The sequence below is a fragment of the Netta rufina genome (genome assembly GCF_964035555.1).
Source record: "Netta rufina genome assembly, chromosome: 2".
NCBI lineage: Eukaryota > Metazoa > Chordata > Aves > Anseriformes > Anatidae > Netta > Netta rufina.
In genome coordinates, this window is record NC_140124.1 from 146,378,880 (window position 1) to 146,450,968 (window position 72,089).

The 72,089-nt window shown below is 41.3% G+C and overlaps 1 protein-coding gene across 1 annotated transcript; it reads right to left on the reverse strand.

Annotated features, from left to right (window-relative positions):
• Nucleotides 1-18,244: 18,244 nt before the first annotated feature.
• HAS2 (hyaluronan synthase 2) lies at nucleotides 18,245-37,333 on the reverse strand. Its single transcript, XM_084283099.1, has 4 exons — nucleotides 37,270-37,333; nucleotides 27,854-28,480; nucleotides 23,208-23,309; nucleotides 18,245-21,143 (listed from the first exon to the last, which is right to left on the reverse strand). The coding sequence occupies exons 2-4, from the start codon at nucleotides 28,478-28,480 to the stop codon at nucleotides 20,214-20,216; spliced, it is 1,659 nt and encodes a 552-aa protein (XP_084139225.1). The 5' UTR covers nucleotides 37,270-37,333; the 3' UTR covers nucleotides 18,245-20,213.
• Between the last annotated feature and the right edge of the window lie 34,756 nt (nucleotides 37,334-72,089).

Consider the following 72,089-nt stretch of genomic DNA (forward strand, 5'->3'; position numbering starts at 1 on the left):
CTATCCACATTCAGATCATCCACTTAAATGCTGCCATCCTTCAAAAGTATAAAGTTCAGTTCAGCCTATGGACCATCCTGTTATGGCAGACCTGGTTCCTTCAGCAATACAGTAAGAGAAATAGGTGATTCAGTGTCAACTGGCTGCAGTAAGGTGGTCTGCATGTGTATGTTGGGGCACAGATGTGTCTCGTCCTGTTTTAAGTGCATAGGAATGAGTCTTCACTTCTTAGTCTGACATTGTTACAAAATCCTAATTGGAAAAGGACCAATAAAAGGCACCTTACCACATATGCTGGGAATTAATCTGAAACAAGAAATATGAAACAAGCAGGGATAAGGCATCATTTTCCTGACTGTAAAACAAATATAGTCTTAAATTTAACTCTGGGGGAATCAAGCCATAGATCTGTACTGGGCAATTGAACTAAATGTGCCCCAGACTAGGCTATCTCTAGATTTGCCTTTAAGAAGACAGATAAATACCTGTTCCAAAGTGTGTTTTCCATATGTGGCTAAATTGCAAAGCAATTTCTCACCACTTATCACCCTGATCCATCTGGATGGCTTGCGGGGTTGAAGGAAGTGGGGTGATGCTGCAAGCTCAGAAGGAAACCAAAACAATACCAGGAACAGCTTTATGACACTCCACCATGAAGACTCAGCCCTGCTGCAGCCCCAAAAACTACCATGTTCTATCTTAGTGTTTCACAAATATTTTTGTCCAAGATGAAGTCCTCCCCACATCTGTCTATTAGTTTTGCAAGTTATTTAAACACATGCTAGCTAGGAGACAGACTCAGGTGTATAGTTTCCACAGAATGGACTACAGTGCAAAGGCTGTTGGAGACCAAGGGAGAAATCAGATTTAAGATCAAGTTAATGATCCTGGCATCGCTGAAACAGCAGTTTCCAGACCGAATTCCTGGTTATTTTAGTTCCTTTGCTCCCTCCATTGTCCCAGCCCCCTCATCACCCCTGGTGCATGTGCATTAGTTCACACTTGGAATCTTTCTCAGCATGTTTTCCCTTGAGACACATCTATGGTTCCGGGAGGGTTTACTCCAAAGGTTTCTTCTCACTGACAGTACAGATGAGATAACACCATCTTCCCTTCTGTATGTCCCGTACACCTATGTCAGTGGGTTTTGCATCCTGAAATACCACCCCACCATCTACAAACACAATTCCTCATCCCAGCACTGCAACCCAAACTGTTGGGTCATGTTATGAAGAGTCCCCTCAGGAAACTGGGAGGCAGACAACTGGGTAAACTTAGTGCTGCAAAATGCACACATGGATAAATGTCTTATGGCTTACAATGAAAAATACCCATTTACACTTTTACGTCTTGTCCTGGGCCACCCCAGGGTCCTGATGGAATGTAGTCTACCAGTGTTTCAGTGCTGATGTCAAACTAGGTATCTATTTTGTATGGGACAAGTAGCTCCTAAAAGGTATAGAACTCTACCTTCTGTCTATACAAGAGGCTAGAGTGAGACTTATTTTTAAACACTTATGGGAAGGTAGGAAAAATCCTACTCCTAAGGATTGTTCTCTGAAATTTGTTTGTTAAGAAAAGACCAGTGTGGAAGAAAACAACATTTTTCTATGTGACGTGATATTATAAATATTAACTAACCTTGCAGTGATTTTATACATGCATAGTTGAATAGCATTTGAAAGGGCTGTAACTTGCAAATGTAGTGGTCTCAGTGCAAAAATCTCCTGAGACCTGAGAGGTTGTTTACTCTTCCCTCTCTCTCAAATATCTCAATACAAAACAAGTAGATTTTTCCCAACAGCACCAGATAAAATGTCAGCCAGCTCCACAGTGCTGTGCTCAGCTACTAAATCAGTACAGCAGTACTGACAGAGAAGGAATTAAAATTGTCTGTGTGGTGGTTTTATGCGGTTCACTTCAGGATATATTTGTAAGCAACACAGCAAGCTTGAATGCCAGCAGGTGGAAGGAACCCCACAAACCCACCTTCCTTTCAGGAGGTTTAGTTTGCTGTCGACACCTTCACCCCCCAACTTCCAGAGGTGATAAAAGTTCAAAAATCCCTCCAGAGGAGAGGGGGCTGCAGGGAGAAATGCAGTTGTCACCAGCTCTCTCAGCAAAGCACAATAAACAGTCTCATGACATCATAAAAACCGTGACAAAATCCATTTACAGTGGCGTGTCCACAAACTGCCGCTCAGCCTTCCTGTAAGCTCAGATAGGCAAACATTGATGTGTTATTTTAGGAGAGAAGGTTTAAAAATACTGGCGGGCAGCTGGTAGAAAGGGCTGGAGCTTTCCTGGGCCAGCAGACACGCACATGAGGAGCCGAGAGCTCGGGCAGCACAAGAGCTCGATTGTATCAGTGCATCATATCCCTGTGCTCATAAATAGATGTATTATTGACATGTAGACACATATTTAATATTAAAAGTAAGGATTTATGTAACTTTAATGCAATTAGTAGCAGTTTAGGTGTGTTTTTTCTTAACTAAGTGATAAAACTGCTGGTGTTCTGGAGTGGAGCACGATGACAGAACAGCCTGTTTGTCTCTGCTGTTTACTCACTCAGGACAGGGAAGGGTCTAAAGAAACATCTGGTGTCAGCTTTTTTCCACAGAGAAAAAAAAAATTAAGCCAGTAAGATTTTTAGCCAGAAAAGTGGGTACATGAGTCATGAGCATTCCGCTAAAAATCACAGGAGTTAGAGAAGTGAAGACCAACGATATTTGATGTTCGTTCCTGCGTCATCCATAAACAAGAAAAGGACGTTCTTACACCTTTTTTTTATTTTATTTTTTCCTTTATTATTTTTTTTCCCAATCCCAAATGTCTTGATTTACGTTTTCAGCTGGGAAGGAGGTTGTGAGAAGTTTAGGTGCAGAGGCCAGAGGGGAGAGGAGGGTGGGAGCTGGGCTGGCCACAACTGGGAGTTTACAGTGAGCAGGGAGTAATGAGGTGGCACGGAAATTTCTTCCCCTCCGGCTTCCCTCTCCACCTCCTCATTATTATTTTTTTCTACTTTGAAAGAGGATGAGGGTTTCAGAGAAGCAAGAGAGGCTTTACTTGTCCCTCTCACTCCCCCCACAATCTCTGCTCTCTCAGCCCTCCTCCCATGGGTCACCCCAGCCTTGCTCACATCCCAGTGGGAGCTGTGGTCTGACAAAAAAAACAAGGGACGACTAGCCGAAAATCTACAGCCGCATGGTGTTTGGGGCACCCATCACTTCTCATTAAAGCCTCAGGGCCATATGTTGTGATACACCTTGAAGCAGATTCCCCATGCAGATTTTTATCGGGGCTATGGGACAGTTGATATGAAAACCCATCTTCCACTAAATGTCCTCCCCTCCCCCCCACCCAGTACCACAGCTGCCTTGCTGGGAAATCCTGTAATCTAAATACAAGTTTAACACCATCCATCAAAAGGAGGATGTGAGCAGCTCTTGTAAAAAGTTAATAACCTCCATGGTGGGACAGAGCAATGTGAAGGGAAAGTGCTGAATAACAGCCAGGAGGAGCCTTTCATCTCCAAGTGAGCTCAGTGACGGGAAATGTGAAGTTCACTTTAGTTAATGGCAGCTTTTTAATGCCTTTCAAAATTAACTAATTAATTTCAAAATTAGTAAACAAACAAGCAGAACAACTCAAATTTGACTTTTCTGATGTGAGGGCTTGGGGGTTGCTTTGTACAGCTCGACATTCTCCAACTCACCTGAACAAAAAAGTTCAGTTTTCAAGCTAGAAGTAAGCTACCAGGGTAAATGCTCATCTTCCCTTGGCACAAACAAAAGTCTTTAAACACATAATGTCTGTCTTAAAAACTGGAGAGCAAAAAATAAGCCCAACATACTTTTTCTTTATATTTATTTTTCTTCTGTATTAAGAAAACCTCATAAGTGCTGACATGCAGTTGTTGCCTTCTGAATTGTTTGATAACTGCATCCTCTTTAAAAACTGAGCAGGCAGTACGTGCACTGGAGCACCTTCACTTATTTTGGTGCTAAGCAGGGCTGTGAAAGATTTTGACTTGAGTTTAAAGAAAAGCAAACAATGACTAGTGCTTTTGAAGGCACAAGGTGTGTCATAAAATGCACAAAACAAACCATTTACATTGCAAAAAGTTGCCCCAACAATTGTTTATACTGGAGGAGAAATTAGCACATTCGTATCTTCTGGCTAGCAGATACCATCAGCTGCAATCACTTGATGCTCATCAGTGACACTAGAAGGGGACACTCTTAAAGCTGAGGCATGCAGATCGATTTTTATTTATTTATTTATTAAAAAGCAGAGTTTGTACCTGTTTTGGTTTACTATAAAAAAAAAAAAAGTTAAAATTACAGTAAGTTTTCCAAATTCATATGAATATTGTGTAGAATGCAATCCAAAACCTTGTGATGTGTTTCTGTTGTGCATCTGCATTTTGTGGCTAAGGTAGATATGCCAAAGAGGCACTGTTAAAGTATGTGTTAAATTGCTGTAAATCAGTATAAATCTGCTGAACAGATTTTTAAGCAGCATGACTTATACAAACTGAGACTTTAGCTTCTGATGTGTCCTATTTAAGGCTTCTTTGCATCCATTGATCAAAATAAATAAGTAAATAAATAAAATATTTGAAATTGGTGGATTAGTGCTGACAGATTGTCTGTTCCTAATGACATTCCAAAATATTTCTACGGGTGGGTGTTTTGGCATACTACTTATCTTCAATTTAGGCTCAACACTAAATCTGGGGCTAGAAGGAGCTTTGTCTCAGGCCAAGATGGCAGGTAGAGAGGCATTTTGCTTTTAGGTATTGCTGCTTGATGTCTAAGGAATGCCTTGTACTTTTAACCAACCTGATCCAGGACACCGCTGATGCCTTTTCATCCTCCTTTTCTTTCCAGGGGAAGTACTTTATGGCTGCGGTGGATTGACTGGTCTTTCCAGGCCACCTGCACTACACAGACTTGCTTATGATTATGGGCTAAACTAATGATCCAGGTGGGTTTCTTCATTTGCATGTTTCCTAGTAAAATATAACAAGGTAAAAAATTGCTCTTACCTTAAATCAGTAGTCCACAGCATGGACCAGCCCTAAACCACACATTGTGAAGGGGCTTTTGAAAGTGTTACTGTATTGAGAATGTGAGAACGTGCAAGTTTACAGCTGGGAAAGGATGTAAGTGCATTTAGCACGTAAAACTTGAAACAGAATTTAATCTTTCAGATTTTTCATATTTTCCTTAGGCAGTTTGATTTTTTTTTTCTTCCAGAACAAGTATATGAGGGGAAAAAATACTGTTAATCTAGAAATATCTTAGACCAGAGATTATTTTCAACACATTTCATCCTTGTAAAATTTTTGCTAACTGAGCCTAGTAAAGAAGAATAATTGATAAACTTTTATCTCCTCAAGTAGAAAGTGGAGGAGATGTACACGGGAAGGATGGCACAAAAGATAAAGCAAAAGGCAGCAAGACACAATGATCCATGAATACTTTAAACTTACACATCAAACTGATCTCAATGTCCATTCAGAAACTGGAGAAATTTGGGACAGTTTCCAGATTTCACAATTGGCTTCTGTCTCATCACAAGCCAGGCTGAGCCCTCAGACCAAAACACTTTCAAACGTTGAGATACCAGCTCAAACCCTCCAGCCTGTGGTTGTCTCTGGGCAAAATAGGAACATTCATTAAACACTAAGTGCCCCACTTCCAGCCTGGGATATACATCGAAGCTTCCCATTGAAGTGTCGGTTCCCACAGTAGGACGGAGCCCTTCGGGGAGGTGTCAGTAGTCAGTAGCCAGTTGTCAGGATAATTCATTGCCTCGGGGGGGAAATCTGAGTTGAGAAGCAGCAGTATTCTCCTGTTCCGAGGAGGTCAGCCACATCAAAGCGGACATGTGCGGCCTCTGAGCAGGGAGGAGTGGTCGCTGCTCTTGAAGTTGCCAGTTTTCCTTCTTCTATACAGGCTAGGGAGTGGCAGGGGACGTGTTTGAAGATCTGGGGAAAATCTGGGATCATTCAAGCTGGAGCTGAGGGACAAAGGAGAAGGGCTTCCATTCAGGGAAGTTTGATGGTTAGATTTGGCTCAAATGGGCTGGAAATCAGAGGGAAGGAATACGGTGGGGCATTTCAGTTTTACCTTGCTTTTGCACTAATACAGTGGAATTCACTTCAACTTCTCATTTAGATTAGAAAGAGCACATCCATCCTGCCAAGAGCAAAGGGTGTTCCAGGGGTCCAGACCATGTCCCTCATGACTGTATGGATTAGCTAAGAACATCTTTCCCACTCTTTGAACTCAGGGAATATGGGATTGAAAACAGTTTGCTTGACTTTTTTTATATATATATATATACACATATACACATATATATATATTAATCTAAACATAAGTTTATCATGTGTGAAGGAAAATGAACTTTACCAAAGAATCTGTGTTTGGTGAGAGAGGAAATGGACAGGTCTGGAGCTGGCAAAGGAGAGAGCACAGTGATGGGAGAGAGAGCTGATCACTGGGAGCGATGTGATAGTTTGTGACCAGAAAAACTGAAAGTTGCAGAGTGTTGTTCATTTCAAGTTTTAAAAGCTGTTCATGTTCAGAATCCTTAATGATTTATGGCTAGAAAAGTGATCCCTATTCTTCTCCTTATATTGAAACATATATATATATATATTTTATATAAATCTCACTTGCTCACTCTTTGTATGCATGTATGCACTTATGTGTTTTTAAACTAACCAGCAATTTTTGCCTTAATTTCCCTCACTTAAAATGTGTCTGTCACCATTGAAGGAATTATCTGAAAATGTCTCCCTGGTACTGAGTGAGCAAATGAGAGAAGATGACCCTGTGTCTGGGAGACTGCTCTGGCAAGGGGGGAAGAGAGTCCAAGGCATGGATGGTGGGAAAGGATTAAAGAAAAAAATAAATAAAGTAAGAGAGTGTGTGTAGGGACAGGAAGATGCAGGTCAGTGCATTAAAATTGATTTTGTGTTTTTGATTTGCATGGCAGTCATGGTACATTTCAAGCTATGTTTTCATATGGTCTTTAGAATATATTTGTCTGCTCATTGCATCTGCAGCCAGATTTACAAGAGCAGCTGTAACATTAAACGGGCTCTAAATGTGAGTTGTTTTACTGCACAATACAGATACTGCTGCATGTTTGAGTGCAACCCATTGAGAGGTTAGCCCTCTGGCTGGGTCATGTCACTGCTCTCCCCTGCTGTTAGTCCTGCTCTTTGCTGAGTTTCCCGTGACTTCCCATCTCTTCTTTTCTCCAGCTTTGCCGTGCTCTTTGAGCACTCCCAAATGAAGCTGAAGCGTGTTCACCTGGGATAAACAACCTAAGATGAATTTGCCTGGCTTTACTGCAGCTGAAATGTGTGTAGGATGTAATTGCTCTGTAAGCAGGTGAAACAAGAAGGGTACATGTGGGGCAGTCCGGAGTTTTGATCTGGAACGTACTGTGCAAAGGACACAGCGTGATGACATTTATCAGCACTGGACATCTAGTTAACAACTCTTTGAAATGAATAGGGTAAATTACACCTCAAGCCTATTGTTTCAAGCAAAGTTGAAGCAAATATATAAACCTGTTCCACTCATTCCTTGTCTTTTCTTCAAGACATACATAGCTGGGAAATTTTTACTGAAATCTGAGTATCCAATGGACAAGGTAGCCCAATGAAATAATTGCAGGTGCCTAACACAGCCCTGGGAAATGGTCTTGCAGCAAGTCCATTTTGCCAGCTGTGAAAATGTAGACATGGCACCACAGTGAATTAAATGTCATAAGATAACCAGGTGGTATGTTACACCCTCTCCCTGGGTTCCTATGCCAAAAAGCTACCTGTGAATATTCTTGCTGAAAGTCAGCAGGGAGAACTCCAACTAAATGGCCATGAGAGCAAAATTGACAGACAAGGGCTTCTGATTAGGTCAAAAGCAAAGAAAACTGATGGCATGGTATAAATATATTAAAGGAGTCAGAATTTCTGGCTGTACCTGTTGTATGGCTGTTAGCCTATGGGACTGTCGTTCCCACAAATTTCACAGTTATTAAGCTTGATTAAAAACAACTAAAGGAGCATTTAACTCTCAAAGAATCCTTTCATTATGGAGAACACTGAGATGCTTGTTACTTTTACACTTAGTGAAGTGCTTAAAAGACAGTTGCTGAAATACGTTGCACTCTGGAGTGCAGCTCAGCTAACAGAAATTACCTGGTTTTGTAAAATCTTGTCTCAACACCAAATCTAAAAAAAATAAAAATAAAATAAAAAATAAAAACACACCCTTTCTGGAAGTACCAGTCATATCTTGCCTAAAAGTGTAAGGGAATCAAGTAGGCTAAAAATGATTGGAGAAAAAGCCCCCATAGAAATTCTGCATACTTTGGCAAGAATTATGTCAACTGTCTGATCTCTTCCAGCAGAGAAGTGGAAGTTTCCACCCTAAGCTCAAATGTTGGTACAGGAAGGTAAAAGAGCAAAGGAAGGAATGAACTGCTCATAATAAGCCATTCATTAGAAAATAATAAATAGATAAAACAGAAATATCATAAAAAGTACTGCATATAGCAAGAAGAAAGCTTGCAGCAGAAGAATAATTAACACTTCAAAAAGTTTTTATTAAAACAAGTATAGAAAAATAAGAAGTAGTATTTCCTCAGGCAAAACACACATTGAATTTAGACCTGTAGATGAGTTTAGTGCCTCCTCTGCTACTATGTATATGGGCTTAGGACCTCACAAGACTAGACACAAACCTATGTAATACCGGGCCAGAAACTTGTAGTAGTTTTATGCGTAGTTATATTGGGAAAAACCTACTTATGAATGTAAAACTAGGCAATTTGAGACCAAATTTTATGAAGTGCATGGGCGGTGGTATGTGTCAATTAGGTCATTCCCATTATCTTAGTGTCCCTGCTGACTTGGAATATACACAGCTTGAGTTCATTGAGACCCATGTCAATCTAGAAAACAAAATTAAGGGAATCAACTTTTTTTCTAGCTTACAGATAGGCAAACTGATGCAAAGGCTTAACAACACAGGCCCAAATTTTCATTTCTACACAATACTTTCAAAGAGAGGATGAAAAAAGCTCTGAACCACCCCCAAAGAATGCTGTAGGAGCTACCTCAGATGTCAGATTTGCAGATTTGTCCCGTTATGCCTTCAGCTCTGGTAGTTGAAACAGCTGAAAAAAATAAAAAGTCTTGTTAGAAAGAAGAGGTGAAATTAAAGATTCAATTGTTAAAGATTCAATTGCTGTAGTAAATGTAGAGGGGAAAGCAGAGATCAGCTAGGGTGTGTGAGAACAGAGAAAGCCTCAAAACCATTATTCGCCTCCATTCCTTGAGATGTAGTTGTGGTTCTTGCCTTTGCCTGAATTTGGAGGTCTGGACTGTTGCCTGGGAGCCAGTCAATGCTCGGGGAAATGAAGAAGGCTTAATTTACAGAGCAGAAGGTAGCCTGCCTAGCTCATGAATGTTCTGTTGCCTCTTACCCTATGTCTATACATCTGTCCAAAAGAAAAGATTTTAATATGCATGCTAGCTGACATGTCCTTGAGCATTCACTGAGCTAACCAAAAGCTTCCTGTGGACTGCTAGTGACTCTCTGAGATGTGGGAGGCTAGATAGGATTGGACACTGGCAACCAAATAGCATCATTAAAATGGGAAAAGCAAGGAAGGTAGAAAATAATTAGTGGCACAAGTGGTTAATGTGAACAAATCCTGTCAAACTACTCAAAAACTGTTGTGTAAGAGCATAAGAGGGGGAAGCTGTAAATATGCTACTTCTCTTTTTGGTGTGACTTTCAAGACTGATTGCAAGACAATGTTTTGAGCAAATTTTTGATCCAAAGGATGTCGTTGGTTGAACCTCTATAGGGCATATAGTTGGTGAAAATATATAGACAACATGTATATGACATCTGGTTAAAAATAAAATAAAATAAAATAAAATAAAATAAAATAAAATAAAATAAAATAAAATAAAATAAAATAAAATTGTATTTCAATCAGGGTAAGTCTTAGCTAGGACATAATCAAGGTCTGTCTGGAATCCATTTATTATTTGTTTTTCAATGGCATTTGAGGATCAGTCAAATGGTGGTTGAAAATGAATTCAAACTCCAGGAGCTGGTAACAATGTCACAGAATTTGGGTCTATCATTGCCATCATTCAGCATGGGTGATGCTTGTCCACTCATTTGTGAAATATTTCACCCAGTTTTATAAGTGCTCCTAAATCCTAGAATTCCTTTGGAAGAAATCTAATTTTGCTGAATATTTATATACACAGGAGCCATATTTACGGAGTTGCCAGATGTCTTCAGATTTTGACATAGAAGATGTCTTTTGAGGAGTCTTATTTTTACCAGAAGTGTTCTAAATGGGAGCATATTCATAGGGCTACAGAGTTTCTTAAACAGTTTCTTATGTTTCTGCTAAACACAAGCATAATTAGGGGTGAATTTAAGAAAAAGAAACTCAACAGTGAAATTATAGCCATTAGAGATTGAAAAAACCTCTTCAACTTATAGTTAGCGTATGGGTGGAAGTTATAAGCAAAACTGCAGAAGTTACAAGCTAGACTCTGCCTGCCGGTCTTGTTTTTAGCTTTTTTCTTCTGACCACAATCAGTTTTTGAGGGTTCTCAGGGTTGTGGGTTGGAAAGTACTTTTCTAAAGTACTCTGCTCCTATCTAAGTAATGTGACACCATTCCTCCTAGCGTTTTAGTGTTTATATGTTCCTGTTCATAATGAGTTGTGGCTTGTCTGAGTTTTACTGTTTGTATGAACATAATGATATAGGACAATCCACGGGGGGAGGCACTCTTCTGCTCTTGGATAGACTCACTGTGGTGTAAGAATGGCTTTTTTTGGCTTTGATTCCAAATAGCCTAGGTTTAAAAGGAAAAGCAAACAACAACAGGTGTGCCTGAGTAAACTCCCAGGAGTGTCATTGATTAAATAAATGATTAAAATAAATGACTTAGCATATACTAAATAAACTGACATGTGTAGACAAGGCTTTAAAATATGCAGCTCCTCCCTTTCAGAGGTTTGGCAGCAACAGCGAAGGACAATCCTAGCTGGATTACAATCTATGTATCAGGGCAAAGACAGTGTCTTCTGGATGTAGCAGTAACTCTCAAAGAATAAATATCCCTAGCTTTTGGCTGCTGTTGTTGCCTCCACAACAAGGATCATACAAGGGACTGAGACTGCTACTTACCTGAACATCAATACTCAGATATTTAATCTGAAGTTACCCATGATGAACATGGTTTGCATTAACCTGGCTGGTCTTGTACTGAAGCAGGAGAGGATGCAAAGCATAAAACTGCCTTTGGCTAGAAGTGTAACAGTGGGAGCATCTTGCACACCTTAGCAATTTTTTTAATTGATCTAAGATATCTGGCATGTAAAAATGGCTTATATACCAGTCTTCTAGCACAGAGTATTGTCCAAGTCAAGTTATTTTAGTAGTTTACCTTATACAAACAAGTAAATGCAGCTCTGCTATTACACAGTTCTAGAGCACAGTGTGTTTTGCAGCATAAATGGATCTAAAGAATGAGTCATTTTTCTGCTTTTTTATCTACACGTGTCCTTGCATCCTGATGACTTGTCCTGTTTGCAGACAAGGGGACAAATCAATGCCAAATTATTTAATACCCATTAAAATACATAGATCTTTTCAAACATCTGCTTATGCCAATGAATTTAATGTAGCTGAGCCTAAAGGAAGGTTTTTTTCCCAATTATTCTAGATGCAAATATGTTTGATAAATGCACAAAATAGAGGCATCACTTTCCCATCACTAGAAATGTGGCCTTGTCTGCCTTGGAAAACATCTGTTTGCTGTTTATGCAGCCTTGTTTAGGGAAACACAACTGTTCAGAAGAATACCGGCTCAGTTCAAACTTCGGGGGCAATTCAATTAAAATGAGTGTTAACTACTGGAATTTATGGGGTGTTTCCTGTCTAATCTTATGAAACATGATGTGTAATTGCTAGTGGTGGTTAAGACTTTAGTTTTATACCTGCCTGGCTTTGCTGATTTAAACGGAGATGTAACACATTATATTTGAGGAAGTGGCTGAACAACAAAATGACGCAGGTGTCTCTAGCCGTGATGATGAGTTTCTTGGGGCTTTGCTTACTAACACACGGTGTGTCATCCAAAAGTCACAGGCAGAAAACCACAAACAAAACAAATTTTTTCTTGATTTTCAATATGGGGTTGATCAGAAAACTGCATATAATGCTGAGGAAGTCAAAGTTGATGCCAGATATATTCTCAAATGATTCCATCACTGGTTAGGTGTTTCCAAGAAGACAAACACAAGGTAGGGAGCAATCAATAGTGTGCACAGAACACGCTCCTACAGACCAGCACTCTCCACATTTACCAATGTGCTGCAGCAATGTATTACTAAGGAGCGCATTTCCGCTGACAGATTCTTTCCACCACAATTAGAGAAAGAATAATGGCTGAGAAACAACACCCATATGTCCCCATTAACTTTGCAATCTGTCTAATCTGCCTCCTTACAAAGCCCTCATCACATCTCAGATATTGCAGCAATAACAGAATAGATTAGGCAGACTTCAAAGCTGCAGGAGAAACATGAACATTGGTTCCCAGCCATGATTAACTTGGCCAGAACCTCACACCCCTTTAGAATAATTAAGAACATAAGGAGCAATCAGATCAGTGATAAAGTAAGAGAGGGGCTGAGCTGGCAGCTGTGGACAATATGCATTACCCAACAGGTACTTATATATAGATACTTATATATAGATATAAATATATATAATATAAATATAAATATATTTAAATAATATAAATAAATATATATGTAAATATGTATATAGACGTGAGATTCTGGGCAGCACACTGCTGCGGGCACATGGATGTGGAGGTATTTTAATCACACTTGCAAGGAACACTACTCTATATTTGACTGATAAAATCATGTGTTTTAATCCAGGAACTGAGTCGAGCCAAATGGCCATCAATTAATTACTAGAATTAAAGACTAATACATACAAAAAAATGTAATTAATGGATTTGGCTGCTGCCTTTGAGCATGCTTGTATGTTGCAGTATGTGTAAAGCACCCATCTGTCAGCAGAAGAGCAGTGAACTACTTCCAGAGGGGCAAGAGGCCTGAGCATGCACTGCAGCAATTGCTCCCTGCATAATGCAGTATAGGTACACAGCCATTTTCCCAGGGGGAAACAGGCTGATGTGCCACTGCCTCCAGGCAAAGCAGGTGGAGCAATGCTCATCGACCACATAGCGATGTGCCATCTAGGGTGATAGCATATTTACAGCTTTCTTATGCTGCTTTTAGCAATGAAACCTTCACTTTTCCCTGCACTGCTGCAGGGCCAGATGTCATGCTTGCACACCTGCCTTCTTTCCTTCCTGGCATAGATGGGACTGGACATACAGCATGTGCTGTTTTACTGCTCGGGTAATTAGTATAAGCAACCTATGCATCTGTCAGGCACTGGGATTGCTTCACATGGACATATGCAGCCATTCAGCCAACAGCCAGCTCCTTGTTTAACCAAGAACAGCCCAAGGAAAATGGGGCTGGTGGTATGAGGCAGCTGTTTTGGCTCTGGTCTGTGCCAAGTCCTGCATGAGGTAGAGAAGGGACATGTCCAGGAGCACACTTTCAGCCAGCCCAGTTTAATTTGCTTTGCAGGAGGCAGTACATACTCGTATCTTCTCCCAATGCCTGTGGGATGGCAGCTCCTTACAGCACGCTTGTGGTTGTGAGAACACATCTCGATCAGACTTTTAATGTGCAAAGGTAAACTATGTTAGGAACCTATGCAAAACCACAGTGGAGTTAAACTGTATTAGGAGCCTATGCAAAACTACAGTGGAGCTACTAAATCAAAGCACAGTTGCTTGTATTTTGAAAATGCATTCTTAATAGATGCTTCCCACAGTTTAAATAGCCAGCTCAAAATCTCAGTAATTCACCTTAGCTCTCCTGGGTGTCACTGAGCACACAAGGCCCTGGTTTATCTATAAGGCTGTCCTGAGCAGTTTAAGGTACAGATATATTTAAAAGATTCTTTGAGCAGCTTTGGGCATGAGTTTACACTGCCTTAGTCATCGTACATTGTCTCTCAATGTTTCCTCTCCTACCCTGTGGAAAACACAGTGTAACTGAAGCCTCCAACGCTGCAGGCTAAGCTACCTCACACTTAACTGCAGAGCAAAGATTTGCCCAGGGCAGTCCTTATGGATAGTCTGATGCACTGTAAATTCACATCTTGGCTTATCTTAAAGTAATTCATGTCAGACTACAATGTCTCTGGCACAGATCAACATAAAAGTGTCACGTTCCTCTGCCAGTTTGATTAAACCCATTTATTATCACAATTTAAGTGTAGCTTTCTTCTTTGTTCAAGCCAGTAAACAGGAGTTCCAGTTTTACTGTGGGCATAATTTCCTAAGAAACATAAATCAAATAAAATAGCAGTTATTCTACAATAAGTAAAATCACAAAGAATTTGGTTACATCAGATAAACTTTCTTGTGCAGACAAGGCTTTCACAGTGCATGTTTTTACTGTAATGTAAACCTGGCTTATACCTGTTTAGTTTTCATATTTGACAGAGATTGTAATGGATAGAAGTGACCAAAGAGAGCTCATAATGATTCAAAAATTAAATTCAATTCTTATTCTTGTTTTGCATTAAACTCCTGGGACACAGGCATGGTGAGAGCTACAGGAACACCTCTTTTAGGTGGTTTTGTCTGAACTTTCTCTTGGCTGGAATCAAGCACCACAAATTTTGCACCCAGACATGTAATCTCCTTACACGATGTGCTCAGCCAGATGGCAGGTCAGAGCAGTAACGTTTCCTTCTCTCCTGTCTCCAGGACAAGTTGCCAGCACTCCTTGGTGGTCGTTTTAAAGACAAGATCAATTTATAAAAATAAAAAGGAAAAAGAATCTCTGCTTTGCAGCATTGCTTCAGCAGGTAGCTTTAACGTGTGTATTATCCGATAAGATTTTGACTTTCCTTGAGAAATATAGGCATATATCTAAAGTCACAGAATTAATGCCACTTAGTCTTTGAAGAAGTCTTTTAAAGTCTGAATGGAAGTAAAACTTCTGCATGAACATGTCATCTTTATAAATAAAAACATCTCACCTTTCTTTTTTAAAATCTTCATTTTCCCAGATTCTCTATTTCTGCTTTTCTCTTCTTTCTGTAGTCTTACATGTGATGTCTTCTCACACAACTTATCCATCATGATTGAGTTTTGTGTACTCTAAAATGGTGCTTTTTTAGTCTGTGTTAACATTTCATTTCTCTTGGAGGAACCCTCTCATACTATCTTGCAGAGTTTCTCTTTCAATACTAGTGTATCTTCTAATACATCTCATAGTGCGGTATGGTTATCCAGATATCACAGATGCTGGCAGAAACCAGGCCAGCACCGACTCTTGCTGGCAAGATGTAAGGCAACAAAGAAAGAGGGCAGATGGAAGTCACTGATGATCCTCAGCATCAGCTCACCGAACGGGTTCAACCCATAAGCTACATTAAATAAAAAAAAAGTACGGAAAACATAAGTGAAGTTTTTGGAAGCAGACACAGGCAACAATGTTATAATGAATTTAGAATAATCTGCCTATCTGTTTTCAGCCCCATCCACCACAGTTCTTTGTGGCCACAGGGTTTTATGTATCCATGGCAAACTGTAGGATCAAGGCATAATTAAAATTTTCTCTCTACTGAAAATTGCAAAATAGATAATTATATGAGCAGAGAACTTACAGAAACCAATTTCCTGTGATTCACTTGCACACAGTGTTTCTCCTGTGTAAGTTCTTTTGCATTATTATTATTTTTTTAAAGATTAATTGATGGTAGATATCACACCTAAGATGTACAAAGCATCCTAGTTTCCACTGCATGTATCTCTCCTAACTGTGCCCGACATTGTTTGCGGCAGAACTATCTGACCCAGGGCAAAAACAAGCCACAGACCATGCTTACACTCAAACAGTACTGAGTATCATGTACCAAAGCTCAGACACACGGCCTGCATCTCTTATTTATTTAGTGTAAATGCAACTACAAGGCCATTTTCCTCTATGCAGTCACTGGAGCTTATGGAAATTTCAGGGCTATTCTAGGAGAAAATTCAAGATGGATTTCTTTGGGAGAGACAGAATCTTTTATTATACAAAATTACATAGCTGGAAGAAGCAGGCCCAATTTGGGGCACTTGTTCTTCCATTGGATCTGAAACTGAAGCAGCAAAGTTAGACCAAGGGTAAGATGGGAAAAAAAAATGCACTATGTTTAAGTTAATTGTATTAACTTCAGAGAAAAGTGCCTCTTCCAGCAAAGCCTCAGTAGTACCAGACCTCGTCAACTGCTCTTGATGTATTTTGTCTCCTCTTTACCATCTTGTCTCTTGCTAAGAATAAAATTCAGATGAAAATTTTTAACAGACACATTCGCAACAGCTTGTGCATCGGGACATGTTTGGCAGTACATGTCTGACAGGATTTTTTCCACCTCCTAGAAAAGTTCTGCTAAATATTCATGCATTCCCCACTGAAAGAAACCTGATTCTTGGCCAAACCAAAGCTTGTTAGCAGTCAGAACAGGAGGGCTCCTTCCTCTGTGCTGTACCTCTAATTCCTGCAGGTTCTGCTTCACACCTGGTTTTTGGAAACAGATGCCTTCAAACCCAGATTACTCTACTCTGGAAATGGGTTATAATCTGGGATAGTGTCAATTCATTTTTTTTTTTTTTAATATATAACTTTAAGTTTTCTGTAGAATTTATAGTTTGTGGGAGTTCCTTATAGTGTTTGACATAATCTGTTAGAGGCTGAAAAATACTTGTGTTTTTTAAGATTTTTTTTTTTTTTAAGCACAATTTTTTCTTTTGTTATTCTCTCTCTTAACTGTGAGACAGCTCACAATTACATTTGGTATTAATGAAAAACACATTTTATTTTATTCCGCAAGTTGTTGAAAATACCACAAAATAATTTTGAGATGAAAACGAACAGAGGAAATATTATTTAAGAATTTTTCTAAATTAAATTGATTTTTATTTAGGAATAAAATTCTTTAAGAATTGTTCTGCAGTCTGCTTTTCTGTTGCAACCTTTATTTTTATTTTTTATTTTTATTTTATTTTTTGACAGTAAACATGAAATGACTTATTCCCTGCAATCCTTCTGCCATTGCCAGTGGGGATATAGGAGAAGGGCTGTGCTTTTTCTGGGTATTTAGTACCAGCTGCTGGCGAGCTATTTGCACTCTGGGTCAGGGAATAGGCGTGGGGAGCAGAGATGGGAATTGGTTTCAGTCTGGTAGGACTTATCATTAGGAAGCAGACTGTCAGCACCTGCTTCAGAAAGGATCACAGGAGAATTCATGCTGGAAGGAGCCTTGGAGGTCCGTAGCCCAAGCTCCTGCTCAAAGCAGGGCCAGCTCTGAGGTCAGACCGGGTGTCTCAGGACTTTATCCAGCCTTGTTCTGAAGGCCTCCCAGGGCAGAGACTGCATTATCTCTCTGGGCAGCCTGCTCCAATACCTGACTGGCCTTACTGGGAAGAAGTTTCTGTTTATACCCAGTCTTGTTTCAATTTAAACCCAGAGACTTTCATCTTCCCACCAGGCACCACTGTGAAGTTCCTGGCTCCATTTCCTTGATGACCTCCCTACGCATATTGGAGATGAGCTAAAGTGTTTCCCACCAAAGCCATGCCTTCTCCAGCTGAACCAGTCTCACTCCTTCAGCCTCTCCTCACAAAGCCTGTGCTCCAACCCCAACCATCATGATGGCCCTACACTGAACTTCGTCCAGTTTTTCAATGACTTTCTTCTGTTGGAGGTCCCCAAATCACTTCTCATACCAGGGACCAGTCCCTGCCTCCTTTAGGCACACACTCCCCAAGTGCTCTGCTATTCAGTGGCACATTCCTGCTTGGAAATCAGGCTGGCGACACCATAACAACATTCTCAAACACATGCAGATTTATGGCTTCAGAGCAGAAGTGTTGATCAGAAACACCACGAATTAGTCATAATCTTATCAAAAATATTTTATTTATGAAAGTAACAATTATACTATACAACCTATATTGGAAGTACATTGAATAATTGCTAGAATAAATACAGGCAATTAATTCAATCTTTTTATAGAATGAGAGGATTTATTTGACATTTGAATGTTAACCCAAGCTTTAACTTACATCATAAATAGTTAAAAGGCATAGTCAAGTTTTTTTTTTTTTTTTTTTTTTTTACCATTTCTTTTGCTCTTTTTTTTTTTTAATACTGTTCTATTTTGTAATCAACATGAATCAACTCTCCAATCATTAACAAAACATTAGTATGACTTTCAAGCAATCATGTACCTCAAGATAATCAGACAAAAAAGGTAGTGTGTGTGCAGTTCATTCTACAGCAGAATCTATTCATGTCTGCATAAAAAAGAAGCTGAAAATGCTTCTAAGTTCTTTAAGCATCATATGCTGATTTCTGCTTTACCACAGTGCTTTTAATACCAGAATCTAAAAAGGGTACATATCTGTATGCAGCTGGCTTTCTGTTGCTCTTTATAAAGTATATTAGGGCTCAATGCCACATTCCTTTGGCTGGTGAAAGACTGCAGGATTTAGTCCTGAATATTATTTCTTAAAATCATGGTCCAAAATAAATGTCCAAGATGGATTGTTAGGCACCAAGGAAGTTATAGATTTGCTAAGACTTGATGTTTTCTAATAAAAGTTGGCTTCTTTTCAGGTAGATATGCTTTAGTCAAATACACATTACTGGGCTCAATACAGGGGTCTGTATTACATTGCAAGTTAGAGAAGCTGACATTTATCTTGTCTGTAAACTCTATGAAGGACACTGCAGATGTTTTATAGTAAGGCACCCACATTTTGGAAGTGATGATATGTTTACCTTTCATGTATTTTTTAAACTAAAAATTCTGTCCTGCTTGATACCAGCAATTTATGAGCAACTACAACTGTTGATAAGGTCAGTTTTGGGTGTCCAATGTTTCTTCAGATGAGAGGTTCTGGTTCCTCAGATTCCATGTAAAATCAGAGGGAACTCTCCTATAGCAATGCCTTTTGCAATAGTATTGAGCCCTGGTTTACCATATGGTTATTGTGTATGCCAGAGATATTATGCTTTCAGTAGAGTAGCAAATTTCCCTATTACAATGATATCCAAAACAATACAAAGCCCAAAATTGCACATATCTACCCCTTTGGCCTTTTTTTTTTTTTTTTTTTTTTTTTTTTTATGCACAAATATGCTTGTATTTGAAAACTGACAATGTTGGGCCTTTTCTAGTAAATGTCTTCAAAGAGCATATTTAAATACTTTTTCACAGAAATAACCATTCAGCAGTTGCAAAAATGCAGAGAGACTTTTTATTCTTTCTATTATGAACAATACCAAATCAGCATAAATTTTTGGGAAGGAATTGTGATTTTTTTATCCCAAATGTATTTAAAGAGGCTAAAGAACAAACTGTTGGGGAGGCAACTTTTTTTGGCAGATAGTAAAATATAAAATATGTGATTTTAAAAAAAAAAAGGCTTAAAAATACACACACACAAATAATACAATAATATAAAAATACAGCTCAGCCAATGGCCTCTTAAAATTTACCTTTGGCATTACATTTGGCAGCCTAACACAAAAGACCCTTCCTATAAACAGAGCTATAAAAAAAAGAAGTTCATAAATTAGGTTGTAAGGGGTTGTAAGATCATTTTCTTGATTCTCCAAACTCCTTTCCTTCCTGTCCACACACATAAGCATGACCAGTGAGGTATATAGAACGTAACACTGTCAGGCAGATGCACAATAGAAAAGTGCATAAACATAAAAGTTCTCTCATTTTCTTGTGAACAGGTCGAAACTGTGTGTTTGGCTTTTTTCCCCCCTTGGAAAAAAAAAATAAAAAAATCATTTTCTATTGTTCTTGTTTCTGTTATTTTTTCTTACTTTGGCAGGATGAAAATGAACCCAGAGGAATACAAATGTCCTATTCCCAGCAGCAGCGATCCATTTCCCTTGGCAACATCCATCTGATGCCACAGATACTACAAGGTCGTTGGGTTGCTTTAAAACTCTCTGGGTAACTTCCCACAGAAAAATCATACGTCTAGCACCATGTCATAGTGTTGCTCTTTCTTCCGCCTGCCACATTTGGTGATAAGAACCAAGTACAAAGTCAACAGCATAATCCAGTAACATGCATAGAGGATTGTGCCAATGATGAGCACTGTCTGTTTTGACTCAGAGAATGGCTTTTTTGATTCCTTGTAGATAGTGAAAATTACGCCACCTAGGAGGATTGTAAACCAAATGGAGACTGGAATAAGTCCTATAAAATTAACTACAATGGTTTTTCTTCCTGATGTGCCCCACCCTGCTTTGTTTATCGTGGCAATTGCAAATATCTTTGCTGGCAGTAAACTTGACATATACAACACTGAGTAGAGTGACATGAAAACCATGACAATGTTGCCCCTAAGGAAGCTGGCAAAGGAAGACTTTATCAGGCCCACTAACTGAACTGTCAACAAGAAAAGGAGGATGTTCCAAATTTTTCCCCTGTAGAAGAGCTGAATGACTGTGGCAATAAGGAAGAAAGGAAAGAATCCAGTGATTACAGCTTCATAGGTCATCCACAAATGGTGCTTGTGGAACCACATTGCATTATAGAGCCACTCTCTAAAGTACGATTTACTCCAGCGGGTCTGCTGATTCAGCCACCTGAGATACTCTATCGGTGTTTCGGTAAGGCACTTGGATCTAGCTGTGTATTTTGTTGCATAGCCCAGACTTAGCACTCTGTTAGTTAGATGCCTGTCATCTCCAAAGCTGCACTGGGAGCCCATAAATTCTTGATTGTACCAATCTTCCAGGAATTCGTGGAGTAAAGAGTTTCTGTACATTCCCAGAGGTCCACTGATGCACTGTACACAGCCAAAATAGGACTGACAGGCTCTTTCTATGTTAAATGCCATCCAGTATCTCACGCTGCTTAGAAAGGAGATCCAGGAATCATACTTGTTCAAAATCTGCAAAATACAAAAAGTTTGCATTTTAGACAAGCTCTTGAGAAAGAAAATATACACATTGGATCAATAAGGAATTTGTAGAGACTAGAATACTGTTAGCCAAAATATAGGGGAAACCTCACTCCTCTGTCCAACTTGCGCCAAATCCAGGAGTTACCTATACAGTCCAGGACACTGACAGGAAAGGCATGGTGAGGCCTTCAGGAACCTGTTCCACCTAAATGATCATTCTTTTCTCACAACCTTGCCTCTTCTCCACAACTTCTTTCCTGGCTCGTTTTTCCTTTCTCTTCACCCACAGTCAAGGACCTGCTGCTGGACTTGGCCTCTCCCTTGAGGATATGGCAGAGTCCACGATGTGGCCTCCTGCTTCCCAGCCTGTGGCAGAGTAGCTCTTTCCCCAGCCTTGCCTCTGCGTACAGCTTTCGCTCTGTCAAGACTTCTTCCAGCCCTTCTAAAGCTATGCTGGGGTATGAGAGGCTAAGCACATTGTCTTTGGCCTACTTTTTTTGTCTTATAAAGCTTGCCCTAGAGGTTTGATCCAGGACTATGTGACTGTAGGCCCTCCAGGATGGCCCCAATTTGTGTCATGTCTGGAGGCCATCTTGTCTCTGTTTCAACTTCATTGCAGAATGTTTTAGAAGCAGCAGGGCTTAGGGATGGGCTCGAGACTGTCTCAGATTTATTTGGCATATGCTGAAAAGTGAGTTGAGACAAAGAAAGGCCAGAGTCTTCATTTTGCTTCCTTTCCTCCCAGAGGATAAATGTTCTTCCCACATCTTTCTGCAGGTGCTTATTAACTATGCACTTATGTCATAGCTGAACTCCCTCCACACGTGCCTAGTGTCTCACATGTGTGAGGAGAAGTGTGATATTTGTTTTGTGGCCAGACCAGAGCCACAAAGATATTCAGGCTTCTGTGGGAATCTTAATTTCTGGAATTAAGAGCCACATGCCTGAAATACTTCTGACCACTGGGGCATTCATCAGTAAGTGCCTGCCCATATAGATAGCCCTTTCTCTGTCTCACATAAAAGCCCGACTGAGTACAACGAGCCAATCCCAAGGCCAACTGACATATTCATATGCATTTTTCTTTAAAACTTGTAGCAGAAGCAATTGTGTTAAAAGGAATGAACAGCCTTTTGCTGTGGTTGTCAGCCAGACTCATCAAGGCTGGAAATGCTCTCAGAAGTGGAGCTGGGCTGACTTTGGAGTTGTGCATTGTCCTGGCTGACAGAGATGCTGAAGAAACCCAACAGTACACAGAGAGCATAGTGCACTGCATTTAAAAAAAAAAAAAAAAAAAAAAAAAGTTTTTATTTGTGACAATCTTGGCTGCAAAGAGTAACATAATTAAAGTGCTTGGGGTGATGGATTTGGCTTTGGGAGACCTATTCTCTGTTCCCTATTGCCCTAAAGATTTTCACAGAATCACAGAATCACAGAATTGTCTAGGTTGGAAGAGACCTCAAGATCATCGAGTCCAACCTCTGACCTAACACTAACAAGTCCTCTGCTAAACCATATCGCTAAGTTCAACATCTGAACGTCTTTTAAAGACCTCCAGGGATGGTGACTCCACCACTTCCCTGGGCAGCCCATTCCAATGCCTCACAACCCTCTCAGTAAAGAAGTTCTTCCTAATATCCAACCTAAAACACCCCTGGCACAACTTTAGCCCATTCCCTCTTATCCTGTCACCAGGCACGTGGGAGAATAGACCAACCCCCACTTCACTACAGCCTCCTTTAATGTGCTTATAAAGAACGATAAGGTCGCCCCTGATTTTCTGTGGCACCTTGACCAAACAGTCATACTCAGATACTCAAAGATGCTGCAACAGCCCTGGCAGTCTCAGTGTCCCATTTTTCACACATATGGAGGAGAGTAATACTTGTCTGCTATCTATGGGTGTTAAAACCATACAGTGCTCATAGCTGAGAATTAGGGTTTCTCTGTGATGGTACCACAGTGTATTCAGTGTATTCCATGCAGGGAATAGTGTTGCAATGCAAATAATCGTTGAAATACCCCTGTTAATCTGAAAATCATTGTACTCACCTGCACATCACCTCCAACTCCTCCAACCATTGGATCTTCCTCTAAAACCTTTACCATTTCCACTGATGAGGCTGGATCAAGTACAGTATCTGAATCACAGACCTACAAGAAAGACAAAGAACAAAAATGGGTTAAGGAGTACACTAGAAAAGAGAATAAAAATCACTTGAGTGATAAGTAACTCTATATGCATATTCTCCTGAATGCAATTAAATCTCTCTTTGGAGTCTGCATTGACACTTCTTAAAGGCCGTTTGTATCAGGCAGCAGGGAGCGGTGCTGAATGAAACAGAGTGCTTGTTAGGGTTGTGCATGCAAACAATCTTCTCTTCTGTATCAGCTCTATTTGTTTTACTGGCACATTGGGCTGGCTGCTTTGAATAAGAGATATGCTCTCAGAGATGGAGCACTGCAGAGCAAGACAATGTTCGTGGGTGTGTTGCAGATTCCTGCTGAGCCCTGACATAGGGTTTCCCCGAATTGGCTGCATAGTTTAGCACCCTAGTCAAATGTTTCCCGCTACCATAAGAGAGAAGGAGTGAGGAGTTAAATTCCAGATGCTTGTTTAAGAAAAAAATAAAAATAAATAAATAAATAAATAAAAAAGGAAAAAGAAAAAAAAATCAGCTAGGAGTCTGGAAAGAAACCTAATAGTTCTTTCATTTGCAGAAGGATTTAGTAATTCATTTAAGATACGCATTTTGGATTACAGAACAAACTTATTTTTAGATTTAGATGCATGGTGTGTTATTAGTAGAGCAGGGATGTGACATTTGATATACAGAAATTATTTGCTATTTTGCTCCAGCATTCATACAAAATATATATAAGTAAGGCTAGAGTGAGTCCCAAAATGCAGCACTCCATTAGACCAGGGCAAAAATAGATGACACACACAAGGCGTTTCAACCACACAAATACTCCTAGTCAACTAGACACTGTGTACATTAGGTCTTGGTTTTCCCCCGGAGAGTAGGAGGAGGGCTCAGACAGGCTGGCCAGTCTGCAAGGCAGCTGGCGCTGCTTTCCTTTGCTCTGAGGCAAATGACATGGGCTGCAGCCTGTTTAAAACAAGCGGGTGCCTCCTTCTCCCAGCTGCTGCTCAAAGAGGTGTCCTGATCGCCTGTAAGCTCGTTTCACTGAAGCTCAGAGGCCCGAGCAGAGGAGGCTGTCCCACAAACACTCCTCTGGCCAGCCAGATCCTGCCCTACAAATTCTCCTCCTCTTTTCAGTTTATCCACAGTTTGGATTTCTGTGATTTCAGATGGAAACGGTAGGGGCAGAAGTCAATGGCTCTGTATGAATAGCCTCTGAAGTCAAATTCTGGTGAGGCATCAGATCAGAAATCCTAATTTTGGTGTCCTGTCATCCAACCTTTAAATTCAGCCTAAGCCCCCCTTTCTCTAGGGGAGCTGAAATTTTCATTTCTGTTCTGCAAATGGGAGGAGAGGTTTTAGAGACTCTGTTATGGACCAGACTTGAGCTGGGAAGTTACCCGGGATAACCAGGCTGCTCAGCTCGTGATGCAGCTGAGCATCTGCCAAAATGCTTCCTCTCCATGCTCTCTTGGAGGGGGCTGAAAGGAGAAAGCTGATGAGAACTCACATATTTCTGTCAGGAGAAAAGCCACAAGCATCTCCAGCTCCCACTAACTCAGAGCATCCAGCTCCTCTCCTTGGAGGACTCAGCCCAGGAAGCACCTTTGTAACCTGGCCAACATGTTCCTCCAGCTTTGGTGGGAAGCTGTCATCAGTGACAGCACTTGGTGACAGAAAGGGAGCAGAGTAGTTCTTATAAAAGGAAGAAAGGGTGCCTGTATTTCTGTCTGGGACTTTCTGGACAGACCTGTCACTGAGTGCTTTGCATCATGAATTTGCAGTTTGCTGGCACCCAGGGCTCAGGCAGTGATACTTGGTCCCATTTTTGTGACCGTGAGTGGTTGAATGGGGTCAGGCCGCTCCTCATTTCCTTGGCTTTCCCTCCTGTGCCTGTCACTCTGTAAGGCTGAGCAGCCTCCACCCGTCAGATGTATTTATCTATAGCAGAGAAATCTGCCACGACCAACACCACTAAGACAAGATGAGGAATCCTGAAAACACTGGATTTATTTACAAATGACCAGCATGTGTCCTGGCCATGCCAGCACAGTGGACATGTCTGCATTCCTGGGACAAGCTGTCATTTTCCCTCTGAATGAGGTTTTTCTAGGTGAAAAGAGGACATGCCCTGAGAAAAGCAACTTAGGAACGTGAATGAAACACACCAAGGGCTGGCCAGCCAGGGCTGGCCCGGCACAGCCCATGAGCCAATTTGCCATCTTTCCACATAAGGGCAGGGTGACCTAGAAATTACTGCCGTGGGTCACAGAGTTGCATGAAAGGGACGCTTGGCCTTGCATGCTGTAGCCTCCAGCCCTGAGCTAAGCTGTTCAGATGCTTGCTACAACCAGTGGTGGTTTAACCAAGCTGCTCCAGGGGTCTCATTCTGTGCTGGATGGCCCACATAGGTACCTGCATCCAGCCAAGCTGAGCTGCACCCTGATTGTACCAGCTAACTCTGCACTGATGATGTCTCCCAGTTTAACTCATCTACAGAATTACTTTCACCCTCCTAACCTCCTCCAGGAGGGAAGTAAAGCCTCCCAAGTGATTTCAGGTATTTAGTGAGTCTCCACTAATGAGCAACAGCTTGGTTATCTGTGGTAGCCAGCCTGCTTTGTGACTGCCTGCCCATAGCCCTGAGGTGTATTTAAGGACCGAGAGGCCCCCAGTGCACAGTGTCAGGGGTGAGCACTCATGCTGACTGCTCCACTTTGTAAAGTGGTTGATCATCGATGCAGATTGCTCAGCCCTTAAAGTGCAGGGCCTGTTTAAAGTAATTCACTGTGGATACCCCCTAAAGAACCATGTGGAAAATCTCAGCCTTCATTCATTCATAAAACAGAGCCACATGTTACCTGCATTACATCAAGACTGTGGCCAGCCAGGGCCACCAAGATGGTGCTCTTATAATGTAGATGTGGCTGTGACATCAATCATCAGCGCAGCCTTTGGTGGCTGCTTACAGCAGCATTACAGCCCCTGACACGTTCATCAGGACTTCTGAGTCAGGTCAGGAGTGTTAATTGACTGAAAGACCAGAAACTTCTCTTCCATTTTCTCAGTTTACGGTATGACTGTTGAAATAGAAACACTTTTTCCAGGTTCTCTGAACAAATGCAAGAGGGAGGAAAGTTGTCTTGAATCTGTTTCCTCTCTGCAATATGATACTTTTGTGTGAAGTGATTATAAAACCATGCTAATGCAGAAAAACAGCATTTTTTATCCCATCACAGTCCCTCACAGCACAAAAACCAAAGTGCAGACAATGGAGAATTTAAGCCCATTGTTTTCAGAGAATAAATCAGTTTAAGTTTTGTAAGTGCTTGGGGATGGGCTTTAAATCTTTTCCTTTCTCTTAAACCTCTGATAACTCTTAAAGCTCTGAAAACAGGGTGGCTCCTGGCACTCTTTGCTTTCTGCCTCTCCTGTGCATGGAGGATTTGCTGCCTTTCTGTGCCCCGTGGACACCATGCTGTGTGGAGTGCACACACAACTGCACAAGGCTCAGAATCGACCCCAGAAACACATGCAGCCACCCCAAGCCAAGGGAGACCATCTCTGCTGCCCCACCAGAGGAGACTTCTGCAGGCAAAGCAATGTTCTGAGGTCAGGAGAAGGCAGGAAAGGCTGAGCGTGATTAATTAGGAAGACCATCTAATTAATAATCAGTGGGATTTAGTCAAATGAGCCTCACAGGTCTTGATATGCAACTAACGATCCCCAGGATCTGGCCTGGCCCTACGCACCTCCCTCCACACACAGCCTACAGCATTCTGCAGGGCTGTTTGCAGGAGCGAGGAGTGCTTCCATGTGTAAGGCACAAACATAGAAAATCTTTCATGGGATCCAAGGCAGCTGGAAATAAATGTGTCTCTGCTGCTTTGGAAACCAGGAGAGAGGACCCAGCCTAATTCATTTTTAAGTGAATAGTGTCATACGGGCTTTAAAGGCCAAGTCGCGGTGAGTGAGGTAATGCAGTTGTAAGTGATGAAGCAAAAGCTCCTTCAGGCTTTAGCTGAAGAAATCTTTCTTTCAAGACTGCACATTCACCCTTTTAAATGCTCTGCACAGCCTTCGAGGACCTCAGCATATCCCCATCTTTTTTACAGACTTCACCACTGAGATATTCCCTAGTGCCACCAAAAACTTGTCTGTCTGCTTGCATATAGGGCTGCTAATATCTTCACAAAATAAAACCTTACCCGAGACCTTGACTTACAGGAGCCGAGGAGGGCTCTTCAAGAGGCCACTGGCTTTGCCTGAAGCAAAACCACTGTGATGAGGGAGCACTACTGAAGTCTGAGGAAGTTTTTCAGATTTCTCCAGTAGCTGGTGCACAGATTTAACATATTCACAGATAGGCTGACCATTTTAAAAGGTAGCAAAATACACTTTTAACGGTCAAGCTGTTTCCAAATAGACTGAAAGGAGCACTGTGTTCATCAGGGACTAGGATGGCCTCTAACATGCAGCACAAAATATACAAAAGCTGCTTTCTTTCAAAGTGTGTTTGAATTGGCACCGACCTAGTGCTTTAATACCTACCTGTACATAATCCACGCTTCTCCCCAGTGCTTTGAATGCTGTGTACATTACTTCTCTTTTTCCACCCCATTTCTGCATGATGCAAACACTTTTGTTGGACAGGACCAGTTGAGATACGTGCTGTATGCTCTCTCTGTGAGACTCCTCTGTCTCACCTGGCCCTTTGTCGTGGAAGTTATTATTCCAGATATAAGTGGCAGATTTGTCCCTACCCATGATTTCAGTGAAAATGTCCATCATGTAAATGTCATCTTCTGAGTTCCCATCAATTACCATAACAACTTTAATTCCAGGGTAGGTCAATCTTTTCACAGAAAGTAAACATTTTCTTAAGTAGTCAGGATCCTCTTGATAGGCAGCAATACAAAGGGCAACTGTTTTATTCAGCTTGATTGGAGTCTCTAACGACCGCTTCATTTTCCTGTGCTCTAGGAAGGCAAACAGGCTTTGGATGATGAGATGTGATGCCAGGATAGCACCATAGAGTCCGAAGGAGAAGTAGTAGTTGTCTGTTTGGATGAACTGGTAGCCCACAATGTAAGCAGCGGTGATTCCCAGCAGGAGGGACACCCCGAAGAGTGTGGTTCCAAGTATTCTCAGGATACATATAAACCTCTCACAATACATCTGCAAGGAAGCATGGAAACTGTTAGCAGAGCTACCACTTCCCACTACAAGACCTTGTCAGAGGTGCACGTGACAACAACAAGCTCAGCACCAACAGATGCACCTCATGCTTCTGGCTGTGTCATGGACTTACAGCATCACCTGCTCAGCTTACATCTTATTCCCTTTACAGTATTTCCTCCACGTAAAGTAAGAGTCACATATACCTTGAAGTAACAGGGAGGTTTTCTACTATTCTTAATGTCCTCACATTAAGTGTTGTCTGTGTCAGGGTCTTATTTTGGCAGCTGTGACTTGCTGAATGAGACACTCTGTCATATTAAGGGACTTTCAGGCCACTACTCACTTCATATGGCCATGGGTGGAAGGAACAGCTGAACGTCTGCGCAGCCTCTACTCACCCCCAACCATGTCGTGACTGCATCCCCCCACCCTGAATCACTTCTGTCGCTTACTTATGCTTGCAAAAATATTGGAAAGACATTCTTAAAACAGATGCCTGAATATCTTTATAATTTTTAGACAGATGTCTGACTATATTTGTAATTTGTATTTATATAATCAGACATCTGCTTTAAAAGGTCTTCTCAATACCGTTGCAAAAATGTGTTATTCATACATTTGTGTGCATAGATATACGCATCTATGAGCATGGCTGAAGTCTGATGGAGATTAGGTCTGTGGAAAAAGTACACATTAATTTAACAGAGCCAAGGTTTCACCCTGGACTTAAAATTCATCAGATAACCAGCTGATTCTGACAGCTTCTGCACGTGTAGGTCACCTGGCTGTAAGATCTTCCAGCCTAAGCTCTAGGCCATGGATGAGCAACAACTTTGTCATAACTACAGAAAAGTCAATGATGTTTGATGTCAATACCTTTGACCTTAGGAACATAAAGTGGATAATGTCTGTTCAAGGCTAACCTGGTAAGTACATCGTAAGCCAAAGAGTCTGAAGCACATGCTCAAATATTTTGCTGAATTAGGGCCTCTTAAGGTGAGGGACTTAATATTTGTGTTTTCTTACTGTTATTCATATTTTCCCTTCTGCTAACATCCTGCCTGATAATGTTTGTTTCATCATCTGTTGACCAAAACTGAAGCTGGAACAGCACTTCCTTACATCATATATGTTTTTAACTCTTTCTTGTGAAATGTTGTGAAAAAATACTACCAAGCTGCAGCAGCATAGCTGTCAACAATCATATTTCTGTCTGAGATGTTACAGGCTTGGAAGAAAAAAGAAATTGTCAATGCAGAATGTATTACAAAATAAAAATAAACCAGGCGAGCATCAAGTCTGAGATTACAAAGACTATGTTTTTTTCCACCAGCTATTTAGGGTCTTAAATTTCAAGACAAGGGGAAGCCTCTTAAATGTATATTTGGAGACGCTGTTAAAGAAATCGGACCCTATCTCTAGGACTTCCTTGAATACTTATGGCTGGGCTCTGACAGGTGCTGTAATCACCCACCAGCACCAGACCCTGCTCTGGCCTGTCTGGAAATCTTTCACAATAGGGGTCATCAAGAAGCCTAATAAAAGATGGCTTATATGAGCCACCACTATAGGTGAATTAAAACCCAGTGCCCAAAATAGACAGGCTTTAGAAAACAGATTAAGTAATGGATCCCTTCTAGATTACCTTGAAGTCAAATAGCCTGTGTATTTATTAACCCCCAAGTACACAGAAGGTCAGAAACATCAAGGTGAATGCTTCATTAATGGTGCAGTTGTATGAGGCTTTCCTATTTGGGGTCCATGACTTCTCTTCTCTTGCCAGAAATAGAAAATGCCTATTAGTGAGCAGGGGCTGAAGTCTGCTTACATTAGGAATTATATGACTGAAATCAATGGACCACTTGTATGGGTATAGCTCACCGGATTTAGATTAAGATCTGCAGCGTTTACATTTGACTGACTATACACTGTACCGCGCTTCTTTTTATATTAATTTGTTATTGCTCTTTCTTTTCCTATGAAGTGTTTCCGCACAAAAGGAAAAAAAAAAAAAATGCATTCTCTGATCTTGTCATTACAGCACAGTTTCCCTCCCTCAGAAAAACCACTCTTTTAAGATCAAGAAATGGATTTCTGGTCTTAATAAAATAGCATTTTTTTCTGTCCTTTAACTGTCAACCTTGGGAAAATAAACAGTGTTTTGATCTAAATTCCTGGCTTTCATCAAAGAAACTTTCCCCTTTGTATATGCAATTGGAGGTTTTATGTATGTCTTTTAACTGACTGAATCTCAGGCAAAATCTGTAAAAAGTTGCTCAATATTTTCAAGCTTTAGCACGTGACCTATTGATATCATGCCCAGCAGAATTGATCTGTATCAGCTTGAACGTGCCCAAACAATAGCAAAGAAGCCAAAACCTCTCCACCCTTCTCCAATAATTGAGCCAAGAAGTTAAAAGGAAATGATGCTTGTATGAATCTGAAGCCAAAACTGAATTGCTGAGTCAAATAGAAGCATTGAGGGTAGGGAATAGCTGCATCGGATTTTAATGTCAGATAGTGCTGTTGTAAAAAACTAGTCTGGCCTAACACAGTGAAGTGTAAAAGGGCATCTGTAATAACACATCAGTCACAATGTTCCTGATCTTGTCACATAAAGCTAGAATCAAGTATTATCAGAGAAGCAGTGCACACTACGGCTCCTGAACATCGTACACCTAAGATAATGCCATGCTGAGTCAAGATGCAAATGTCAAGTGCTTGGTAAGGGACAAATACCTGTATTCACTTTCAAAGCCATGATTACTTTTCAATCATTTCCTAGATAATCACTCTTTCTAAGTGCTAGCAATACTTTTTCAGCAAAATGTAATGCTTATCTTCAATGTTGCCATCACCACAGCAGTTCAACAGCTCACACCTCGTATGGTCAGCCCAGCTCAGTGTTTTATGCCTCAGCCTACTGGGTTTTCAGTTCTTTGAGGGATTTAACCCAGTAAGGATGACCCAAAGAAGCGGTACTGCAGCACTTTTAAACAAAAGAATAAAAATGTGAACAGTCCTCCATGGACTGGGGATGAGGTGGTGCAGATGGGAGGACCTGCAGCTAGTCCCATATTCCTGGACCAACAAAAATGATAGCAGGTCATTTCTGTAGGGGCATGGAACTGCTGCTATGTGGGAACAGGTGCTGGAGAGAGGAAGACAGAACTCCTGGCCTGGTGGGAAGGTGAATTCGTGGGTTACTGTCTCTGGAGTCAAAACTGGGTCTTGCACTTTCAGACTGTTTTTTTTAATCATCTCTATAAAGCAAGAGGAAGAAGGTAGTACCTGCAATATTCTTTCTTTCTTATTAAAGTGAAAGCTATTCAGCCCTGGAAGAGGTCAGACGCTCCATTGTTTTGTGTCAGCCCTGAATGACATTTCCAGGGGGCAATAAGGTTGAAGATTCAAGAATACTATACCCAGGGCACCATGTGAGGCTCTTTTAGAGGTGCATATGTCTCCCATGTAGTGCATGGGAAGCCTGAGACAGGACTGCTAATCCTACTCTGCAGTTCAGGCACCTGAACCCTTTACAGGCACCTTCATCTAACCCTGCAGTGCTGAACCCAGTACAAGCTTTAGCATAGCACCCAGCACAGGGCCAACGTTTGTGCACACATGACAAGTGAACGTAGAGAGGCTTCAAAGTCTACTACTGAGCAATTTATCATCTTGCAGCTGTTTATTTTCATGAATGGAGCTGGTCAGTCAGTGCTTAACAGCTCACCTAGTAGAAAAGAAATGTGAAAGCAGTTTGCTCAATGCTAATGGTGTGTAGGCTGTTGCTGATTTAATGACACAGACTTTGATTCACCAAGCAGCCCAAGCATATACATGTCTTGTAGTGACTGTACAGGAGGAGGCAATGAACATATGTGCCTGTGTTTGGAGACTCCTATGAAAGAGCATGGCCAAGAAAGAAACCCTTGCAGGTACTTGGCATCAGAGTCCACCTAGTGAATTATTTAGCGTCTATTCTGGTAACCTGATAAATGCACATAAAGAGTATTTTTATTTTTCCACACTTTTGTTGAGGAAGAACTTACTGTACATTACTATTAACATCTGTCAACTTAAAGCTGAAGTCTTCTAGCATTATTTTCATTAAAACTTCCAGATTAACAAGGAGTTGACTGATACCTACCTTGTACATAGTAACTGAGGGACTACATCTAACACTAAAGATCACAGCCCTTTCGCAAGCTGAATATTGCCTTAGATCCCAAATCAGATGAGCATAGCAAAATATGCTTGAGCTCTCTCTATTCTGGAAAATATTTAGCTACATAAGTCTAACCTTCCTAAGATACAGATATTTGATTGAAATACAGCAGGATCTAATGCCCTGATTTGCACTGCATATTTACTCAGGAAAAAACAAACAAACAAGCAAACAAAAACAGTACTTCCTTTGCACTTATTGCCAATACTTCAAAAGAGTAATAAATAGAATAAGGGGAAATTCATATCCAGAAAATCTTTGTGTAGTGGTATCTGAACACATCAATACTTTCTGCACTCTGTTCATTTATTCTGTGTCAGCCAATGTGTAGCTGCTCTGAGGACTAAGGATGCAGTCAGGTGGACCCCTGCATCTGTTAATACTGAACTGGGAACTGCTGACTGATAAAAGGTTAAAATGAAATCAGGTTTTCTTGCAATATATGGGATGCAGCTCACTGCATCATCTGTTTAAGGTGTCTCTCATATACAGCACTCAAACGTATTGGTATGTTCTGGCTTGCTTTCCCTCAGAAGATTAAAAAACAAACAAACAAACAAACAAACAAGAGAGGGAGACTCAGGAAGCTCATACATAAAAAGAAATGGTTTGGAAGATTGTTTGAAAGAATTATCACTTACTAACTCCAAAAGATTTGAATAAAAGATCTTAAAAACAAACAAAAACCTTATAGTGCAAAGGTCATTATGGTCCACGAGACAGCAATAAATATTCAATCACAAGTGTGATTATTTCATCCCCTTCATCTCTAAGGGTTCAAAAGAGCAGTGCCTCTCTCTAGACTCATAGAGCTATGGCCATATCAGCAAATACTGTCCAATACTACAGGAACAGACCTGCAAAAAAGAGCAAGGGGTGGTAAGGGCCTAACTTCCACTTTCCATATGTTTCTGATTTTACTCCGAACCAAGTTTAGTCAGACCCAAGACTGCAAACCCTGAACAGTCTGCTCTAGCGGTGCATCTTGCAATTAGTTTCATTCAAGAGGAATGCATCATGTGCTCCGTGTCACTTTGCATCACAAACCAAAGCAAGGGGAGGGGAACTGTAGCATTTGCTTCAATAGCACACTCCTGATTCAAGCTAAAATAGTACAGACCAACCCCATGTATAACATCTGCCCGTCAGTCTTCTCTGCAAATCTTTGTTGCAATCGGAAGCGCTGAGCACTGAAAATGTTTGAAAGTGTCTCATCTTTACATAGAAGCTGAATTCTTGAGTGTCTGCTAGTCGTGGTCCTCTGAGCCCTAGTGCTGAGGCTTTGGATTCAGCAAAGCATGTAAGCGTGCCATTAAAGATAAGTGCGCACTTAAGTATTTTGCTGAAGAGGGAAACCAGTGGAAAATTTGTCTTCCAGTTCTGTAAGGCAGGCATAAAGAAATAAATAAACCTAAATTTCTCTGTGGAGCTGTTGTTTCTGGAGTATTCACAATGAAAATGTATCCATACATTGGAAATATTTATTATATAGATTAATCTCTCTTCTGAACATTGACAGATTGGTCATTGCTTAAGCCCTGCCTTTCTTACGTGAGGGAATCAGAGAGGGTGAACGAGGACCTGGATGACTGGGATTTTGTTCCTAGTACTGCCATTCACCTGCTGGGTGACCTTAGGCAGGTGAATTCACCTCTCTCTGCCTCAGCTTCACCTCCTGTAGAATGGGAATAGTGACCATGCTGGAGGCTCTTGGAGGTCTACAGTACTCTTCATAAGGCTGAGGCTACTGATACCTGTAGTGTTACTCTCTCTGGTGTCACATGGGACCCACCGGTTCCCAATTTCCACATAACTATTTTTCCTAAAAACAAAACAAAACAAAAAACCAACCAACCAAAAAAACAAACAAACAAAAAAAAAAAAAAACAGGCCACTTCCTTTCCTATATTCATCAGAATGTAGATTCAGAAGTAGTGTGTCTGTAGGAAACATGCAACTCGTACTCCGCAGGGTGCCTGAGATCACTGATGCTGGCAACACAAGAGCTGACACATGTGAGTATACGTGCATACAGCTACTGAGGGCTGCTTTGCACACAGCTTTTATAAGCATGAAAAAAGAAACCTTCCTTGTGAGAATAATAGCAGTGGTTTCTACAGATCAGCTGCTGGAATAACTGTGTATTTGAGTGCAAGTGTGCATGTGCGTGCACACGTTGTATGTGGCCTTATACACATATAGTCCGTGTTTATACACAAACACTGTCTGAGTGTTATAAATATTCATCCAATATTTAGAAACATTTAGCCTTATTTTGGCAGCAAAGTAAATCATTTATCTTTGAAGTACAAATGATTCCAGGTACACATTAATTATAAGCATAAAATAGCTGCCCAGACACCCTCTTCTCCTTTACAGCCCACAGAGAGGAAACTGAAAAATTATGTTACATCTGTACATCTTTACTACAGCGGAGTTACCATATCTGGTACTTTCGGTTATTTATCACTTCCAGATTTTGTCATGCCATTGATCTTCTGGAAAGGGCTCACATAAGACTAAAATTAACTCTGGGTTTAGGTTTAAAGAACAGGGTTAGTAATGATGGTAAACTGTATCTGTATGCACAGGCTTTGATCAGCAAATCAAGAGCCTTCTGTCTTCTCAATGTATGTTTTTCCCCTAAAGTGCCCAAATTTAGTCTCTGATAGGTCTGAGTAACTGCTAGGTGGATTTGTCCCTAATGTAGACAGTGATATGCTGGTTAAATTGACGAAAAGAAAGCCCAAAACCCCAAACTGAATGGTCCAAGAAATAAAACCAAGAAGTTAATCATATTTGCGCTGAGAAATTTTAGATTGCAGGTAAAAATATTCTGGTTTCAGTTTCCTGGTTACCAGTTCTGAGATCCACAGACGCTTTTGGCACAAACCGGACTACTCCATGCCTCAGTCTGGCAAGTAAATATTTATTTGATCTTCATAGCTCATTATCTTGTAATTTGTTTATCAAGCACAGGTAATATCGTGTTTGACTTAGTCAAGTCCTCCTACACTGAATGCAAGGGTAATTTGCTGCTTTATACATTAACTTTGAGTAGTAATAAAATGAAGCACATATCTGATTTGCTTGCACACCATAAATACGACCAGCTGAGTTTGCTGCTAGCTCAACTAGCAAGGGAAACCCCACTGAACCCCATACAGCTGTTTTTCCTACTGGGAAAGCCTTCACCCAGGTGTTTTTACCCTTGCACATAGATTTATTAGCATGAAATAAAGTTTCAATAAAGTTCTGCTGAGGCAAAACTCAAGGCTTGGTAAGGACTGCACTTGGGCTCATTTTTGGGGGGAAAAGGACAAATTTCACTGCAATCACACCCAAAAGGACTGACCTATCTGGGGGCACCATGTTACGCATCGCGTGTGCTGGGAAGTGTGCGAGTGCCTATGGAAAGACAACCCGTAAGGAGACTATGAGGGATTCCCATGCTTTGGGGGATCGTAGAAGCATCGTGGCTCGCCGAAACCCACCAGGGACGGTGTGTGGGATAAGGGGGGCCGCCCTTAGGATCCCTTCCATCCTTTGGCAGGACATTAGGGAGGGTGGCGGGGCTCAGGGCAGCCAGGAGCTGAGAATTTGGGGCAGGTGCAGGGGCAGGCGGCTGGGGCCGGCTCTGCAGGGGGGGCAGCAGCATCGCACAGCCCCCGGGGCAGCCCTGGGGCGTGGGGGCAGCCTCCGGCGGGGGAACCCCGGCCCCGCGTCGTAGCCAATGGGGGGGGGGCGGCTCCGGGTGCGTCACAAGGGGTGGGCGGGGCGTCGGGGGGGATCCCCCGCTTTGCCACGTGGGGGAGGGAGGGGGCGAGAAGGGAGGCGTGAAGATTTGGGGGGGGGGGGGAGGGGGGCAAATAAAGGGGGAGGGGAGGAAATAAAGGAGGGGGTCGCGGGCTCCGCTCCGCACCCGCAGACCCCCGCCGGGCGGGGAAGGGGCCGTAATATTGCTCCGGGGCTGCCTCCCCCCGCAGCTATGCCGGGGGGGCGACCCCCACCCCAGCCCAAGTTCCCCGCAATTAGGGTTGCGCGGGGGGGTCGGGAGGTCTGGGGGCAGGCTGCAGCCCCCCCTGCTTCCCCCGGGGGCTCCGCGCTGAGACATCTTGATCGCGTTTGTTCCCCCCTCCCTCCGCTCCGGCTCCCAGGCGGGGTTTAGCCCGCCTCCCCCCGGCCTCCCCTCGCTTTCCTGCCTGCCGTCTCATCCCTCCCTCTCCTCTGCAGGCAGGGGAGAAGCCGACCTGGGCTGGGGAACGGCTTCCGAACCTGTTGCTTCATTATTATCATCGTTATTTTCCGAATCGTATCGCTCAGCAATATCTTAAAGGGATTATGCGGAGGGGGGGTCGAAGTTGAAAACCTCATTCATCCTCCCTGCGGCCCTATTCACTGCTGAAATAGGTGTAGCCTAGGCACGGTGAGATCCCTCCCCAGCCCCGCTCCTGTTCTGGGGCTCTGTTCAGCCTTCCTCCCTTGGGGATGGGAGGAGAGGGTCTTCTGCTGCCGAGATGACAGAAAGGGGGGCTCGTAAAGCTCGTAAATCACCCACCTTGTTTGTCCTTCTGTCCTTTGGTCATAGAGGGGCTCCAGCCAGCTGTGTGGTCTCACGTACCGTTGCTCCCGCTGAACAGTTTCCAAGTTTGAGGTAAAAAGATCAAATCGCACTTTTCAGGGACTTATTCAGACGCTCAGGAATAAAAAATAATTAAAAAGGAAAATAATAAAAAATAATCATTTAAGGCTATTCAGTCCTGCTCATTTTCTCCCACGTGTTTTCCCTATTACAACGTATTTGTCTTTTTCTGCTTCAGTTTCTAGTTCAAAGTTGTGGGATTTCTTTTTTTTTTTTTTCAAATAATAATAATTAAAAAAAAAAGAAATAATAAATTAGGAGTTAATTTCTCGTGGTCGAAGCTGAAGATCGTATTTCAAACCTGGCTAGCCAGGAGCCTGGAGAAGTTGCAAGGCAGCGTCAGAAAGTTTGAGATGTACAGCATCAGATAAAGTCTCTTTGGTGATGCCTTGCTGACCGAGTAACTGTTTCAATGAGGTTTCTCAGCAGCAGCAAACGGGTAATGTTAACCAGATTTCTTTTTCTTTCCTGCTGCTGCTGCTTTTCTGCCTCCTCCACGTTATGGGGTCTTTTTAACAAGTGAGACTTGAGTTGTTTTAATAGGCGGAGGATGGGAAGGAGGGGAGGGAACTCCTGTAAGGAGGAAAAAAAAAAAAAAAAAAAAAAAAGCCAACCCTGCCCATTGAAATGATCTCAGCAGCCAAGGACCAATTCAGCGGCTGGAATTCAGCTAGCTAAGTCGCCAATTCTGCAAAGAAACGCAATGCACACACGTTGCCACCACCTGATTTCCTCTTCGTGCCCCCGCAGTTTTGGGGAAGCCCCCCCCCCTCCATCTCTGGGCTCGGGGTCTGGGACTTGTCCCTCCCACAGCCACTATTCGGCTGGGACAGCTTCAGCTGCTGCTGGTTTTTATTAATAAGGGAATTGCCTCTATGAATGGATGAACTTTGCAGTTTCCAATTCTGCTTTAACCATTCAGTCTCGGAAGCATTTGCTGTAGTACAACCCGAGGAAGCCCCCCCCTCCCCCCCGCCCCCATCTCTGGCATTAACCCCCCGTGCCACTTTTGTTAAAACCAGCCCGGAAACACGTTAGGCGATTCAAGAAGTGGGAAAACGTGTCGTTTTTCTTTTATTTTTTTTTTTCACCAACACTTTTCTCTGGGTGCTCTGTTGCCTGCTCACAGTTAACCGGGGCCGGGCAGGGGCAGCGCAGCCTCCAGCCCACCCGCGGCTGTGCCGGCTCCTAGCGGCTTGCACTCATCCGGATGGGCTCCTTCTCTCGTAGCCCTCCCTCAAAACCTTCCAGCCCCCCATTTTCCCTTGAAATGACCGAAAAGAGGCACTAGGTGGCACTGTTGAAGTGAGAGGAGCGGCAGGGCCGTGACAGGAGGCCCGCCGCTCAGCCCCGCCGCCTCCTCAGGGCCCACAAAGGGCGCGGAGGCCGCAATGGGGACGGTCCAGACACCATGGGGAAAATCAGGGGTGACTCCTCGGCCCGCTTCACTTCCCGGTGTGGGAAAGCTCCTCCTGTCTGCTCCTCGGGGCTGAGGAATAGTAGAATCATAGAACCATTAAAGTTGGAAATGACCTCCAAGATCCAACCATCCCCCTACCACCCGTGTCACCCACAATGGTGTAAATCACACAGTCACACAGTCACAGAGTGGCCGAGGTTGGCAGGAACCCCTGGAGATCATCTGGTCCAACCCTCCTGCCGAGCAGGGTCACCTAACACATTTTTCACGATGGCATCCAGGTGGGGTTTGGATATCTCCAGAGAAGGAGACCCCACAACTTCTCTGAGCAAATGGTGTAAAGTTGGCAGTCACCTGCATTGGAGGTTTCCCTGGTACCTTGGTCAGATTTTTGGGTGTGCTCAGCTGTTGCTGAGGGGAAGAGAGATTTTAAGATGAGTCTGGAAGCTGAGCTCTTGGAGAAATTCGTCTGCCTCAAATAACAAGTCTGCTTCTGATTTAGGCCAGAGTTTTGTGGCTGTTTTAGCCTGGCAGAGCCAGGAAAAGCAGCTGTCTCACCATCCTGCTTTGGGCTCCTTATTCCTGCCCCTGCACTGCCCCTTTCCCTGTTCTACCTGTCAGGAGAGCTGACCTAGGCTAAAAAATAGCCACTTGAGCAAAGGAAGCAGCAAAAAAGTATGAACAAGTCACTTGGGCAGGGACGAGGCAGGACAAATGCTTTAGGAACAAACTTGGTTTGTGATGGCTTGGAGTGTCCTTGAAAGGCTTAGCAAGCATGAAGTTTAGCAGGGTTTTGAGGCATGTCTCCGTTTCAGATTTTCCTCCCTACACAGCACCACTCCCATAGTCCAACCACCTTCAAATGGCCAGCGCTGCAGCACCTCCTGGTACAGGGTGCAACACAGCTCTTCTCAGGTATGGGTGAATTGCCGTGTCTGCTCCAAGCTGGGCAAGAGGGCATAGGGGTGTCAAAAGAGCTACCAAAACCCTTCTTCATGCTAGCCCTTCCTACTGCCCAAATATCTAGCATCAGCCAGACTTATAACATATAGAGCATTGGTCATTTAGGTAGACAGGGAGCAATCGCCATGCTCTGCTACCATCAGACATGTCTACAGTGTTGTAACCAAGACATCAGCATCTGTTTGAGTCCTAAAGCATGGGTTCCTAGTATCAGACTTTCTCTGGTGCTTCCAGAGGTAAGAGAATTAGATTGTAACACAATCTAATGGCCCAGGTCCATACCTGAACATGGCCATCCCAGAAAGCTCTGCCTCGGGGAGCTTTTTTTGTGAGACTTTGATGGGCTTCCTGGCCACTTGTTTGCCTCCCCCTCTGTACAGGGACACTTGTGTCCTACACAGGGGACTTCACATCTAGCATAATTTCTGAAATAATGCTAGATTTGGGGTTTGGGGTTGTTTGCTTTGTTGTGTTGTAACCAAATGTCTTTTGAACTAATATTTCTTTGCGTTATATTCCATTTTAAAAATAGTTTAAAAAGGTTGCAATTCTCCTCTGCTGATGATTGCATCTATTACTCTGAAAATTCACACTGTCCCACTGCCTTAATGATGTCTTCTTTGGGTTTGAACAGGGATTAAGAGACAGATCCCAGTGAGGCACAAATCTTCGTGTCCAGCTTGTATTACAGGGACAGCAATAGCAGCACTTAAATCACACTGCAACTTCGCTTTAGCAAATGACATAATGGGAGTGGTGAGTCTCTCATGTCCACAGCTACTTCCTTCTCAGCCATAGCTGTCATTGTGTGACCATGCTTTTAGAGCGAGAAAGACGTAGGTCTCTGAAGCTAGCTTTGCGTACCAGGAAGGAATTAAAAGTAAGAGGATATCTTTAATGCCAATACACACAATGCTGTAGAAAATGGATGTATGTGTGTTTCATCAAAAACATAACACATCTATGTTTATAAGTTATGCTACGTCTACATGGTTACCACTATTAAACAATCCTGTTTTCTAATTGGGATTTATAATCACAAGAAGCGGGGAAAAAGGACTTTGTTGCTATCAGCCACAAATGTAAATGATCACCAGCAGCAAGAGAGCAATCTTAATGAACTAACCTGACTTCATTTTCTAATGAGGCAATGGGTTTGCCTGACAGAAATCAGAAAAAAATATTCTGGGGGGAGTTTGACATAGCCTATGGTTCAATAAATTAATGACAACAGAACAAATTAGGGGATGAATTGATGGCATGTTAGCCATTCTCCACTGACTACTGAGTGCTTTCTTTCAGCCTGAGGGGATGGCTCCATGTGCATTTTTCCTGCCTCTTCTTTCTTATCACCTTCTTATCAACTTCTTTCTTGAATGTGTTAATCCTCTCCCTAACACAAGTACACACACACACTCACTTACTACCACATGAAGACTAGCACAGTTTGCAAGACTGAATTGATTGCTTCAGTGAACAGATCTTTGTTAGAGATAACTACAAAGCATGAAAGCCATTTCCTACGTGCATGTACAAACTGGCTGCTCAGGGTGAGGGGAAGGGGGGATGCTCTCGGGTGGAAACCAGAAGCTAGTGGTTGCTGTCAGCAGGACTGACCTAAATAGCATCCTGAGTAGCACTGCTGCCAGGAAAATACAAATGGAGCCGGTCCCTCAGTGAAGCTGAATTGGCTGAGCCTATCCATGCTGAAGGGCTCTTATCTCACATCTTCTCTAAGGTAAGGATTTACACTCTCGTTTATTACAGGTCAGCTACTGTGCAGACCTTATCAGAAATAAATGCAGGAAGCAAACTGTTTGCAATGCATAGTTGTCTTCACAATAAGAAAATGGGATATAATAAGGATCTTTTTCATAAAACAGTGACAAACTAGAAGTTGAGCATAGACATTTTCAGGTTAGACACGAGACACCTAATAGTGGGCTTTCTTTAACAGTTGCCTGAACGATGAAGGGGAGGGGTGGATTCCTATGTTTTGAAATCCTCTGGATGCCGTTTTGGAGCTACACTTTAGTTCAGTGCAATTTATTGGACCCAGTACAAGAATAACTGAATGAATTTCCATAACGGGGTTGTCAGGCTAAGTGATCTAGCAGTTCATTCTGTCCCTAAACTCCACAAAGCTACGAACAACTGGACTGACATCTCAGTCATAGATGTTCCACATCTATTTCCATGTGTAGGAGATTCTGCTGGAAGTGGGAAAGTTACGACTGATATAGGTGTAAAGGAAAACCAAATCATGCTCTGTTATGATTTTATGGCAGTTGAAAATCCACATGCAGATTTTAATATAAATGTCATGGACAGTTTTTGAGCCTCATGAAGACTGGGTGCAGAAAGACCTAGAAAGCTGTGATTGCTTTCACTATATACAGAACTATTTTAGAGGTTACCAGTGTTCTGGGCATTTAAATCCAAGATTATTTATAAGTGAGACTTGATAGGATCTGGAGGAAACCACTAGTCTTTAAAATGAAATCACTCATGCAAAATTGAAACTTTCCAACAGTTTCTCTTTCGTATAGCAGAGAAATCCATAACTGAAACCAACAGTTGGAAGTTAATAGCAGACAGGTTCAGACTAGGAATAAGTCATGCACTTTTGGATGTGTTCTGAACTCTTGGCTAGAATGGGTTGTGAATGTCAGCAAAAATGCTGTTCAGGATGGTTTGAAGTAAGAAGTTTTAATGTGTAGCCAGCAAGGAGCAAAAGTAAAAGTGGGTCAGCTAGAGGTTTCTTTTGTGATGTCTAATTTAAGAAAAATGACTTAATCGCATACCTATAGTCTACTGTGACAGTAGGAGAGCCCAATTTAGAATGACTTGAAGTTATTTTTAAATAGCAGCATTATATTCCATGTAGGATCCAAAGATAGCATCACATAAAACAAAGAGCACATGTAATTGAAATACAGACCTACAAACAGAGCACATGTAATTGAAATACAGACCTACAAACAATGACTGTACTAGTAAACTAAACTGACCAGAACTGGTCAGCTCAAGGTTGCCACATGCTCTTCGGTGCTATTTCACCACTACCAAGCTTGTGGCAGCACTGGGCCTGATGAGTATGAAAGCCTGACCTTCCCTGAAGAGGACCAGCTCTTCACCTGGGAGGAAGCTGGGACTCTCACACCCACCAGGTTGCTCACAGAATGGAGAAATACTCCTGCACATCCTCAGATGCCTTCAGATGGAGGAACTGGACAAAATAGTCCACCCTTACAGTGTTTTTTGAAGCTCCCATGGCTGCTTGGAGTTAGTGAACTTTATTTATTGTTCTGCCTTTAATAATTGCCCTGCTGCCTTGCAGGGTATTGAAACCATGCCTCTGAGCTCAGCCAGCCTGGAATACCATGCTGACCTCCAACAACTTGGTGTTTGGGATTGTCCTCCCAACAGGGCTGCCAACTGGGGCACTGCAGTCCTCCTCAGCTGCTAAATGGGAACCAAGACACAGGGTTCTGGACCCTCAGAGGTGCTTAATTGGATGAAATAAAGTTTTCATTGAAATGAAGTTTCAATTTTCATTTAATTTCATTTTTTCATTGAAATGAAATTTTCATTGACTGAAATAAAAAATGAGTGAGACTTTCTTGGACTGTATGAGATTTAGGCAGGGGTTCAGAACACCCCTTGTATTTTTTCCTAGGGTGGTCTTTTGTCTGTTGCTGGTACATACCAACCAATTAACCCAAGCTTGCCATTTTAACCTCAATCGTTACATGGCTTCTTGCTAACTTCCTGAGAACATAACTCATTTTGTGTATTGGTGGCAGGAAGGTGAATGCTATTAAATAGACAGCCATTCCCTACTGACACCAGCTCAGTGAGGGATGGGTCACCACCTGCAAGCGTCTACACAGCTGCCCCAGCAGATATACTTCCCAGCACCCATACATCTTAGAGGTTTATTTTCTGCCAGTGTTGTACAAAAATTTGCCAGATATCAAAGCACATGTATGTCTTGTGTCTCTATCAGGAAGTACCATGTTGGACCTGTAGCTCTGAATGAAAATGATGTATTTTCAGTCAAAAATAGCTGAAAATCAGGAGTAAACCTAACACCTGTGGGCTGCTGTGCACCTCCCTGCTGGCTGTTCAACAGTGTGGCTGCACGAGGTGCCTGCGACCTGCACACCTTGCCGAGAAAGGGTACAGACCTCGGGATGGGCCCCACCTCACTCTCCTACAGTAACATGTCTTATATGACTACACTAAAAATAGTTGGGAAGGGTGCAGTTCCACTCTGGGGAGCTCTCTGGCCTTCATGGATCTTTTCAGCTTGTGGCCTGGGTAGGAGGCTGGGATGCTGTGTACGGCCGCTGAGCTTTTTGAGCTATTGGTTTTGGCCCAGTGTTATGCAATGCAATCTGGAGTGTGTGAAAGTGTCCAGTAGTGTTGCATTGAGGAGCAGGTAATGAACCTGAATGGAGCAAGCCTGCTTATAAATAATAAATATCAGAAAGTCCTAATGATCCCCAACAGCTTGCACACAAAGAAGGCAAGACCTGGTCATAGCCAAACACAAGCCAAATAATTTTCTTCCTTTCCTCCATGATTAGAAGGCATGTCACGCACCTTTTGCAAAAGTGCGTTTGAGTGTACATGCTAATAACAAAGCAAACCTCTGAGTGATGACAGGAGGCAGAGCCTGCTGATTCAACTTGCTCTCATAATCTTTTTACTGAAAAAGTTGTTTTCGGTTCTGGTTATGAGGGCACATTTCAAAGACTTTGCTCTTTCATGCCTGTTGTCAAACCAAAGCCCAGACAATGAGGCCTTTCCTTGAATGTGTTCATGGAAGCAGGTGACATATCAGAACTAGTAGTGAACCAACAGAGATTTGGCAAAGCTAATGTGCCCTGATGCAGACTTCAGTTTGTCCTGCTGGTGCTTGATGCAATCTGAATGATGATGACTGCCCAGGCTGCAGTGGGTGAAAGTCTTTCTATAGCTGGAATGGATTTCCATTCCAGAGGAGATCCTCTGGGTAGGACTGGAATGGAAACATTGCATAGAATCATTTAGGTTCAAAAAGACCTTCAAAATCATCAAGTCCAATCATCAGCCTGACCTACCAAAGTCCATTGCCCATTAGTGTCACATCTATAAGTCTCTTGAATACCTCTAGGGATGGGAGCTCCACCACTTCGCTGGGCTGCCCATTCCAGTGCAATGAACTTCCCATTCAGCTGTTTGGGAGAGCTGTTAGCCTGGCTGCCCTGCTGTCCGCACCACGTGCTGCATGCAGTCCCACTATCCAATCCTCCACGTGGCTGAAAGCAGTCCAGGCAGGCTGGTTTTTCCAAGCTTTTTCCATCATCAGTGGAAGATGGCAACTTCTTAAAGAGGGTAATTGAGATCTGTTGTGCTGTGTTGTGGACTGACTCTTAAAGGAACATTGTAGCTAATAAAAAGTGATTTTTTTTTTCCTTTTGAATATGCTCATCTGACAGTATGTAAGGCTATGCCTACCATACCAAACCATGCAGACCAGCTGCAGGCCCCAGCCTGGTCCCATAGTCGACCTTGTTTTAAGTTCACTGTTAGTATCCTCCCTGGCATGGTTCTGGCCTGTGCCAGCTAGTGCTTTCCCAGGCCATGGTGTATACACAGGCAGGCTGAACACAGCCATCATTTGTTATCCCAGAAGAAATTTCAATTTTGTGAATACAAACCATAATTTGGCCCTTCAAGGCCACTGGACAAACTCTACTTCACGTTATTTACCATGGAAAACAGAGACTTCATAATATATTATGTATATTACTTGAGCTGCATCAGCTTAAGGTTTTGCAGTCCATCTCTTTACACAGTCAAATGCACTTGCTTAGACACCACTAAACTATATATATATTTGTATAAATACTTTAGCACTTTTTTTTTTTTTCTTCAGTGGGTTTGAGCTGAGCATATGCTATGACTCATCTCAGTTGTGGTGGCTGCGTATGCAGCATAAGTTCAATTGTATTCAGTCCTACATATGTGCACCAAACTTTTGGCAAATTCCAGAACACAGTCGTTGAACACAAATGAGGAATGGGGCCTTAGTCCTTTGCTAGTCCTGATAGGTTCACCAAGCCCTATTAGGCTCATTTATCTCATTCTCCCCTCCTATTCACAGTGCTGGTGGATTCAAGCCATCCTTGAATGGGCAGCTAAATAGAAAATAAGAGCATAATGTGGTTTCTTGATAACATGCATGGTCATATAGGGGTGTTCCCAAGGGAGTTTTCTCCCCACATTTTCTGCAGATTAATAGTAACTGATATTAATTATTTTTAATGATTAATTTACTCAATTAACACATTTTTGAGAGAAAAAATGCAAGATGTTTAACTACAGTGATGACATACAAGGTACAAAGTTCATGCTCTTGGTTTGCAGATGTCTGGGTAATACTGAGGGGGAGCGTCTTGATTTGATTTCTGATGTAAGTATGTTGGAGATTAAAACAACTTCAGTAGCATAAATCTCTAACTTCTGTCTGTGACTCTAAGTCCATTCACTCCGAGCAGACCCATTTGGCTGGCTTTTGGCCAAATCTGTCAAGGGGGAAGAATCATGTTGTAAAGCAATAGCATCCTGACTCTGCAGGACACTGTTTGATCTTGCCTACATAGATGGGACTAAGCCATGCCATGACGGCATTATGGCAATGTGTTGCAGTCCCTGTTTTTTTTTCATCTGTATAAGTTGGACTCCCAGTTGGAAGGAGACCCTTCCCAAGTGAAGACAGGGAAACAGAGAAATCACGGGAAAAGCAGAACTACACTTGGGAAGAGTTTACAAGCTAGAGTGAGTACAGAGCCATTTCTGAGGCGGCTTTTCTTGCTCAAGGCCAGCTCCAGGCCCCAACTGAGGATATCTCCATAGCACCTGTGTAACAATATTATTTTCACACTCAGACCACAATAATGGGTGCCACCTCACCTCTTCCTGAGGTTTATTTGTTGTTTCTAGAATGGAGCAGTGGAAAAACAAAACCTCAAATCCTCCTTCTCAGAGCCACCTTTATGTTGTATCCTGCCTTTCAGTTTGTTCTCTGTTATGAAAGAAAAAAGGGACAATGTATTTCAGTGTTCTGGCAATATTTACTTACCATCAGGTGGATTTGTACCTCTTAATCCTGTTTCAGACAAACATTGTAAGCTTAATGTAAGCTCGAAGAAAAGGAGGCAGCATTAGATATTTCCCATAGGATGCAGCAAAGAAATGAGAAGCCTTCACCTTTATGTTCAAAAGGAGTTTGCTGATGCACCCAAAAGCTAAGGAGACTTGGAGTGATGATAATTCATACCTGGGAGTCTGATGTGTTAGAGAGCTTTTCAGATTTTTCCCTATTCTTGGACTTTAGCCCTTTGTCCATCACAAACCTGGCATTGCAAAGGAGCACCTGGAAAGCGGCTTTCCAGAAAAAAACCTGGACATCCTGGTGGACACCAAGTTGAACATGAGACAGCGATGTGTCCTTCCTAGAATGAATGCCAACAGTATCCTGGGCTGCATTAGGCAAAGTGTTGCCAGCTGTTCAAGGGAGGTGATCCTTCCCCAGTGCTCAGAACTGGTAAAGCCAAACCTGGAGTACTTTGGCCTCTTCTTGTCTCCCCAGTAGAAGAGAGACATGGACATGCTGGAGAGAATTCAATATAGAGCCTCAAAGATGGTGAAGGAAATAGAACACCTCTCCTATGAGCAAAGTCCTGGGATTGTTCAATCTGGAGAAGGGAAAGACCAGGGGGACCTTATCAATGGCTAAAAATACCTGAAGGGAGGGTGCAAAGAAGATGGAACCAGGCTCTTTTCAGTGGTGCCCAGTGCCAGGAAAAGAGGAAATGGGCACAAACTGGGACACCAGAGGTTCCACTGGAGTATTGGAAAGGACTTCTGTAGTGTGTGTGTGGCTGAGCACTGAAACAGGTTGCCTAGAGAGGTCGTGGAGTCTCCCTTCTTGGAGATCTTCAAAAGCCACCTGGACATGGACCTGGGCACCCTGCTGTGTGTCTGTCCTTGAACAGGAGGGTTAGACTTCAGAGGTCCCTCATTCACTCTGTAATTTTGTGATTTGCCACATGCTGGTGTTTTGGCAGCCCTGTACAGCCACAGAAGACAGTGCCAGCTCTGCACTCAAAAGCAGGGTGGTATTTCAGCTGAGAGCTGCTGGGAACACCTGAGTTGGGAATATGTGGTGTATAAGCAGTCTGGTAGTGCCTATCATCCCTGTGAGGCAAAAAAACTGATCCTTGTCTTATCCTTATGGTCTCCATTTGCAGCTGAAAAACTGGGAAGCCTCACTGTTAGACTTGTTTTGCACATATGTCAGACTCATTTTGCTCAAATAATGATGTACTGTACAAAAAAAATGAAAGGCAAAGATGCTACAATAGATGACTTGTGGAGGGGACCCTGAAGCGAAAGAATTGCAAAAAGGTTATCAATAAATTACTATAGACATCATCTTGTATTAAAGCAAGCAATGCTGTCACCATCAAGGCTTGTTTCCTGTCAAAATTTGCTGCTATGGTGTCTATGAAGAGCTGTGTCCATATTTGCTTCAATAAGGGAAATTATTTTGGCATTTATTAGCCACTTTCTTTAACCAGTGCTCACAATATCTTCATATTTTTGACACCTCTTTATCTTTGCGATTTATTTCCTAGAAACTGGCATGGGCAGTCAAAAACAATGAAAGATTAAAACAAACAAATAAATAAAAATAGAGGAGGTTAGAAAAAGTTATAGAGACAAGATGATAAGCACTTTTGCAAAAATTGATGAAAACATAAATGAAAAATGACCACTGCAACTAATGCCCTTTGCATATCCCATCACCTTGGCCACTTTTTTCCTGTGCAATGGATTTCTACATTTGCAAATGCCAATGAAGTTTTACAGCTCTTAGTCACAGGGAGTTGCAGTGGCTTAGTAATGATTCTGGCACAGTGAAGATTTCATTTTACAAATCCTTTCATTTTTTCCGTCATTAATCTTGGATGATTTGTCCGTGCCTCTTTCTTTATCTTCTCCCTTCCAGGAGTCGGTCTTCCCTCAAGTGTCCTAGTGGGCTGCTCAAGCCAGCTGCAGCGAGGAGGGCAGGGCTGTGATGTGTCCTGAGTCCTTATCTCATGTCTGCTACTGGGAATCTCCATTTCCTCCACTGTCATTTGTTTCATCATTTTCTGGGTGGCTGATCAACCGCCTCAGCAGCTGGTCAGTGTTTCAGTAAATGCAAATCAGCAACCAAGCTCACCAAGGCACAGGACTGGACAAAGCCCATTTGTGGTGATATGTTCCACTGGCACATCTCCAGTCCTTTCTCCAAAACAGAGAGAAGTATTTAATTGAAGTAAAATATAAAAGTGATTTATTTTTTATTTATTTATTTTTTAATATCTGGCTTCTTATATTCCTACTGAAACCAGCAGCTCAACTGAGCATTTCTAATCTCCCTCTCCTGCTGGTAAAACACCCAAGCAGCACCATGTCTAGGCAGGGTTTGGCATACTGAACAAACCAAAACAGGGGCTCATGGGTCACCTCTACTGGGTTGAAATAGCCCTCAGACCAGGTTTAAGTGTCTTTGTTGGCCCATGTTTCTTGCCTGTATAAGAATTTGTGGGGCTGCTTCTGGGTGGGCCAATGTGGTTCTCCATGTAAGCACAGCAAGCCCAGGGAAGCCACAGTGTGGACAGACTCCAGCACTTTGTACCTGGCAAGGAGCTTCAATGTCCCTATGTTGAGTCTTCAGATAGCCTCTGCTCAGCCTGAGGGATTTTTAGGGGGCCTCTTACTATTTAGCACAGGAGCAGATGTGATGTCAGAACCTGACCTCAGACCAAGGTCCTGGGAACATCCTTGGCACTCTAGGCTTCTCCTGCCGGGTAATTCAGACATCAGGCAGACGACAAGCCTGTTCCCCTGGTCTCAGACGTCCTTGGGTGGGCCCAGCCAAGTGCACTCCAACTGCCTGCTCTGCTTCCTCTCACGCCCACCCAAGGCAGGAGCCAGAGGAGAGCAAACGCAGCCATCCCCTCCCAGCAGGGTCACCTGCCAATGCCTGGCAGGGCCGGGGGAGGTTAGTCAGAAACCACTGGAAACAGAGCAACCTGGGAGGAATCTGCTTCATCATACAGCTGCTATTGCCCAACCTGAGCTTTGCACAAGGCAGGGATCGGTTCCAACTGACTCATGCTCAGCCCTGGCAGGGGAGAGCTCGCGTCAAGAAGTGCGTGTGGTGCTGAGGGCTGGGGACACCACATTTCGGAGAGCCTCAGCTTGCAAGAGAGCTGGGAATGAAGCAGCCAGAGGGGATGTGCTGCTGAGTATTGCAGAGAAAGCTTTGAGCCAGTCAGGGTGAGGAAATGCAGCCAGATCCCTATCTCTCAGACGTGTGCTGAGAGCTTACTCTTTTGCCCAGAGAGGGCACTCCTATTGCAGATATATTAAGAGATCTACACAGACAAGCGATACTGCGGGTGTCCAGAAGCTATTAATAATAATCACCAAGAACATTTCTCACCTCTGCTCCCAACTGTGAATATTTTATGAGCTCAAGTCAACGTTTTGAACCCATTATATTTAAAAAGATACAAAATGATGTAAAAAGGACTTACCCTTCCAGTTGCTCAGTGTTACTGGCCAGGAACAACACATAATTTCATATCCATTAAACAGAGAAAAAGTGATGACATAAAGATAAGGGCAACATGGATTTGGTGTTTACATACACAGGGAATAGGAGGATTTACTCACTTTTGGTCTGCATCTGTTGTAGTTCTGCTCAAGGTGACTTGGCCACAGTGAAACCACGTTCAGTGCTGCTCAGATCAGTACATACTGTGCTTCCAGTATAGCCATGAGGGGAAAGGTCTGAGTGAGAGGACTTTTGAACCACAGGATTGCTTTGCACAAAAATTGCATTTTCCGATAGTGCCCTTTCCAGCAATTCAAGGTATCAGTGGGATAGCTTTTTCTTTCTTTCTTTCTTGTTTTTATTATTATTATTATTTAACTGCTTTATATATGAAGGAGGAAGTGCCCTTTCCTTTTATTTTGCTACAGCTCACTGGTTGCAGCCCTTTTTTTTTTTTCCCAGCCTTGTAGTGTTTCCTCCCTTCCCCCAGTCTGCCACAGTGTCAGTGAGAAACAAAACTGCTGAAACCTGAGCTTTCTGGCTAGAGAAGATGAAGAATGAGAGGAGGAGGTGGTAATTAAACCCTCCCCCATATTATTCATGCAAAGGAATTGTCTTTGAACACCACTCCATCCTGGGAGCCTCTCAAAGTTCAAAGAAAAAGCTCGGTTGCTGTCATTCTGGGGCCTTAATCTAATCACAATGTCCCCCTTTGATTTAAAAATCTTTTTAGGAGGTGGCAAATACCTCTTCCCATCTATCCTTTTATATTTAATTTTCATATTTTAGTCTGAAAAATGTGTTACTTGTTGATTTGGTGTTTTTGTTGTAGTGCAGAGTTTTATTGTTTAATTTAGGCTGGTTCTTGTTACTGGCTATCATTTAAGAGATCCAAGCCTTTGGTAGTATCAACAACAGAAAAGTTTTGTTCTCTGTATCTGTAGACAGTTCTCTATATCTCTATATGCATGATAAGACTGGAGTGCAAGTAGCCTCTATCTTTCAAGATATTTCCAAATTTATGCTCCAAGGAGCAGTTTATATGTATTTGATTCTTGAGACAGGCAGGATCTACCATTTTAATAACTTTGCAGATAAAGAGCAGCAGTGACTGGTTTTCCTTATCCTTTTATTGCCCCATTTCCAATGAGGAAGCCCAGGAAACAAACAAACAAACAAACAAAAACTTTAAAAGTTAGTACAGTTCCATGCAGAACACACACATAGACCCTCAAACACAGTTATATATTCACACACATGCACACACACTTTCTCTTTTTTTGTGTGTGTGTTCTTCATTGTGTGGCCTTCAAAAATATTGAAAATGCACAAAACCCCTTCCATTATTGTTTCTGAGATTTCCACGAGAAATTTGTAGTGTTTGTTACTCAAGAACCTGGGTAAGATGGGGCTGCTTCCCACTTTTATGACTGCCCTCCAGCTAACTTTCTGCATTGCTTTTAGTGTTTATTTATTTATGAGTCTGCTTATTTCTAGGCTTGTTCAGAGTACACTTATCTGTATGAGGTGCTACTGTAGATTCTTGCAGAGTTTAGGTACTAGAGTTTGCCACTGGATATAGGCAAAAACTAGGATACTGTTATTGAAGTCTGGGACGTTTCTGAGCAAGTGAATTGAATATTAGGTTCTTGCCAATCTAACGGCTGAAGAGTTGCTTGTCCAAATGCAAGCATGAATGCCTGGGCTTAGGTGCTGAGACTCTGTGTATGTCCCACCTGAGGCAGAATTTTAGGACATCTGAATCTTGTTCTTAGATTCTAATTTAAATGAGGCAACAAGATTTGATGTTGTTTTGTTTTTCTGAGGATAAAAAACCTTCAGACCAAAATCAAAAATAATAACAACACTTTCAATAATAGAAATAGTAACAACATAGAATAAACTTCCCATTAATTTAAGGTTTTCAACACACGGTTTCATTTTGAAAGCACTGAACAATAGTAGCTCTCCTCCATCTCACATGCATCACTATACTAGTACTACTATACTACTATACTACTACACTTTAAATTACTTACCACTTCTTTAAATGTCCAAATATACAGTTGGCATACTTAACTTTTAACATTTTGTTTAGATTATTCATTCTAACACTTGTAGATGTGGATTTACAGAATGGTGATAGCTACTTAAAATCTATATCCAGGTGAAGTTTTTTCATGCTATTTGTAAATAAAAATTTCAAAAACTTCTAAGTAGTTTTGACGTACTTCTTGTGCTTGAGTTCATCTCTCCTTTATATATCTAAGTATTAGGTGTCAACTCTTAAGATGATCATTTAAATTCTCCTTCAATACTCAGTAGACAAAGGTAGACACTGCTGATAACAATTTATCCCTTCCTAAGATTCTTTGGATGAAAGATTCAATGAGTGTTTCATGAGAAACCTTGGGTTATCAATTAAAGAGAATGTCTAAGTTTGGAAGCAGTTAAGCTAAGCCCATCCTTAAGACCCTAAATCTTGGCTTTCACAGGAGTCAAAATCTGCTTCATTAAGAGTAACTGGTGTAGACAAATGTTGCAAAATTGTTATAATTAACTTTGCATATTGAGAAATATCAGTGGAGGAGAGCTGGGAAATTAAGATTGATAATCCAAAAGATGATTAGTTTCCTCTCTCCCACATGAAAATGACCAGGTTGAGTCCTGGCTGATTTTGAGTTGGAGCAATGGGAAGGGAAGATCAGCTGAAATTTGCCTTCCTCTGTGAAAACTGTATGATGATGTGAAGGAGAACTTGTTTTGCAGCAGTCTGCTTGGAGGGCAATATTTTTGTTCTTTATATTAGCCCCCTTCACATATTAGAATATATCTTTTTCTTTTGCAAATAGATAGAGCTTGATTTTTTGTTTGCTCATTTGTTTTGTTTTGGTAAGAAATACACCTTGTAAAATAGGATGAAAATCTCATGAACAGACAACTTGAAAGTAGTTGTCTTTTCATAAACAGATGTGGATTCAGTTACAGATGTTATCAATAAAAATAAAATGTCTGACAACAGGGAAATAAACAATTGAACAATGAAATATAAATTCACAATTTTCTGTAAAACTAAGCCAGGCTGTTAAAAATCACAGCTTCCATTTCTAGTAAAATCTTGGATGTTATATTTCTGTAGAACCTGTTTGTACTTTGGTGATATTTATCTAAATAATATACACATGGAAAGATATGAAAATATGGACTTTAATCTCTCCGTAATTTTATGCTGGTTCACTTAGAGGCAAATTCAGGATGACCTGACCTATCCCAAATGACATCAGACTACACAAAATCACATAAATACCCACAGTAGGAAAAAAAAAAAAAAAAAAAAAAAAAAGTATTCTAAAAGTATTCTGGTCGGAATAATTTTGAAAAATCACTGTGTAATCAGTACTCCAGATCTCTGATTTACATTTATAAAAAACAAATGAATGAATAGGCAAAGTTATTGGGGCGACTTCCAGAGCCACACTTCCAAAATAAAACAACAAAGGCTGAATTTGTGTTTGGATTTGACCGATTCAGTGAAACCAAATCAAAGTTGTGGGCCTGGTTCCTTAAAACAACCAACACAGCTATGATCAATCACCATTCACATCTCAACATTAGGCAATTTTGTAATATTTAATGTGGTTTACATCGGTGGCTGGAGGGCAGGGAAAACTGTAATCTTTTCTTCTTCTTTTTTTTTTTTTTTTGAGATTTGCTTTCCTTTTTTATTTTTTTAAAGAAAAAAAAAATAATGTAAAGCCTTATACTAAGAAAAAAAAAATGTATCTTTTCAATATTGTTTATTTGCTTCAAGAGCAAATACTTATAAAAGGGCTAAATCTTGTTACTTTTGATGCTATATATTTCCTTTATATTCTTTCACTAATGAGTGATACCACCACAAAGAATGCAAAATGATTATTATTCCTACTGTGGGTGGAGAAGAAATATCCACTGATTAAAATACGGAGCATGTTTCACATTATGCCCCAATGATTCACTGTGTAACTCTAAAGTAGGAGTGTTGGGCTATGGGTCTCTTATCTTATTCTTCAATGTTTGTTGTCTACTAAATGAATTTACCATCTTTGAAGTCTTTAGGCACTTGTAGATTTTTGTGGTGAAAAGTATTATTATGGTATTGGTCATTTTATTAGTCAACGAGGTATTGGGAAGTCAGTGTTACGTCACATCCCCATCTGTTTTATTACTGGCATACAAGATGATCTTTCCTCGCACGGTCTGAGGTCAGCCTTGTTGACTTGCACCTCTGATGCCCACCCTTCCCTTCATGCACTCCTTGAGCCCTACTGTTACTTTGTCTGTGCTGCTTTTAATTCCCATTTCTATTTTTCCCCAAATTCCAGCATGTAGTGGCAAGCCATGGAGAATCACTTTGATGCTTCGGCCAGTTTGCCTATCTAAACTCATTCAGCAACAAGACTTCCTCACTTATCTCCAAGGATTCATGAACTCCTAAGCAAGATGTGCAAATTTCAGCCATTTCAGTTCAGCAGTTTTGGTTCTCATGCAGTCAGAGCCCAAGGGTATTGCTTTGAATGCTTAACTGGAAATGAGAGCCAGATAAACACAGAGCAGAGGGCCAGTGAAATCCTATCATAAATCTATCAGGCAAACAGAAAGCCCTCCCTGACCATCAGGCTGGTTCCAAAAGCGTGGTTAATGGAAGACTCATGTGCCAAAGAACTCCTGTTACTAGATCGTGGGGAGCTGAGATGTTATTTAATCCTTTGTCTTCTTCCTTGATTCCGGTTATGTGAGTGGACTTCAGTTTCTTCCCGGCCCCATCCCAGTAGCTGTAGAAGCCAATGAAAATTTTATTGAACATATGAGATTCACTTGCTTCACTTATTCCAAGTATGTGGCTGTACTGTCTTCCAAAACACCCTCCAGACAAGGGAGCATATAACCTTGATTTAGCCATGGTTAAAAAATGTTCTTAAATGCACTTGTGAGGTCAATAGCTCTGTGGAATGATTGCAATAGCTGTGGAATGGATGCAATAGCCATGGGCACTGGTTTCATACAACATAGTGATGAGGGAGATGCTTACAAATGCTCCTGATGAGAATACTTCTGGCTGCCACAGCTCACGGAAAGCTGATTGGGGCTAATTCTTAAAAGACACAGATACACACTGGAAAATCCATGAAAATTATTTTTGGGTACAGGACTAAAACCTGGCTTTATAGAGGTGAGGAGAATTTCCACTGATTAGATTAGGCCCCAGACTTCTTTTTCCAGCACGGTTCCTAGTTTAGTTCAATCTCATGCTGCTTCCTGAAGGAGAGGCAAGGAGAGTTTTGCACTTTTATGTTCACTGAGCACGGGTCTGAGGCTGGGAATCAGCTTTTGCTATGGTGGGTTCATTAGCTCAGTGATTAACAGAGGTTTGGTACTGACACACGCTGAGTGCAGACAGTATAGATTTTTGTTCTGGGTAGCTGCAGATTACTAATCTCTGCAGCTGCTGATGAGAAATTGGTCTGCTAACAATAAACAAATTCTTATGAGAGCTCAGCTTCCCCTCCAGAAGCTAAAGCGTTTTACTCACATGGATTATGATTGCCATCTTCTTTCACTGCATATATTTTCGCCTTCATGCCTGATTTCCAAGTGCAGAACAAGAGCAGTCAGGTTACCTCACCTTTTTTTGTCTTTAGATTTTCCTCCTCAGAAAGAAATCCTTCTCCAAGGAAAGTGAAGCTTATTACCCCCTTGCAGATGGCAAAACTGAGTCATGGGGAGAGGTGACTTAGGTCATCAAGAGGAAAATGGAAAAAATAGTTGCATAAACTTGATCTCTAGAGTCCCTGCCCAGTTTCTAGCTCCTGTAAATGTCAGTCCCACAGGGTTTAAGCTAAAAACAATGTTGGTAAATAGGAAACTCCCTCTAGACTTCGATGGGCTTCAAAATCAATACGTATTAGTACACACACAAGCACACACATATGTATGTACCCAAGGATGACAAGCTCCAGCAGCATAAAAACATGAGTAAAGCTTTCCACAGCTTCAAGTAGTTTTGTCTCCACGTTGCCTTGAAGTCATCAAAAAAAGTGTTAGATTGACACAGTGATTACAGTTCCTGCGGTCAGTCAACAGTAACCTTAGCACCACAGTTGTGGGCTGAGTGATTACACACAAAGAGAGGGGATTTTTCCCAGTGAAAGATGAGAGGATCCCACTGCTGTGGATCTGGGACTCATGCAGACTTTCTGGACCTTGTGGTCTGCCTATTCTGGGGCATTTGGAGGTTTTGCTCTATCTGGATGCAGCTATAGGAGCGCTCATGGGATGGGTCCAACTCTGCCCTTCCAGGGCAAGGTGAGCAGCAGCATGGCTCCTCCAAGACTTGGCACTATGGCAGTGCTTCAGCTTGCTCCCTGTATTTGCTTACACCGCTTCCTCTGCTCACACTGGATCAACACTCTTTGAAGTATTTTCTGAAGAAAAGGGAACAATGGCAGCTCCAGGGAGCTACATGTGTTTTTCTAAATAATTTCTTATAATTCCCCTTTCCTAAATGCAGGAGTTCAAACCTTCCATGTCACACGTGTGCTACTAATCATAATTTTCCTTCCAAGCCTGTTAAAATTTCCACTAACTCATCTGGAGTCCCCAGTTTCAAGACATGATAATGTTTTGTGCTCAATTTCCCTTCTAATTAGATTATACAAACATTGTTAGCCTTCCTAAGAATGAGACTATCAGTAACAAAACACTCTATCAACTTCCAGTGCTTTAGCATAATCCCCTTTTAATTTTATCAGTCCAGTGTGAAGCCCCCGATTAGGTGTTAACAAGCCAGAGTATTTTCCCTTGATAATTCTTAAGCACTATAAATATATATTCACTTCTTAAACATCAAACCATGTGTACTGTAAAGGTTTTCTGGTTTCCCATTCACTGCCTTCTTTCATAAATCTTTGTTTCTTGAAACCTCCCATGTTAAATGCTTATAACAACAGTATCAGTATCATATCTGGGTATGGTAATAGTTTTTAAAGAAAGGAACAGTTCTTATTTATGTTGCTAGCATGTCACGAACCATTTATTTTATATATATTAGATTATTCGTACATGTAAATTTTTATGAATCTAAGATATTTATCAGTGATCCACTGCTAAGTGCAACTCCTTTTGCATGACAGGCAAATTATCTTCAGTGGATCATGACAATATGACAGAAGAGAGCTGACTTCTGTGGCCAGTATTGTCCTTGGAAAAGACACCTCATCTTTCTGCACCTGCTGATCCACCTGGCAGAGCTGGGGTCTTCCCCTTCAGACATGCTTCAGGCCTGGCAGATTCATCCTTCTGGGGCATTTACAAGATAGAAATGGGAACTGGACTGAAGATAACCAGAAACTGAAGAGCCTCGAGGAAGCTTAGAAGGAAGGGATACTGTTAGGCCATGGTCATGTAGGGCCTAGGCAAGGATGAAGGACCATGAGAGGTGAGCCAAGACACAAAAATCAGGTTGGAACTGCCCATCTGTGACTGTAGACAGATTTAGATTTTAACTGAGCTGATTTCCCACCGTCTGCATTCCTGTGGGGTGGCTTGACATTTTCCCTTGAAAGTCAATACGTATCTTTCCTTGACATTGAACAGTAGCGAGATCCTCTTCTGAAAGATTGAGTGTAGCTAAACTACTTTTTGTCCCCTGGACACTCCTTCTTTGCAAACTGTTCGCAAGTTCAGACGTGAGCACAAAAACACGTATGTGCTCAGTCATCTGTAACAATTTCCAAATATTTAGTCTGCTTATCTGTGATCTTTTCTTTTTGTTATATTTCCTGTACACAGTACTAAAAATCCTCTAGGAACTGGAGTCTTCCTGACCTCTCTCTCTCAAGCACTCTTTACCGGAAAAGGGGGGCAATTTCAAAACCTGTTAAAAGTGTTATTATCGGGGGAAAAGAGAGAGAGAAAGAGAGAGAGAGAAAACAAAAATTGATCTTCATCCCTTTGGACACCATCCCTGGTCACACTTTTCCCAAAGAAATTCATTTTGACATTATTTACGCCTTCATCACTCTGAAAGTAAGAGATGACCTATTCAGGTACAGAAGGGCAGAAGAGTCTTGATGTGCTTAATGCCTAATGTGAATTTGTAAGGCCTCAAAGTATCTTGGAAAAAAGTATGTTCTATACCTCCAACTCTTCAGCAAACCAGTGAAAAACTTCGTATTAGAATAAAAAGTTGCACCTCCCAGTTGTTCTGCTCTTTTCCTCCTTTTCTTTTCTTTTTTTTTTTTTTTTCCACATACTTGTCTTTGAAGGCATCCTTTGTTCATTTTTCTGTTCTGCTACACAAAATTTTCATAAGAACACAATTATCTCCTGCTTTAATATACATTTTTTTTAAATAATGTTAAAGATCTTATAGTGTTAAGGATGTGATTATCTCTTGGAGAGCAAGAAATAAAAAATGAAATTGTCTGGAATTGCTTTGTTGTTAGACATTGGAACAGGCTGCCCAGGGAAGTGGTGGAGTCACCGTCCCTGGAAGTCTTTAAAAGACGTTTAGATGTAGAGCTTAGGGGTATGGTTTAGTGGGGACTGTTAGTGTTAGGTCAGAGGTTGGACTCGATGATCTTGAGGTCTCTTCCAACCTAGAAATTCTGTGTGATTCTGTGACTTTCATTCAAAAAGTCATTAAGATTGTATATAACAAAGTTTGTAACATCTTCCCTACCATCATTTTTTCTGCATCTTTCTCAAAAGCTGTAAATTACTTTAATGTTGGTTTTTGTAATAGAATTCAGTAGGTCGAAGCCATAACATTTACAATCTGGAGCTGTCATTTAAATATTTCAATTAAATTATGTGTTGAATGTTTTGAATTAATATTTAAATTTAAATTCAATTAAATATTGAATGGTGCTCAGGGAAAAGGCCACATCAATATTTTCACTTTCTGGATTTATTTTACTTCAAACTCACTACAAAATTCCCCCAGGGAAGAACACAATCACTGCTCAGGAGCTCTGTTTGTGAAGAATCTACTCACAAAGGATCATTTGCCATTAACAACCAATTAGTTTTAAGGCTATTTTTTTTTTTCTTCAGGCATAGAAAAAATATCAGTTTAAAAAAAAAAATCATACGTCTTAAAAAAGAACAACAAATAATTCTTAAAAGTCTAAACTGTATTAATAACAACTGCTAATTTTATAACAAGAATAGAAAAAAAATGTAAAAGGGAAAGAAAGTGATTCATAAAATCAATCTCCTGAGAAACTGTAATACATGGAAGTTGTACAATGTACTTCTCTGATGATTCATGATCCTGCTGCCCTTTGTGTGTAAAGGTTTGCCCTCCCCACTGTTGCAGTATTGCTAATTTCACTACCCTTAAACCATCCCAGACAGAAAGTAGCCAAGTCTGACATTGAGTGTCCTCTGTAAAGATGAACTTACAGATTCTGTCAATGCCTTTTTCCTACTCTCATTTTTAAAGGAGAGTGTTTTATATTTTCCTAATGTTTCAGTTTTAAATTTAAACTAGATAGCTTTCACTGCCAGGCAAAATAAAGATAAAGCACACAAGACCAATAAACAAGGAATTATAAAATGGGTATATTATTATGCTAATCAACACAATTTTGTGGAAAATAGATTTTCTACTAGTGGAAATTCAAATAGATATTTTCTTTTTTTTTTTTTTTTTGGGGGGGGGGGGGAAGATTAGATGTTGGCGAATAAACATAATTGCTCAGATTTAGCATAGTTGCATTCCTGCAAAGTTATTTAATTTAGCACCATCGTAGTTAAAATGTCTATATTGCACACATTAAATGGATTAAGATCTGGCCAGCTGGCAGATTTCAAAAAGTAGTTGTTGATTGGGAATTGCTACCAAATGGATATATTCCTTAGGGAAATTCCTTAACAGGCTGTTCCATGTCTAACACTGTTCAACATTTTTATTGACTCTTTATTTGAACATTTTGTAATAAGTTTTGATTTTTCTTGCTATGTCTGTCAGAGTACTTAGCGTTTAGTTATGTATATGTTTTCTGTAAACTGTTAGCTGCTTGTCAGGCAGAGTTTAGCTTTAATTCTTTCTGTTGCCTTTTTTGGCCTGGACAAAATATTTAGCTTTTTAAGGTTCATTGTGAAGGTACACATTAAATTTTGCCTACTATTCTGTTTTGCTGTTCTTTCTTTTTCTTTCCAAAAATAAGGGAAGACACTAATGAGTTGTGCCATGGAAAGGAAGAAACCTGTGCCTGTGATGTGACTCTGTTTTTGACTCTGCAAAATAAATGCATATCCTTCTTAGAAGGATCTCCTTAGTTGTAATCTGAATGAGAGAGACCTAAGTTTTGGTAATGTTTGCATATATATAAAGTTCTTCATTTCAGGATCATACAGCGTTAAAAATTATTAATTCATTAGAAGGACAACATAATAATATAATAATAATCAAATCAAAGTCATCAAAACCAATGTTGCCAATGACACTTACGGTATAAGTGTTGATTTGAAGGCTGCAGAGACGCACTGAGAGAGGGATACACCTGGTAGGTATCTGTTCAGAAGTGTGGAAAAGGCCAATGGAATAGGATTATGTAAAAGTAATGTATGAGCATGTTTGTCAGTATATAAAAGCATTTCTTTTATGAACAGCCAGGTTTTTAAGGGGGAGAAAGCTCGGTCTCATTTTGCACACTGGGGAAGATTTAGTTACAGCTATGCTGATATGGTGGAAAAGAGAGAAGATGCTGGACAGATTTTAAGTTTCATAGGATGAAAATGATTGTACAAAGGGTGTCCTCAGGCTTTGAGGAGCCTGTGGCTTTTGCATATCACTAATCCTAATAAAAGAATTGGATCACTGCAGGGGGGGTTGTTGTGAGAGCTTCCGCTACAAACTGGAGCAGCAGCTGGAAAATTAATGGGTGAAGCGGGCAGATAGGTGGTTGGAAAGACAGCTTAGGAGTATACCTTGTTGGAAAAAATAGCTGAAGGCAATTACCAGGGTAGCTTACAGTAACTCCAGTCAGCGGGAAGAGCCAGCCACAGACACTGCCAGCAGAAAGCACTCACCAAGAGCAGCCCAAAGGGAAGGACTGATGGCAAATGGGGTTTTGGCTGTAAGCACTAACAGTGACCAGGGCAGTTGTGGAGTCAGCCAGCTGCCTCAGGGGACAGATAGAGCTCAATGATGGCTGTTCTTCTTGGGCACCAGAATAACCTTCCTACCAGCAAGATTTGCCTGAGTCTGGATCAAAACCAATGAGCAGGATACAACAAGGAGAGGATGGGCGTGGATGGCTCCAAAGCACTGAACTTTCAGAGGTCTCTTTTGACTTCTGAGGACAGTCCAGGTATCTCAGGGGAGGAATGGGATTGTGTTTCTTTCTCTTGATTATTTTTTTGAGACTACAAATATGTGACTGAAGTTCAAGCACATGCTATAGAAATGTAGTTATCGGTTAAATTTTATCTAGGTAGAAAAGGGGAAGGGGAAGGGGAAGGGGAAGGGGAAGGGGAAGGGGAAGGGGAAGGGGAAGGGGGAAGGGGAAGGGGAAGGGGAAGGGGGAAGGGGAAGGGGAAGGGGAAGGGGAAGGGGAAGGGGAAGGGGAAGGGGAAGGGGAAGGGGAGGAAGGGGAAGGGGAAGGGGAAGGGGGAAGGGAAGGGGCAAGGGGAAGGGGAAGGGGAAGGGGAAGGGGAAGGGGAAGGGGAAGGGAAGGGGGAAGGGGAAGGGGAAGGGGAAGGGAAGGGGAAGGGGAAGGGGAAGGGGAAGGGGAAGGGGAAGGGGAAGGGGAAGGGGAAGGGGAAGGGGAAGGGGAAGGGGAAGGGGAAGGGAAGGAAGGGAAGGGAAGGGAAGGGAAGGGAAGGGAAGGGAAGGGAAGGGAAGAGAAGAGAAGAGAAGAGAAGAGAAGAGAAGAGAAGAGAAGAGAAGAGAAGAGAAGAGAAGAGAAGAGAAGAGAAGAGAAGAGAAGGAGAAGAGAAGAGAAGAGAAGAGAAGAGAAGAGAAGAGAAGAGAAGAGAAGAGAAGAGAAGAGAGAGAGAAGAGAAGAGAAGAGAAGAGAAGAGAAGAGAAGAGAGAAGAAAGAAAAAGAAAAGAAAAGAAAAGAAAAGAAAAGAAAAGAAAAGAAAAGAGAAATCTACCCTCATACTTAATACTTTAAAATCAAACTGCCCCTGGAAAAATTTGCTTTTCAGATCTCTTCCTTTATTAGGTTCAGATCCTCTTCATTGCACATGGCTGGTAGCTCCCAAAGTTTGGCTTCTATTTCTTCATTCTGAGTCCTTGACCTTGCAAGAATCAGATGAATCTAATAGGGTCATACATTTACAATAAACCCAAGGCCTACTTGGGTAGAAACACTTCTACTTAAAGTGGGGGAGAAACATCCATGTACCAAGTATATTAATTGTAAATAGAATTGAGATGAAGGTATCCAAGCATATTTTTATTTTATTAAGCTGCATTTAGAGCTATCCTAATTATTACTTTTTCCCTGTGTTAAGACTTTTTGCGAGTTTTTACTCAGTCTGTTACTCAGATATATAGGGTGTGTTTTGAAGTACAGGATGCAGTTGACGTGAAGAAAAGAAAGGTTCTCTCACCAGGAGTTCATAAGGTTTCTGGAAAATATCTGAGGAACTAGAGATTCATGTCATTAGCAATAATGTTTTGCATTTTCCTCCACAGATCACAAATGATTTGCAAATTTTAAGTACTTCTGTTTCACAAAAAACCTTCTGTCTTTGCGACATGTATCTGAGTGACTTGGAGGATGAAACATGGAGAAGTGTTGTGATGGGCTAGAAGGACCACGTTGAATGGTCTGCTCCATCAGACCATCATCCTGCTGAAGCCAACAGCAATTTAAGGTGATTTTTATTTATTTATTTATTTATTTTTCCGAAGGGAAGAGTTTCTGCAGCTGTTCTCTAGTCACAGACCAGCTGTGTTTCTCCTTCGTAATACTTTCTTATCTCTACACTTTAATGAAGGGACTTCAAATAAACCTTTGGGGTTTTGTAATATTTGTGTCTTGTGGCTTGTGTGGTATTCTTCCTCCTGGCAACGTTTTGTCATTTATTCTCAAGACTAGGCTATTCTCGAGGCTAGACAAACAATACTACTGAGTAGTACTGTTTGGCAACATCTGAATTTTCTTCAGACTGATAACTCTACTGGCAAATTCAACACTGAACTGCAGACTGGACTGCAATTTGCTCTCTTCTAAAGTACATGGGAAACTTGTAAAGCACAAATTGTCATGATTACTTGGTATAAGCAATTATCTCCTATCTTGACTTAGATTGATGTGGGTTGGGCATGCTCATTTCCATAGTAGTCATGTCACTTCTAAATTAAGTCACAAACTGTTACGCAAAAGAAGAAAACCAGCGTTCTTAATGTTTTAACATGGCTGCTACTGGATGTCACTGCATCTGCCATACAGATCTCCACACTCTGCTTAGGCAAGAAAAGGAGAGTTAATTGATCATTTAATGCAGAATGCCGGTCTCAAGGCTTAGGTGTTCACAAGCCCCAGTGTGAAGCAAGTGGATTGATTTCAAAGCTTCAGGCAAGCCTAAGATGATTAAAAGTAAGCTATGAAATAACGCAGAGTGAATTACATTCGAAAAACTCCCAGTTTAGGCATGAACAAAGGATAACATAAAAAAAATGTAATCAGAGGGATGTGCACAAGATGCTCTTTGTAGTCTGTCACTGACATTGTATGTGCAGCAAGGAGAGAAGGATGCACAATGCAACACTGCCTGCACCCCTGGCAACTGAGAAAGGGTCACTGAGCAGCATGGTATGAGAAAAGCACATTGTTTTCCTTCTGGTAGAAAGTCATGTATATGTTGAAATATTTCCCTTCTATAGCCAAACCAGCATACTCCAAATGGAGGTTTATTTTGGTTCAGTGAATCAGGAAAATCCATAGTAGCACAAAATGCCTCATATAGGTAGAGCAGCTTAAAAAGCTTTAACCGTGGCAGCAAGAAACTCTGTGTTTGCAGAATTGCATAGTTTAAAAATTGAAGTACAGACTAGGCCTTGGGGTACATGATTCTGGAATGGGAGTACAAAGCATTTTTATTAATATTATAAAAGGAGAATTGCTCTAAATTTTTACACATGCTTGAACTAAATCTGAACTAAGCCTTTCTTCTGAGGCTCTTAGGCTTCTGTTTGTGAAGTTTACATACTTCCTGGCTTTGACCAAAACCAGGACTACTGAAATAACTTGAGAAATGTTATCACTCTGATGTTTCTGAGCCAGCTAGGATTAGAAATGACTGGAAACATTATGGAAGAGCCTGTTTTCATGAGATTTCTATCCAGATATCTAGACCAAAGGGGCTTCTTACTCTGTGAACTTACAGAACACCTTTCAGAGCTCTTTGATGTAAACTCCTTGTTTCCTGTAGCATAAAGAAAAATCCCCCCTGCATTATATATATGCAAATTACAGTAAATAGATCAATATAAGCTCACCTTTTAAGATCTGCCCTTTTTTTTTTTTTTTTTTTTGAACTGTTAACACCTCAAAGTTGGCGCTTTTTAGTTCTCAGGACTGAGTATTACAGTTTGTTGAACAAAGCAAAGTTTATATTATAATCAATTGTTTCAGGACCTTGCAATAAGCATAGGTAGCAGTATTCTTTTAAGCCAACAAAAGCCAGAATGTACACAGTTAAAGTTCAAACACCATCCTCAGGGTACCTTGTTTTCTTTATACAATTACCCGTGGTTTCAGTGTGTTAGATGATCTCAGCTTGAAGTTTGCAACTATACTGAGACAATTGACTTAGGGATGAAGTTTCCAGCCTCATCTTGAAAGACCCCTTGTGTTTGTGAATTCGGGTCAGACATTTAGTGTTACCTGAACTTAATTACTGTTTGTTTTTTCTTCACATTGTCTTCTAAAAGGCAATCCAGGGAAAGAGAAGGGCCTGGGAAAAACAAACTGCTTTGCAGACCAAAATGGCTTCAAGATCAACATTAGGACCACCTCCAAATCTAAACAAAGCTGTGGAAGAAAGGTTATCTCCCTCTCGTCTTCTCCAAACCTTGCTACTTCCTGCAGAAGCCCTGCTTTTCTCTTTCCAGGCCATAACAAAACCCAAGACCTCTGTCACCTTACTCCTGTCTCCCATATCAAGTTCAGCCTCCTCCTGCAGGCCATGTGACCTTATTTTGCCTCTCTGCACAATTTTGCCCCTGAGTTTTGCTTCTCAGTCCCATACAAGGAGCCAAAGGGGTGACCTGGCTATTAGCGATGATCATTTCTTTTACAGGATTCTCTTGAATTCACCTAGGGTTGTCTTTGATTAGCAAATGCATCATCCTGCTTATCATTTCCCAAGTGAGTCTCAGTAACCCACTCCTTGATTTTGGGCCTTTAAAAGCTGTGCCAGTCTTACAAATGTTTCTACACACTTCAGGCATTGCTGAAAGGACACCACATTCAGAGTCCCGGTTCCCCTTGAGTTTGCAAAGCAGCAAACTCCTTACCACACTCCAGGTAAATAACTACAGTGAGGCATGAAATTATAGCTCCACTTTGTGTTTTGTATGTGTGTTCACCTCAATGTATTTCTTTCTAATATTTGAATGTAGAAATAGCAAGTTTTACCTCTGTGTATATTATAGGCTCAAATTGCAAAATACATTGCTTCAAAATTTCCTTTGACTTAATACCTATTAAATAACGTTTTTTTTTTTTTTTTTTCCTCGAATTATGTAGATGTGGTGGTAGTCTTTGCAGTAAGTGTTTGAAAATAATGCAACACACTCTTGAGACACTTGTCTCAAGACTGGCAAGTTTCATAAAACTGAACAGATGAGATATCTGGTTTAAGCCCAAGATACCACCATCATGTTATCTTGGTTTAATGTGTTCTTGCAGGCAAGCTGATTGATGGTAAATATATGTGCACATACTTGTAACTAAGAGATATAACAGTCTAACAGCAATGAGCTAGTGTCATTTTTTTTTTGTTTTTCATAGGAATGAGCTCCTAATTAAACTTTATTTTGCTATAAATAAAACTACACATATGCAGTAATCATTCCTCTGATGATGCACAGAACACCTTAAGCTGCCATGATTTGACCATAGATTCTGTTTCCCTTAATTTAGTCTCTGTTACAAAATTATCATAAACTCTCTTTTTGGTTAGGTTAACCTCTCTTTTTTGTTTTGGTTAGGATAGAGTTAATTTTCCTCCTAGTAGCTGGTATGGCACTGTGTTTTGGATTTAGGATGAGAATAACATTGATAACACACTGATGTTTTAGTTGTTGCACAGCAGTGCTTACACTAAGTCAAGGACTTTTCAGCTTCTCAAACTGCCCCACCAGTGAGGAGTCTGGGGGTGCATGAGGAGCTGGGAGGGAACAGAATGAGGACATCTGACCCAGACTAGCCAAAAGGGTATTCCATATCATCTGACGTCATGCAGAACTATTAATATGGGTGGGGGGGAAAGGGGGGGCAGCCATGGCGGGGGCACCAGCTGTTCACGGACAGGCTGGGCATCAGTCAGCAGGTGGTGAGCAATTTCATTGTGCATCACTTGTTTTCTCCTTCTCCTTCTCCTTCTCCTTCTCCTTCTCCTTCTCCTTCTCCTTCTCCTTCTCCTTCTCCTTCTCCTTCTCCTTCTCCTTCTCCTTCTCCTTCTCCTTCTCCTTCTCCTTCTCCTTCTCCTTCTCCTTCTCCTTCTCCTTCTCCTTCTCCTTCTCCTTCTCCTTCTCCTTCTTCTTTTCTCTCCCACTAAACCATCTTTATATCAACACACACTTTTTTCCCAGTTTCCCCATCCCACTGGGAGGATAAGGTGAGCAAAATGGCTGTGTGGTGCATAGCTGCCTGCTGGGTTAAAGCACAGAAATGGGAATGGAAATATTGAATTTCCAAGTAAATCTAGTTTTATACAGATCTTTGCTTTACCGGTATCATGCTATATTAATAGCAGTAAACATAAAAAGTTGTCTTTATTAATGCTATTTATACTTAATGCTAACTTTTTGGTAATAAATGCATGTATCAATAATTACAGACATTAAATAGAGTTAAAGAGAAGTAAGCAACACATGGCATCATCTCTACAAACATCATTGCAGAGTCCTGATAATGAACAACACAGCACCCTATAATCATACTTTTGGGATCTAGTTACTGCCTTGCAACAACTACAGTCATATGGTGTATTACTGACAGCTGAGATATAATCCCCTGTAGTTTTATTAACTACAGTGCCAAGGCTTAATGATAAGTAAAATGTCATGACCTGCTCAAACTGTGTATGAATAGTTAAACCTTTCCTCCAGAATTTCTTTTAGACTTGTTTTCCTTTTGGGGCCATAAAACTCGTTGTGATTTTATTTGTCAACTCTTTCAAGGGTTGAAGGATGTCTTTAATCAATTATCGAGTGCTCCATTCTCCTTCAACTAGAACTTCATATGATATCATTGCTGGTTATTATTGTTCTTAGAAACAATCTGATACCAGAAAGATATTACATACTAACATACAAGAAAGTCTGTTTGATTAGTGGTTAACTGCATCACATTAAATAAATAAATAAATAAATAATCAAAGTAATCATAATTCATGCACCAAGCCCTTTATTCTATAATACTTATTAATAAACACATTTAAATTGCTGTTTCTCAAGGAATTGAAACTAGAGGTACAATTGTGATTAGGTTTCCAACCTTTTTTTGTTGTTTATGTTACCCATTTGCTTGATATCCATTGTTTTTATCTTTTCTCTATACATGGAGATAAGTGTTATATTTTAATTTAAATATTCAGTTGGTAGATCTAGGGAAATATTCTAATACAATACATATTGAACAATAACAGCCAAAATTACCACATTCTCTTGAGTCAATTTGTCTTAATACAGAGACCTTTTGTAATTACTTTGTTGCAGCTTGTAAGACAATTTTTCTTCAGTAGAGCTGGGATGTTCAATGTTGCTACCATTTTTATGTACCATTCTTATCTGAAGAAACACAACTCATCCCTTTGATGTGATAATATTATGGAAATACTTGTTATAGGAACAGTGATTAAATTTCGGTTTTAAAACAGGTATCCATGTCCTCTAATCTAAAACATCTTCCTTCAGGCTCAGCTGCTTCCAGGTTCACCCATAATATGACCCCCCTCCTGACATTACTTAACCCCCAAATGTTTCAACTATAAACTGCTTACAGATTAGTAGAACTTAATTAGTCATTCTGTTTCAAGCATTTTGGGTATGTGAGTTTGTTTTTGCTACTGAATTCATAGCAAAAATTTATTTGTTAGCACAGACCTAGTTTACAGCAAGGTAGACATCACTGCAGCCTTTACAGTCTGTGCTATGAAAGCCCTTCAACTACATTTCTATGGCTCAAAGTCTTGACCAAAACATTTATATTGGGATATTATTGGATAATCCAGGCAATTTTTTCCTTGTCATCACACTGAATGGGTGGGGTCGTATATATTTTTTTTTGGGTGTGTACAGCCACTTTGTTTACAAAGCTGCTTTGTCTGCCCCATGGTGAGAAGTGTATCCGTTTGTATTCTGATGTATTAATTCTGTTTTTACACCAGGATGAATGAGAATAGAATTTGGATGTATGACTCCTAGCAGCTCAGTGTATACAGACATCATCCAAGCCCCACTGACAGAACCGTACGGACTTCTACTAACAGTCAAGAAGTTTGGATCAGATCCTTTATTCTCTGAGCTATTACATGTTATCTTCTTTCCAACTCCTGGGCCCCAGTTTACATATGACGATTCTTGATTTGTGGATAGTGAGAGTCTCATTGTTTTCCACCTCTCACACTTTTTCTCAGCCCAGTTGATTTCCCTAGAAGAATTAATTCCAGCTTTGTTCTATAAATGCTAGTTGCTTTCCTTAGTCACTCTAGGCATTGTGCCAATGAATTCAGACTAAACAGAGGATATTAATTTTACTTTAGCATATATTTATTGCACAAAAGCTGTGATGCACAAGGGTTTAGTTCCAAGAATTACAATAAAACAGTTGTGTAAGCCTTCAAATTTGAATGTCAGTGATAACTAGCAGAGGGAATTAGAGACACTTAAGAGGAAGCCTTCTCAGATTTTCTTTTTTTTTTAATGACTAAACACCATAAGAGAGTGGGTTGTGAAGTATGACTCACCTGAAGAAGTAGATGATATCAAATTAACCTTGGGCTACTAACTTTTGTTATTCTGCATACTTGTGGTCTCCAGGTGTGGATTGTAGGAAGGTGTTTAACTCTGTCGGAAGAGTGCTTGAGGTATTCTGTAAAAGAGAGAGGGAAGGGACCAGCTGCTTGAATTGAACGTTACCAAGGCATTTGTTTAAATACAGTTATGATATTGAGAAAAGTGAAGCAGACCTTTTACAGATTGTGGAAACAGGCTCATGTAGCTGGCAAATTTACACTACCTGAGAAAATGGGATGTCTGCTAATGTTTACTCGGAACAGACAGTCCTATCAGTAGGTACAATTTCCTAAGTTAGTCTGTGTGGTATATGCTCCACTTTGTTTTGGGAATAATAGGGACTTTACTCAGGTGTAACTTCAGTATCTGTAGCTCAACTAACAAATATTTTCTTAAGGCATACAGCTTAACCATTTGACCACTGTTTTCTCTTGAACAGAGGCAGGAAAATACTTACCTGAACAAGAGGAGGTCTTGCACCTTGTGTTTGTGGAACTGATTGGATTTCCTTAATGTCTTTATTGTTGTAGCTCAGTAGAAGCTGCTCAGATTTTGTCTCTAGCAAGTATATGAGAAATGCAGTCCTAGGTACCTACATGTCTTTTGAAGTGTTATCAGGTGATTAACAGCACAAAGAAATAACAAACCTCAGCCCAAAAGGCGTCACAGGAGTGAAAGAGTTAACCACTTACTGAACTGATGAGGCTGATGGCTAGAGAAACCAACTCAATCCAGTTTAAAGACTTTTATCTAAACTAGAACTGTTAAAAGTGGATTCACTTCCTTGAAGATGAAATACTCGTGTCCAAGATGTTACTCTCTAGGCCTGCAAAGACACATCTGTTAATGCATTTGGGAAACAGTTCTGGCTTAACTGACCAGCTGTACAGGAAATATAAGTAGGGATCTTTCTTGAGAAAATTTGTGCCATGTGTAAGGCTGACTAATAACAAGGAAAAAAACTAAAGCTTTTCAGCCTTGAGCTTTCACCACTGGCGCAATGTTCAGAGAAACCAGTCTACTGGGAGCTGGGTGAGTTTGTGTAGGGAGGTGAAAGGGGAAAGCAACAAGCGCATTCAGTAGTCATCCAAAGATGCTTTATAGAAGCACAAAAGAGAAAGGTATCTTTCTGTAGCCTGCTACAGCTAGGATGAGCTAAACATCATCCAGGTGGTGAGGGTAAGCCTGTCCTGCACAGGCAAGGATTCACAAGCAGTCAGGATGCTTGGTTTATCCTACACCTGGCCATGCTGCCAATCAGCAGTGCATAGAGTCCCCATCTGCCTGGAAGCACTGCTGCTGCTGGCAGGGACCCTGGGTCTTGGCATTGAGAACTAAAGTGACACTTCCAAAAAGTGCAGACCACAACCCTTTGGGGACAAGGTATAGAAGCCCATGAGTTAACTGCTTAGATTTTCCAGTAATAATGTCAGCTGGATATTTAAATGAGAAATATCAGAAATAAGGAAGAAGAGATGAGGTGGAGTGGGAAGGTCTTTTCCTCACCCTTTTCCACACAACTCAGTGGTCTTTTCCTCTTTACGTTTCCCATCTCCAAGAACCCTTCTACTTCCCTTGTTTTCTATACCAGGTTCTTGCCTCTTGCCTCGACATCCAGACATTTTTCATTTAACAGTCTCCTGTCTGGTCACCCCCAGTTCATTGCTAATCTCCACCCATATGCAGTGTTCTTATGAGCCCAAGTCCACGTAGGCATGTTTCACTCATTGCAGCAACTGCTTCATAAATTTGTCTGAACATTTTGCCCTTTCTGAGGAGGCATAACGCCATGTGAGTCAGTCCTACAGAAATAAGTCTTGTCAAATCTTTGCTTTGCTTGCTTGGTGAGAGATTGGTGGGTTTATTAAAAATATAAGATTAGAACATGGAGAATCTTGGTTGTCTGTGGATAATGATGTAATGTATGCAGCTGTCTGGCTTACTCTGGGGCAGATTTAAGGGAGATCTGTTATGGCAGTACAGCCCATATTCTGGAAATGGTAAGCCAGAGAGAAATGAAGGTTTTTGCTTGCCTCATTTTGACACAGTTGATTTCCACTTCATGCTCCAACGTTCATGGACCTGCTGTGGCCTCTTTTCAGCTCTGTCTTTGCAACAGAGCTTCCAATGCTTTTTCTTTTCATGAGCTGCACTTAATATACCAGGCCCCAGAGAAGGATTATAGGGTTCAACCACCACTTGTGAACCTGTGCTAAGAGCCTTCAAGACGATATATATTGCCTTTTGCCATGGGGTCTCTCTTTGTCCTGACTCAATGAACAGAATAATTTTATGTTACCATCTGTTATTCTGTTACCATTCTGTTATCACAATACCATCCCATCTCTTTTTGTAAGAGAAGCATGGGAAGTAAATCTATTTCCCCATAGCTTCAGTCATATATCCACCACTGCTTGGGCAGTGGATATTCCTCTTCAGCA

Excerpts from the sequence above, each read along its gene's own strand:
- HAS2 (XM_084283099.1), bottom strand. The coding sequence starts at position 28,480 with ATGTATTGTGAGAGGTTTATATGTATCCTGAGAATACTTGGAACCACA. Across the intron at positions 23,310-27,853 it reads GAAGCGTGGATTATGTACAG|GTCTGTGATTCAGATACTGT; the intron begins GTAGGTATTAAA and ends TCTTTCTTGTAG. Across the intron at positions 21,144-23,207 it reads GAGTTGGAGGTGATGTGCAG|ATTTTGAACAAGTATGATTC; the intron begins GTGAGTACAATG and ends TGTATTTTGCAG.